This window comes from Mustela nivalis, assembly GCF_964662115.1.
Source record: "Mustela nivalis genome assembly, chromosome: 3".
Classification (NCBI taxonomy): Eukaryota; Metazoa; Chordata; class Mammalia; order Carnivora; family Mustelidae; genus Mustela; species Mustela nivalis.
Window position 1 is genome coordinate 177339359 of NC_139022.1, and position 72089 is coordinate 177411447.

A 72089-nucleotide genomic window follows, 5' to 3' on the forward strand; every position below is an offset into this window, starting at 1 on the left:
TCTTTCATGTGTTCTACTTTTTCTCTTTTCTAGAGCTCTCCTCAATCCTTGAAATATCACCTAAGATGTAGTTCTTATCAGTTATGCTGATTGTTTATCAACAGCTTCCACACACTAGGACGTTATTCCGGGGATGGGTCTGAGTGCCTGGAGCACAGCCCGTTTCGGAGTAGGGACCCTCCATCAGGATATGCTGAGTGAACAGTGATGATTCCAGGGACTTGGGCTCCTCCTTGGTGCATAGTCAAGGTTCCACACCACGTTCTCCACCAGCTCAGTAGTAGTCAAGTCCTAGATGGAATCAAAAACCCATATCCAAGATCGTACTGTCTCTAGAAGGTAGCCATGCCCCACATACCTAAAATTGTGGAAAACTTCATTAATAGATAGTCAGCTTCAGTGGAATAAAGATCTCAAGAGTTACATTGAATTTTAAGCTTAAAATTACAAGGAAGAAAATAATGTAAGGGAATTTTAACCGACTAAAATAATGGGACTATGTTACATTTCATCAGAAACAGAAATTTGCAGATAGGGTTAAGTAAAGTGGGCTGAGATGAGAAGACCATCCTGGATGGTCTTCGTCACCACAGCATAGTCTGGATGGTCTTCGTCATCACAACATAGTGACTTACCACTTTCCTGATTAAATATGTGTTGAATACATAATATATATTATACAATATATAATGATTAATATGCAATCACGGGGCTCCTTGTAAGAAACAAGTAGGAGCGTGATAGAGAAGATGAAGAGGCTGGCGTGCTGTGGGCTGCAAGGCAAGGCGAGTCCTGCAGCCCTTCTGTCTCATGTAACGGGGGCCTCCTCGAACGGCATCGGTATCAGATTCCAGCAGACGTTCCTGTTACGTATTCTTCCCATCAGAAGTGTTGTCTCACCATGGCCAAATGACGCGTATCAAACTTAAGCTCACAATTCCATTTCCTTTGTCCATCTTTCATGGTGTCACTCATGTTCTTCACTGAGGGCCAGAAACACTGGCCAGTCTCCAGCCAAACATGCCTCCCTGGGAACCCACCAGGTACAAGCTGGGTTCTTTCCGGGTAGTCCCAAGAAGATTTAGCGGCTGGGCGATGTGTTCACTTGGAAAATGCCTAGGAAACTACTGAAAATGTCACTGAATTAAAAGTGAATATGAAGCATGCATTGACGATCGATAATTTCTGATAGTGTAATATTCCAGCTGAATATTCCAGGGAAAACATATTCCAGCTAATTAATCTGGGTGTTTAAGAAATAAAGTCACTAAGAAGTACAGTAGATTGTAAGGAACACCCTTTAAGAAGAGAAAAACACACCATGTCTGCAAACTCCTTTCCCTGGGGTCGGACAGTTAGGGGGTGCCCAGAAATTTGGCTCGGTGATACCTGGGTCAACGCACACCTGTGGTGTTTGCACACCTGGTGAAGACCTCCCTTGGGCCCCACCTTTTGCTCCTAGATGTGAGTAAGTGTCTTCTAGTGCCCCTGTCTCAGTCTCTCTCCACATACCATCTCTCCCCTCACTGACCACAACCTGATCTCCCCAAACGCTCACTGCCGTGAGGACCGCATCCTGGTGCACAGCACAAAAACCCCCTCTGGGGAAATCCATATCCCTCAATTCCAAACTCTTTAACCAAAACACCTTCATATGTACACTCCGAAATCCCACTGGCATCTCAGACTTAACAAAAAGCCACCTAATATGAAGCTAATGCTAAAGAAGGAGATTGTGACCTGGTCTGTCCCAAGTCTGGGAAGCAAGGCCCTCTGGGTGAGTCAATCAGTGAGTCTACTGCAGAGACAGAGGAGTCTGAATTCATATGGGCACAGAGGATTTCGGTCTTCATCCCATAACAGCCATAATCCTCCAAACACCAAAACAAACCTAAAAACATGTGTGCTTCCTATGAAATTACATCTTTAAGAAAAGCCAACTGCCCTCCGCATGCACTCTACCAATGATACCTCTACTTTTCGGTTCTTCTCATGAGGAGACTCTGTCCTTCTGTGTGAGTGTTCCCCACCCAGACATCCGCGGCAGGTGCTGGTCACAGTTGTGGGAGGAAAGGTGACTGCTCTCCAGATGCTTAGTTGTGATTAAGCCAAGCACTTCTACTTCAGGAAATATTAGGCAGCTAACTATTTTCAAAAAGTGTTAAAATAACACTTGATTATGAAGATAAAGAGTATGCAGAAATAAATTAAGAATTTTTACCTTTGAACCCTACAAAAAATATAAAGAGGAAAAAATATTTAATTGACATTTGCACTTTAAAATGTCAATCATGAACATCAATATCATGGAGTGTAGTCTCCCGTGTGTGTGTTTAATTCTAATGGAAATAATGTGAACTAATTTTGCCAAAAGAGCTCTTTAATTATCTCTATTGGAAAAACTTCAGCAAAAGGCAAAGTTCAAATACTTAGCTAATTTATAGTGGTTGAGAAAAGCTTAATGCCTAAAAACAGTGAAATAAATTTAGATTTATTACGGGTAATAATGGATAATCACAACCATTCCAATATATTCCATGATGGCATAACATTACATAAGCTACATTATATTTATTATGAGCATCTGGCATACTGTATGCTATTCAGATAACTTTAATTAAACCAGCCTCCAAGCTCCCATATAATGTGATGGCGGCTGTGGCGAGAACAGCCTTGCGTGTTCCCGAATGACGGAGCCGAGGAGGCTGTCAGCTCCAGGGCGTGCAACGGCTGCCCCTGCACAAGAGGGGCTCAACTGAGATCATGGTTTGCCGAGTTCCGTGGACTCCAGGCCTGGCGCTATAAACTCGAATAAGGGCTGTGAGTCCAGCTACCTAGACGCTGGTGCCCTACAAGCATTCCGTTTGCTGAGTATAGCACCGTTAGGGTCGGGGGCACAGAAGACCACGGGCCTGTAGCCGCTTGGGGGGTGGCGGTCCCTTGTTTTCCTCCGGGGGGGGGGGGGGCAGGGGCGGGCAGGTGCACCTGCAGGCGGGCAGTGCGAGGACGCCCGGAGCACGGCCGGGGGGCCTGGGAGGGAGGCCGGGCTGAGACGCCGCTAAGTTGTGAGCATCCCCCGCGTGCCTGAGACTCTTGAGGTCCTGGGGAAGCAGCGACGAGCGAAACAGGTGCCTCTTGGAATGGATGCCGCAGCGGGGAGGCAGGCCATGTGTGAGATGGGTTAGGGCCTCTGTGAGCAACAGGGGTGAAGGGAGCCAGAAAGAGGCGACAGGCTGGGGGAGGGGAAGAGGCGGAAGGACAGAGGCGGGCGCACAGGGTGACCCCTGGAAAGAGCACCCCTGCCCGCCCCCTGAAAGCGGCGCCACATGAAAACAGAGACTGAGAAAGCAGAGGTGTGCTGCACAACGCCTGGCCCGAGCGCAGAGCCTGGCCCCGGCAATCCCCAAATCCTCCGGTTCTAGTTCTAAAAAATGCAATTTACGGATTAACATTTTTCTCTTCAGCTGCATTTTCCTCAAACTTTGCTCCCAATTAGCTTTGTTTTGTTTTGTTTCCTTTAAGAACAGACCTGTTGGGTGAAACAGGGAATGAAAATCCATCCAACAGATAAAACAATTAGTAAGATTTTGAAAGATTTGGAGCAAAATCAAAGTTTGATTTCACGGACAGAGACCGGGTGCATATCGCACTGTCATTTATCTCGGCAACAGTATAAAGCATGGGTCATACCCCTTGCAAGAGTCAGGTTCAGTATAAAGCATGGGTCATACCCCTCGCAAATTCAAATTCAAGTGGACAGAATTAGCTGAGTTTTCATCTAAATATGGAAGAAGAGGAAGAATAAACAGGAATATGGTTTGTCGTTAATATAAGTCAGAAAAATAAGATGTGATCTCCTGTATTTTTTTTCTAGAAATAAAAATAGAAAGAATTTAGGGAAAGCATAAGTCTGTAACCTAATCTGCAGTGAAAAGATCACAAGAGACCTCTTAGCTGCTTAAAATTACTGCAAAGGACCGGCTTAACTCATCTCGTGAAGTCCCCCTTCAGACACAGGCGTGCCAGAAGAAATTAGGATGGGCAAGTGTGTCCATTTCAAATAAGTGATTCATGGTATTTGTAGACTGGTATTCTCGTCACTGATTCACAGCAAGTTTCTAGAACGAATTGTTGGGTAGATCACTTGAGGGCAAGTAGAAAACTGGCAGAAGTCTCCAAAGACTGGTGTGAATTCCGCACGAGTGAGTCCTGTCCAGCCTGTGTTTCCATGAGGTCATTACAGCATAGATTGGTGGATATTATGGACACAACTGTGCCGACTTCTACAAAACATGTGACATAGTCCCATGACATCATTTGGAAATGAATAAGGAATAAGAGTCATAATTAGAATTTCATTGGAAGAATTTGTTGCTAGTTACAAAACTGTTGTCAAAGAATATTCACGGATCAACATCAGTCGAGATGACTATCTAGCAAATTGCGGCAAGGCCCTGTTTCTGAAACAACTGTATTCACGAGTTCAACCGTGACTCAAAGGAGTGTCTTAAACATGTTTTTAGTAAATCTTTGTGTAATCAAATCCAGAAAGACCAGATAATGCAGCAGATGATTCAAGCCGGAGTATGGGACTTCCTGATGGGCTGAGGCCCAGAACAAAGGGCGGTCAAATACCCTGTAAATTCAAGGGGAGCTCTTTCCTCCCAAGCGCGACTGGAGAATATGACTTTGCTACAATGAAGTACTTGTGGGGCAGAGGGCATGGGATGGGACTTTCAAAGGGGCACAGTCACAACACCTGCCCTCGCTTTAGACAGAAAAATGGTTCGTGTTGGGTAAGAGCTGACGATAAGGCTGCGGAGGCGGCTGGACTGAAGGGGGAAGTGGTGAGTTGAATGGACCAGGCAGCCCTCAATGCAGAAGATAGTTGGGAGCCAGCGGGGTTGTGAGAAGGTACAATATGCATGTTCCTGCCTTCCCGGGAGAAAGCACAAGATACCTTTTACAAGGAACAAAACAAAACAAAAGCACATTAGATGCTGTAAGGCGGTGTATATTCACAATCACAGGGGAATTGAAGACAGAGTCGGAAGGAAAGGTGTGGCACTCTGCGGCCCTGCGGCGGGGGCAGCGGCACGCCGGGCTGCTTTAGATGAGATGACCCTTTGCCCACACCGTTCAGTCTCCAGCTAGCTTCACCCGTCAGCTCTGTGGAGACCCAGCTCTGGCTCCCGTGGGCTTTCCTTTTCATAGCAGCTCCTGGGAAGAAGGCAGAGAGACAGGACAGCGATCTGGTGCTGTTTCATGGCTCTCCTCCTCGTGTGGGTCCGTCTGTTATCCTGGCAACACACGACAGCCAAGGGCCCAGCACCCGCCCGGACCGCTGGTCGGCAGGTACATCCTGCCAAGCAAGACTCAAGATCACCTTTCTGCCTCAAGCCATGTAGCCTAAACCTCTGACAGCAAGTGGCTCTTGGAAATCAAGACGTTGTCCTCCATGTGTCCTTTTGGTGAAAATCCCCTCTTTCTGTGATTCCAGGGAGACATGTCACTCCTTCTAAAAATAGCTGCTAGCCCTAAGGAGGCTTTCGCTATTATAGACTTCTCAGACCCCCTCAAGGCACAGGCTGGCCCACTCAGCTGGCTGGCTGACTCAGCTCCGGCGGCCATCCGACCCTTCCCACCAAACCACACTTTGCCTTTGAGATGGAAGAGCAAGGTGATGAGGACTTGGAGACATCCCATGCAATGTGACCTGCTGGACAGAGTCCAGCCTCTGCAGAGCCAAAGGAGAGACAGCACAGGGATTCGGTCTGCATGAAACACTGAGCGACCCCTGAGCTGGCTTCCACCTAGAGGAGAGGAACATCTCCAAGACGCAGCATTCCCTCTTGATCCATTTATCAGAAGGTGACAGAAGTCAGCTTGCCTGTCCAGCATCAGCTGCTCCTGATTCATGGATGTTCTAGAACTCAGGAAGGTGACTCTCAGAGGCATTTATCTTGTGAAAAATGGGGCAAAACCCTGCCATCTGCACGGGATAGCTTCATTCCCTTTCAGGAGATTATAAGCAATTATAAGTGAAATCTTTAGGTGCATAAATAAATGTTTTTAACAGTGCTTTAGGTCAGGGACTTCTAATTTTTCCTTCTGGCAGCCTCTTCCTTCAGCAGGGAATTGGACTGTCCTGCATTTCTATGTTGTATAAATTTTAGTTGAAATTAATGATTATATTTGCATTCAGGAAGCAGGAGTGCATTTGCTTCTGGCTCAAAGACTCAGGAAAACTATAATATAAATAGTTATATTAATGGAATTTTTAAAAAGCAAAATATCATCAAATTTCCATAGAGTTTATTGTTTTGAAAATAATTAGATACTTCTGGAAGGGAATCCAAAGGATTATTTTGTTGGATTTTAAAATATTTTGTTGGGACGCCTGGGTGGCTCAGTTGGTTAAGCAGCTGCCTTCCGCTCAGGTCATGATCCCAGTGTCCTGGGATTGAGTCCCGCATCGGGCTCCTTGAGCCTGCTTCTCTGTCTGTCTCTTCCTGCCACTCCGTCTGCCTGTGCTCGCTCTTGTGCTCTCTCTCTGACAAATAAATAAAATCTTTAAAAAAATAAAAAAAATATTTTGTTGAAGACACTAGTTTGTTTATATATCAATAAGTACGTACGTATGTATGTGTGTATGTATGTATTTATATCAAAACCTGGTGAATCCAAGTGTGCCGCTACCAAAGTGTGATTTTCCTTTATGTGCCTTTCAGGCCTGTCTCCAAGACTGGTGGTTTGTGCCGACATGAAGAATTCTGTTTCTGCCCTAGATTCCGCCATACAAAGAAGCCCGATACCCGGCTTTAGGACAGGGCGCGATCGGAGTTCACAGAGGTCAATTTTCTCAGATCTTCAGCCGCCACTGTCTTCCCTGAGCGTGAAATGACGCGGCTGAGCGGACCCGCGCGGGGGCTGCGGCGGCGGGGGCGGCCGCGAACCTGAGCCCTGGACACTGGCCAGACGGGCCCTGCCTCGGGTCCCTGCGCTCCCTGCACACACCCAGAAGGGCCCGCGTGCCCGGACTCGGGGAAGGAGGGATCCAGCCCGCAAGACTCCCTCATAGCCCTCTCCCGCCAACCCCTCACTGCCTTGGGTCTTCCGCCAAGCCCTGCGTCATCTCTTGTCTGTCCCTCGTGGCTGTCACCCAGGCAGGCCTTGCTCTCCCTACCATGGGCAGCGTCCTCCTCTGAAGGGGCTCCGCCCACAGCCTCCACTGCGCTGGCCAGACCTCCCGGCCCAGAGCACCTGCGTTCCCTCCACCGGCACCTGCGCTGCGCCATGCGGATGGTGAGGGACCATGGGCCTCGGTGACTCAGGGATGGAGAACCAACCTTAAGGATGGAGAACCACCCAGAGTCCCCCGGGACAGGATGCATTCCCTCCGGGGCTCCCCGTGGCCAGCGACCTGGCGAGGTCCGCCTAGCAGTGGCGCCGTTAGCAGCTCAACAGGTCCCCCGAGGGCCCCCGCCGCTGCAGTGCGCAGCTCAGAGGCCCGCCCACAGGTGACTCTCAGGCACCTTCATAGCTGTCTGGAAACATGTGCCCTTTTTGTCAGATTGGAATACGAACAGATCATGGTAGTTGCGTGCGAGCCCAGTCCTTTGAGAGGCAGATCCCGAGAGGGGCGGACGAGGAAGGCTCCGTTAGCCGGAGTGTGAGAGCGAGTGGGGGTGAGCGGGCGCTGGGGCGTCAGTCCTGCGAGAGCCCGCGGCAGAGGGAACACCCGCTGCGGGCGTCCCTGGGTGCCTGCCCTGTGTGCAAACCCTCGCCACCAGGAAGGGTCACCTGGGCGTGCCAGCCGTGGGACCCCAGGCCCCGGATCCCAGGGACCCCCTGCAGCCCGGCCGGCCCCGGACTCTGCGAGGAGCTTTCTCACGGTCTCTGCAAACTGAAATGTTCTCTCGACCTCTTGCAGACTTTTCTACAGCCCCTTCTTCTCTGGCTACACTCCCTCGGCATGGTTCCCTCTTGCTTCTTGTCCACACTTTCTCATTTTGAGTTTGTTTTGTTTGATTTTGTTTTTTCCTCAATCTGCTTATTATTTTTGGTTGAGCGAGGGCTTCACCTTCCCACCGGCCCAGCTCTCCAGATCCACACACCCTGTTGGGAGTTATCTTTGTCCAGCACGCAACTAAGCTCTCTCATTTCCAAAAGCTCTTGAAGAGTGTCTTCAGAATTCCACCTGGTGATCCCACCAGAATGATGACTATCCTGAAGCTCCCCCCTCCCCCAATTCATGCAGGTGATTTCTTTGCTTTTCCGCTGCACTGCAGTGGCTAAGACCCCCCACCCCCCCCCACACCCACCAAAAACTGTTGCCTGGAAATAAGCAATGTTTTCTTGCTCTTTACTTGAATTTGAATGTCATGGTTTTTCCTTGTTGAGTATGGTTCATGTTGAATTTCAATGTGTTCACCTGTTATTGTAATAAAAGATTCTTTCTGCTCTAGTCTTTGTTATCAGAAAGAAATACTGTAGTTTATTAAGTATCTTTTTTCAGCTTTTAGCAAGATCAAGAAACTCCAACCCATGTCAGCTCTTAGGATAGTAAAATGTTTTCCTGAAATAGCCTTTACTTGTTCATAGTGTGTTTGTATTTAACTTACGGATCTGTTGCTGATGTTTTCAAATTTGTATTTATTGTTTTTGGTTTTGTTTTTATTTCTTTTCACCGTAACAGTGTTCTTTGTTTTTGCACCACACCCAGTGCTCCATCAAATTTGTATTTATATAAAAGCATGGTCTGTGCTTTTCTTTGACGATGCCTGAGATTCTTGTTACACTGGCTTCAAAGAGAGAACTCATTCTTTTTACAACAGCTGAAAATGAAAGATTACTTGGCCCAGAGATTTTTTGTTTTTACCACTTCTCCAAATTCTCTGGTTCCGGTGCTACTTTAAGGAGGTGGGGGATACTGAAAACAGTCACTGTGTCTGTCGTACGGATTCCTCGCCTCTCTTGCAGAAATAGTTGGATGTTTATTTTGCCAGGTTTCACGTAAAATCCTATTCAATGTTGTATTGTATTTGTATTACAGTAAAGATTCATGTGGGAATAATTGACATTTAGAAATATTCATTTTAGCTTCTTATGTGGATTCACCCCCTTTCCTGTAATTTGCTGGAGTACCCCGTCTTGTTTCTATAGGTCCTTCACTCCTGTGGTTAAGTTGGTTTCTATGTGTACATATTTTTGTCACTATTGGGAATGGGCTTTTTTTGCATAATATTAAATAGTTATCTTGCAACCAGGAATCTTAATCCTACCAGTTGATCCTCTCGAATTTTTCAAACACACATTTAAATTATTCATAAATAATAATGTATTTTATGGGTAACATTTGTAACTTTTTTTATTTTTCTCATAGTATAAACTGAAACATTCAAAATCATTTTAGATAATATTTGTTGTAAGAACATCTGAACATTTATCTTTAAGTATCTAATAGCTTCTGGTTTAATAAAGATACTCCTTGTCATATTTTTAAAGTTATTATTTGCATTGCATTACATTGTACTATGCTGTTTTAAGAGATTGATTTTGATTTTGAGGCAGAAGTAGAAGTTACATTTTTGGGTATTTAATCTCAGGACTTTGTGATCCTGGTCAGGGTTCTCATTTAGTCTACTTGTATGTTAACATAGCCAGTCACTTTTTTTTTTTTTAAGATTTTATTTATTTATTTGAGAGAGAGAAAACAGAAGGGGGAACAGCAGGCAGAGGGGGAGGGAGAAGCAGGCTGGCTGAGCAGGGAGCCCAACGTGGGGTTCAATCCCAGGACCCTGGGATCATGACCTAAGCCAAAGGCAGACGCTCAAGGACTGAGCCACCCAGGGGCCCCAAGCAGTCACTTTTTGAAGTCAGTGGTGCTTTCATTTCTGAAGAATACAGTGGTTGGTTTAGAGGGTGTTTGAAAGTGTCGATGTCTATCTTCGACCTCATAGTATTGTGTCCAGTCTGCACCGTCCCTCATAACTATGGCCGGCTGCTTCTCTTCCGTGGCCATGCCTTGTTTCTCTAGCTTCCAGACACTGGGATCAGGCAGCATATGATCTGTTTATTGATGGTTCTGAAGGCATGTCACTGGTTGGGAACTTACTGTTTATGTGGCTTGAAACTTTGAAATAATTCGCTTTTCAGTGATCAAGGGGTAGTGACTTGTTTTGATAATAATTTCTGGACAGCATTTTATTTTCCACCATTTAAAAATTTAATGCTTTGTTTTGAAATCCTAACAATTTCAGGTTGTGGTTAGAAACTATAGGCTGCCCAGTTTTTTAAACACCTGGTGTGACCGCACACGTTTAAAGCGCTCAACCGGATGCGTTCCAATGTATGTCGATGCCCATCACAGCATCACCAGACTCCAACCTGTGAACACATGCAGCACTTCCTAGCCTTCCTTGTGCTTACTTACTCCTCTTCTGTCCATCCCCACACTCTCCCACAGCAACCTCTAATTTCCTTTCTGTCAGTGTGAATCAGGTTGCCTCCCCAGGGTTTCATAAATGGAATGAGAATGCATTGGTCTTTGTTGCTGGCTCGGTTCACTCACATGGGTAAATCTTGCAATTTACCCACAGTCCGGATGTGTCCCTAGTTGATTCATCTCTATCTTGCTGAGCCATTGTCTGTTGTGTGGACATACCACAACTTATTTGTGCACCTCTGGAGGACATTCAAGTTTCTTCCATGTTTTGGCTCTCACAGATAGAGCTGCTAGGAACATCCACGCACAAGGAGATTTTTGTGTGGGCTCTATTGCCCATTCCTTTGGGTAGAGAGCTAGGAGTGGGGCGCTGGGTATAAGAGAGGTATTTCTCAGTCATGAAGAAACTATCAAGCTGTTTTCTACATTAGTGGTGCTACTTTACATCTTACCACGTGTGAGTGAGAGTCCAGACCCCACCACACCCTTGCCAACACTCGGTGTGGCCCAGGCTTTTCATTTTAGCCATTCCAGTGCGTGTGTAGCGGCACCTCATTGTGGTTTGACTTTGCATTCCCTGATGCACAGGATCCACTACCCTGGATGCCGGCTACGGTCCCCACATTCTCAACCTAGACCGTGCCGCGCTGTCTCCTCACCCCGCTTGGCATGAAAGCCTCATCAAAGTTGGCTGTGTGATAGTTTGTCAAGCATGTCTCATGGCAAAGCACAAGCAGAGAGGATAGAGCTGTGGACTTACCCAGAGTCTGTGAGCTGACCCAGGAAGAAGAAGCAGAGCTGTGTGAGCTGACCCAGGAAGAAGAAGCAGAGCTGTGTGTGACCTTAAGGATTATAATTTTGGACCATGGGATCATCTCTGATAGAGACGGCATCCAGGGATCAGAGCTGAGGAAGTCTGGGTAACGTGGAAGAATTGTTAATCAGGGGATTTTAAAAAATAGTTGGAAGAATGAGAAACTCTTTTCAAGAAGATTACCCAGGAGAGCTGTATTCTCAGGTTGCTCATGCCTTAAAACACATTTCTCTTGTCTTCACACCTGATAGAATATAAACATGTGATGTTTGCTTTCCAACTCCGTGCGTTGTCTTTGTGTCTTCTTTGCATTTTCCTGTGTGGAGACGTCTGCAGACGGAACAGGTCAGTATCTGTTTAATTTATGTTGTTAAATGGATGTTTCTAGTATATTTTAATCTTTGAAATCCAAAGACAGCACAAAAAAGTCTGTGTGTATTTTTAATAATTTTTGAGATGTGTTAAGCCCACCCAATCTGCACATACAGATCTTCCTTGATATACCACGTGGTTATGCCCTCTAGACACTATGGAGAGAATGAGGGTCCTGGATCCCATGGCTTAGTAAAGCTCCAGGACCCTGGGATCATGACCTGATCCGAAGGCAGAGGCTTAACCCACTGAGCCACCCAGGCACCCTAAGGGTCCTTTTCCTAAATATTGTGTTTTTTTAGTTTTATAAATAATATGGATATAACTTGTTACACAAAACCAGATATAAATTGATGTTATTTTTCTTTATATGCTCACTGTGTCATCTTATTAATCCCAGATTGGAGATCCACTGACTTCAAAATTAAAACTAAATAATCTTGTTTTCTCAATAGACTGCCAAAATACATTAATATAGTTTATAAGGGCACCATACTCTAAAGCAAGGCGATTTATATAACATGGAAGGAGACGAAACTGGAAAGATACATTTAAGAGTTAAGAAGAAAGCAAATATAAAAATGCATTTCATAAATATCCATAAACTTGCGAGGGATGGGCATGGGTTTATTCTGATGGTTTCCATGGCCAGGAGAATGAGAAGAGCCTGCTCAGTCCTCCCGCAGTGTTTGCGCAATAGAAAACAAACAGCAGTAAGTACAGGGTGCTCAGGAGGCCCACGACTGACTCTGGTTCAAGGATGAGTCCAGGTTTCTTAAAGGGAGCCCGCGATGATGGCGTGTTCTCAACCACATCCTCGAAGTCGACACAGCGATGGGATCACGAGAGCGCTCTCTGGTCTAGTCTCGTGAGGAGGGCCAGGACCTGCGTGCAAACCAAACCTCAATAAAGAACAGTGTTTTTCAGGAGGGGGACGTGGTAGCATCAGAGGAATCAGCTACACTAAATCGAGCCAACAGCACTTCTTGAACACTCAGAGAAGAGCTGCCCTTAGTCTTCCCAGGCCCCTCCCCAAGGATCTTCTTTCTCTGGAAGCTCTGATAGACCTTCCGTGGTGGGCAGGCTCCGAGGCTACAAACAAAAGGCCCGTATGCGCCCATTCTCTTCATCGGTTAGACGCAGACTCGGAGGTCCTGGTAAGCGGGGCTTCCATGGAAGAAATACTGGAAGTGTCTCACACGACCTCAGGGCCCAACAGGACAAACCCCGCTCTTCCTTAGAGGGGAGTCTTGGGGCAGCTGCAGGAATGGGTGAGCTGCAAGGGAAGCGCTGCCGGCGAGTCTGTTTTCTCTACCAGAAGATGCTTTTCCCTCTTTTCCCCCTCTCTCAATTGACCTTTTTCTGCCTCATCCTTTGCTTTATTGAGTCATACGCGTTTCCCTCCTGGCTGGATCTCGTTGCGCCATGCCATCGAAACTTCTTGTGGCTGCCCCCTTCTTTCTTCAGGGAGCGACTCACAATATCCAATGAAACAAGGCTACTGCTGTTCTGTTTATAATGGACTTCCTCCATAATAATTCATGTGTAGCCTCCCTGATAAACCTTAATAAATCACTGTTCTTCTTTACTAAGTTTGCAAGTTTTATTTTAAATATCGAGATTATTCAGAACAAGAGCTACGCATAACTGTAACGCAGAACTTGGTAGCTAACGAAGCAGAGAACTTGCTTCGTATGAAACCACGTGTTGGAAGCAGCTCTAGCGTGGTCCTCAGTGACCGTTGCCTTCTGATGTTCTCAGACTTGGCGGTCTGTATTTTTTTTTCCTACTGGGCTACAAATTTTGTGACATCCATCTTTTTAGCAGACTCTCTCTCATGCTGGTCTGTTGAGAGGACCTACAAGCTGAGGAACTGGGATGGGTCTCTGGCCACCGGCAAGATAGGAACTTAGACTTTTTTCTTCAAACATCTCACGAGACAATAAATATGGCTGACAACTGTGGGTATCAGCTTGGAAGCAATCTCTTCTCCAGGTGAGTGCCGATGAGGTCTGAGTCCTGACCACCACCCTGAGAGGACATGAGGCAGGTCAACCAGAGGAAGCATGTCCAGACCCTTGACCTACAAAAGGCTGACATGGATATGTGTTGTTTAAGCTGCATAATTTTGTGATTGTTTGCTACGCAGCCATAGATAACTAATACAATACCATATTTTTATCTTAGCTTCTTTTAAAATCAATTTTTTTTAATAGAAACAACTCACAAAATGTAGTGCCCTTCAAAGACTAGTAGAGATTTTAGGCGAAATTTTATCAAATTATACCATATGGTAATGTTTATTCTGACTACTCTGAATTAAAAAATCTTAATGATTTAATATCACTAGCCAACATTGGCTTCATAATCTATGTCACATTTTCCCAGAGAAAATTTTGTAGAATTTGATTTGTAGAATTATTGTATTGGAGTTGGAAGGTTTGTAGAATCATTGTGTTGGGATCAGGTGAACAGCAGCCTGCCTCAGGAGAGCCCAAGCCCATGCTCGGCTCTCATCCTACCAGAAGGGATTTTCATGTTGCCTCTGTTTCCCTCAGAATGATGTTTCTACTCAGTTATCTTGGTTTATGCTGACAACGTACATGGAAGAGAAAATAAAGGAATCCTATTTTTATCTCTGAAAGATTTGTCACTAGCTGGCTTTCCTGTGCTTTTCAGTGTGACAAGGAGGACACCTGCAAGGGCTTATAAGAGCGGAGTTTGGGAAGTGGGTGGCGCAGTGGCTGCTGGCGAATCATCAAAATACTTTCTACATAAAAATTGTTAATTCTTGGGTCCCCTGGGTGGCTCAGTAGGTGAAGCCTCTGCCTACGGCTCAGGTCATGATCTTGGGGTCCTGGGATCGAGTCCCGCATCGGGCTCTCTGCTCAGCGGGGAGCCTGCTTGTCCCTCTCCCTCCGCCTGCTGCTCCCCCTGCTCGGGTTCTCTCCCTTTCTCTCTCGGACAAATAAATAGATCTAGTCTTTAAAAATATTAAAAGTGTTCATTCTTTTTAAAATAATGTGTCACAATCTTTCTTAGAGAAGAATTCCAAAATGTGTAAATACATCCCCTGTAGAAGGTAGACTTAATGGACTGTCGTGGACCAGACTCGCTGACTTTCTCCCAAACAGGAATCTGGAGGGAAACAGAGTGTCTTGCAGGGGAGAAACCTCGGCACATGTCCTGGACCAGGTGGCCGAGGTGGACACAACCAGCAGTGCCACGGGACCACCGTGAACCCCCTGATGGGAAGTCATGAAAAGGCACCTCAGCCTTACGGTCTTCTTCCCCCAAATGTACAACTCTATTCTAGTGACTGGAAAACATCAGGCATACCTAAGCTGATGAGCATGCTGAATAAGACAATATAGAAACCTAGAATGGATTTTGGAACAGAAAAAAAGCGCATAAGTAAAAAAATAAATAAATAAAGTAAAATCCAAATATAGTTCATTGTTAGTTAGGAGTATTATATAAATATTATTTGTTTCCTTTTGATAGCTCTGGCATTGTCATATACAAAGTGACCATTGGGAGAATCTGAAACAATGGTAAATGGGACTTCGTACTAGCTTTGCAACTTCTTTCAAAATTCAAAATTATTCCATCATAAGAATTTTTAAAAAATGTCATGTCATCTTAGTTGCTTATACTAATTGGAATGATGAGTAAAAATCCAACATTTGTTTTAGAAAAAGTATAAAACTCTTTCTAACGGCCTTGTCTCATTTAAACCAGTTTTAGTTATGTATTTAGTACTTAAAGAGTTTTTTTTTTTAAAGTAAATTTGAACAATATATGTTTAGTTTAGAGATTAACACAAAGAAAAATGTTTTGATGTTGGGCCTCCAGACACACCTTCCTGAAAGGATTCTAGCCGTTTGGTTTTACTATGTCGAGTGAGAGGGCACAGAACTGTATTCGGTGTTTGATGCAAGATCCGGGGGTTTGACGATTTCATTCTCTTGTGCTGTTTCGTGGGGATTTGCAGAAGACTGCAGAATTAAGCACAAACCCAACAATGTTAAGAATCCCGACTGAGGTTAACCACAAATTACATAAATGAGACAATTAATCCATTGAACACAGAGTTCATTCACATATTTTCTCCCTACTTGTCTTTTATCGACTGCTTCAGTCATGTATGGTTCTCACTGAAAAACTCTAATACCTGTGGCCAACGGCCGTCCATTAGGCAGCTTTCCAGATGGCATCCTGGACCAACAGGGAGATTTAAGCAGCAGCCCACATAACGCACCTATTCCAATCCCAAAATCCAAACCATTATTTTGTTTAGAACCCAAGGCAAATCTATTTTGGTGCCTGAACCGACTTTATTAACTGAGGTCTATGTAGGGTCTGCGTTCAATTACAATCGTATAGTACGGTTTAGTCGCCCTTGAATCTCTTTGGATTGAGCATCACAACGTCCTCATGCTATGGAGCAGGTCAAAGCTCGAGGGTGCCGCCTTAAAGGCGGTGCTTTTCTTAAATAAAAACAGTTAAAATGTGTCATTGATTCTAAGTTCTGTATCGTGAGGGATAGTCAACACGAAGCCATGTCTCTTGTAAACCACTCATCGTCAAGCACTACAATTATATCAGATAGTAAACATCGGGAAGAACATCTATAATTACATTGCTTTAGTCACATTTTTTCACTTTTTTTTTTAGTTTTAGTGAAATATAATTGATACATAAAATGTTAAGGTATTTGAAGTGTAAGTCATAGTAATTTAATAAATATATATGTTTTGAAAAAGATCCTCGTCATTTAGTTAGTTAACACAATGATCACCTCAGAGATTTACCTTTTATTTCTCCTTGATGAGAACATTTAAGTTCTACTACTCTTGGCAAAGTTCAGTGATACAATATAGTGTTATCACAACAGGCACCATATCTTCCAGTAGCTCCTCAGAAATTCGTCGTCTGATAGCTGAAAGTTCATAACTTTTACCAACCTTTTCCTATTTCTCCCACATGCCAGCCACAAGAAACCACTTTTCTTGTCTCTGTTTCTAGATTAATTTTCTTTAAGATTTCACATGATGTGAGATCATTCAGTATTTTTCCTTATCTGACTTACCTCACTCAGCATAATGCCTTCAAGGTCCATCTGTGTGGTCACAAATGACAGGATTTCCTTCTTTCTCATAGCTGAATAATATTCCAGTGTGTGTGTGTGTGTGTGTGTGTGTGTGCACGCGCATGCACGTCGCACGCACGTCACCTCTTCATTCACGGAGGCGCAATCCCGTGTTTCCATATGTTGACTGTTGAAAACAATGCTGCAATGAACGCGGCGGGGGTGAGTATCTCTTATATCCTGTTCTCATTTCCTTTAGATATATACCCAGAAGGGGATTGCTGGTTCATGTAACATTTTTATTTTTAAGTTTTTGAAGAATCTCCATATAGTTTTTCAGTGAGGCTGTTCCAGTTTAATTCCTACCGGTAGTTTGACACACTTAAATTGGTCAAGTTAAAATAAATAAATAAATAAATGCAAGTAGATTATAATATTCAGTAATTTTGAAATTTTAATTGATTTATAACTTAAAAAAATAGCATGCAGGAAGTACTGTAATTGTAGAGATTAAACTTCTCTGTGTGATTTTTAATTCATAATTAAGTGATTGGACTTAGAGATGTATTTTGAGGATTTTACCAGAGATTATTGGATTTAGAATCATTGTGCAGAATAACAGTAACTGTAAATGACCTATTTAACTCCCAGATAAAGGCCTTATTCTCTAGAATAGCGGGTTTCAAAGCCCTTAGGCACAAAATTAAATAGACCAAGAAAATAAGAGATTCATATACATTGACATAACTGATGGATCTGACACTCTTTCATATTTTTCTGTATCTCTTTCTAAAGTCTCAGATGTAAATTGAATACTTTCCTGATTGTTGAGTAAGGTTTCAGAAACCAAGATTGTGTCCTATATTTGCAGTTAAATTTTAATGGCCCATTTCTTTAGAAGAGTAGATGTCTATCACTTCTAGTCCCCTTCCCCTGCATTGAGTGAGACTTCGTGCTGGCTGAATCAGGGCCACCTCTGTGATGAGGGACTTCACACTCTCACACTGAAGAATATGTTCCAACGAATGGCATAAACCTTCGCACACAGATATTTAAGTTCTTTTTAATTATTCATGTTATAAATTTACGATAACTTGGTTCTATGGAAATATGGCCCTTGTGTAAGACTTTTCACAGAGTGTTTCTTATGGAGCCTCTTTTTGGTCCATCATGTGAATCCCCGACTTAAGCCAGTACCTGTGTATTTAATTGACTCCTCCTGGTGAGAAGCATTTACAGTTCAGAGAGGCTGCACCCTCATTCCTCGTTCTTTCCTGTTGAGACAGAGCATAAAAAAGAAAGCAAAGTGAAGTCATTATATTAGAATCACGGAAGTGGCCTTATGGTGCCTTACAAATAGCTTGATTAGAATCGTTTAAGCTGCTTCCAGGTGGGTTTTCCTTCTGTGCTGGTACAAAGTTAGAAAAACTGTTAGAAGCAGCATCCATCCCTATTCACTTGCCTGTCACAATAGCCTTGTCGAATTTTGGTGGAAGTGCTACAGATTATTGGAGCGAGTGCTCTGAGAACACCCAGATGGACCTCTCCTACCCTGTGCTGGGTAGCTGATAATCAAAGCAAGAAGGGAGGCGAGGGGGGAGGCACCTGTGATTTGTCAGGAAGTCTTGGAGATCATCTCCATGAACACTCAGAAGGTCAAGAACCTTAAAATACAGCATTGCCTTGGGGAGGATACTGGTAAAACCAAGGGAGATTAGTGGCCAAATTAGTGACACCTGAACACATTCTGGGGATTTAATTCAGATTAATGCGTCCCTGTCAGTCCTCCGGTTGTGACAAATGTTCCCTGATGAAGTAGAAGGCTAACCATGGGGGACATTGTGTACACAGTATGTGGGAACTCTCTATACCAATCACAACTTCTCTGTAAATATAAAATTATTCCAAAAGAAAGAGTTTACTCAAGAAAACAAGCCCAGGACGTTGTCATGGTATAGGAAATCCACAGAGCACACCACACTCTTCAGGCTGCCACACAGGGAGATGGTGGGACGGAACAGGGCTGTCCAAAACCCTCTCCCAGAGGATAAATAAAAACCTAACTACAGTTATACGTTAGGATTGAACCTCCGCTGAAGCATCTAGTGTATCAAAAACCGGAAGCAACAAAACTCAATGTTGTCCACCCCATAAAACATTGTCTATACAACATGGGAGGACTAAAAATGGTGATATCCATAAGCTCAGAAATGGAAATGAGCATTCACGAAATACTCACCTTCAGTTTTGACAAGCCCACGTGCTGGTTTAGTCACTAGGGTCCATAAATTTGATTGTAGCTGAGAAGTAGTTAACCAGTTTAGAACCCCCCACAGTAGAATGTAGCCAAGGACCCACAACCATGCAGAGTGCTTTATCCCAAGGAGGGCCTTGTTCCTCCCCAGGTCCCATCTGCTCCATGGGGAAGAGCCATGGTACTGGTAGGAAAATCCAGAAGAGTACTGCGTTCCTTCATTAGACAGGTGCTCATCACACCCCTACTCTATACAAGGCAACATGAAGTCTGAGCATACAAAGATTAGTAATAAACCTCCTAGCCTCATGGGGCAAGTAGTCCGGTGTGCAAGACAGACAAAGAACCTGACAGAGCTCAGCGCAGCAGGAGACCTAAGACGTGCCATTAGGACACATTCAGAAATGAGTTACCCTCTTGCCAAGAAAATGCACCAGGGTCCACATCATGGGCAGCAGTAAACCATTCCGATTTGAAATAAAACAATTCGGGCTATAGACATGAGCTAAATCTCAATTTTTCCTCACACTAGAGAAGACGGTAGCTCTCTTTCCCAACATATTGTCAAAACAACGGCAACAACAAAGCAAGCCAGACGTCACGAAACATGCTGAGTGCTTTGTTTGCATGAAATTGTAAAACTCGAAGCCATGTTCCTCTTGGGCAATAGTATTAACAATATGCATTTCGGACTAAGGACTATACTTAAAATATGAAGATTTTGAAAATAATAAGAGCTGGAGGAGGCTGCCCTTGATCCATGAAACATTATTAAGCTATTTGGCTGCTCAAAGCCTGGGGTGATCATAATAACCTTTAAATGTTTGATGTGGGGTTTTAAGAGCTTCTGGTAGAAGGCATCGATCCGACCAAGAAATTTTCATAATGAAGTTGCTCCCCAGCCTGGGATTTCTGAGGCCGGCCAGTCAGATTCTGGGCACGAATGTCACTCGTACAGCCACAGCTTCTCTCCTTCTTTTCTTTTCATGCTGGTGGTATTTTTTTGCTGAACCTAAACCGATAATAATGATCTACTTACACAGCCTGTTCTGTATATCTGTCATATTAAAGTCTGGGCTGTTTGTTTATCATACTGTGATCTATAGCTTTCTATTAATTTAATTATACTAAAAGATCTTAAAAGCCTTAGGCTAAGTAACATGTCAATTAGAAATGAGTTTAACTTGAAATAAATATACATTTAATACTTGTAATTTATTGCTTTAAATACAAACAAAGCCCTCACTATGACACAATCTATTATTAATTGCTCCAATGCCCGAAGTCCAATTAAGTCAATCCATTTATATTTTCTTCAGAGAAAGTCAATGTTCATTTCTCATAGGAAGTACTCGATGCCTCTATTTTGCTTTCTCATAAAGCGGTAATGCCACAAAGCACTTTTGTGCTTAATGAGCGAAGTCCCGTGTGAAGGAAGGAGAGCAGGGTAGAGCCGGGAGCGAGGCTCGCATCTCAAGAAAGTAACGCCCAGACCATTGCAGGGCTCGCGTAAGTGTTTTCAAATAAAATATGATTAGACCCTGTTACAGACTAATTAACTGCCGTTTTACGAATGCTCTTAACTTGCAGCAAATGTGGTTCAGGTAGACATCTTGAACTTCAATACTAGTATGTTTTCAGTCATTACACGTGGCTTAGAAACAGCTCGACTGCTAGCTTTATCCCAGCATGCGTATGAAAAGTCACACATAAAAACGTCAGTCTCTGTGTTGAGAAAAGATAGTTAATGCCTGGGGTCACATTTTATGGAGAAAGTTATAAATCCCCGAGAAATAATATTTATAGTGGAAACCTTGACACACTATTATATGCACTCATGCTATCCACAAAAGAGAGTATTTAGGAGTTTAAAAATTTGAATGTGTGAAACTATAAACAAATATATCAAAATCACCTTCAATGTTTTCTCTGTTATTGCGAGCACCCGCCGCACCAACACAGAAGAGAGTTCTCTATCCCTTCTGGGATGTTCAAATGAAGATCGCCATCTAAGCATGATTTATTTATCTTACCTACTTCTCACGAACGGGATTCTGCTTTTCTATCTAATAATCCAAATGCTACGTATCCTTTGCCATGTGTTGGACACCAGGTTTCTCTAAAATTTTGAGTTCAATAAAACCTCTGTTCTGTGGGACCGAAATCCTACTCTTAGTTTGAATATGGGAGACTTCAGCTTTTCTCTTGCAGCAAATTGTTGTAGTTTTAGGAGTGCAGGCTCTAGGGGCATCCTACTCCTTAATCAAGGACCCTACCTTTCATCTGGGAATGAGGCTAGCAGCCCCTCTCCTCGTGTGGCACAAGGCACGGTCAAGACAGTCACGTTCTGTGAGTGCTGTGTTGCAGTTGAGCCTTCAAGACGCCACAGATCTCATTAGACTCTTCTTCTTTTTTTTTTTTAATTTTACTTATTTATTTGCGAGAGAGACAGTGAGAGAGAGCATGAGCAAGGAGAAGGTTAGAGAGAGAAGCAGACTCCCTGTGAAGCTGGGAGCCTGATGCAGGACTCGATCCGGGGACTCCAGGATCATGACCTGAGCTGAAGGCAGTCGTCCAACCAAGTGAGCCACCCAGACGTCAGATCTCGCTAGACTAAACAAGTATTCATGTCTCACTGGCCTTTGGAGAACCCAAAGGTGGTATAGTGGTATAGTCAAGGCTTGTTTACCAGGTTACAGAAGGGCCCGCATGTACGGTTTTGCAGGTCCTAATCTAAGGTTCATGCTTGATTTACTGTCTCAGATCTAATTCAAGAAAGAAGAAAGTCCATTGGGTGCCGAGATGGAGGACAGCTCCCATTCTTCCCAGGTTAATGTTCCTCCTGCTTAAGCATTAATGTAATGTCTCTGTCTACAATCTAGAGGATAAATTCTTTTTTAATAAATCCCCAAATTGAGAAAACAGCTCCGTATGGACAAAACCTCAGTAAGTTAAACTGAGATTCAATAAAAAGGCAGAAGTAACACTTTGCTTCCCGGACTCTCAGAACCTCAATAGAAATATCTTTAAGTTTCAAATTTTACCAGCGAGAGAAGGCTCAGGTCTTTCTGTCGGCATGTGATGATGCCTGGATTGTCTCAATGAGGTCTGGATCTTACAACTGAGTGACATCTGCATTAACCCATTTCCTACACCTGATTAACATATACATACTAAAAACTCATCACTTCCACAAAGTTCTATATTACATGCTGATTATAAGATGTGTGCATTGATGGCGATATTCCGTGTACATGAAATATCTAAATTTTATATCTCAATGGAAATATATTTCTTGCATTTATCATTCAGTTGGAATTTATTAGTTTTTGTGTTTAATGTGCATGGAGGCAACTGCATTTCTCTCCTGGGGAGGGGAAAGAGGCTGTTCTCATGCATGTAGGCAATGGACTAAATGGGAGAGGCTCTCAGAATCCTCCTTCCATCGATTCTTCAGGAAGGCTTATCTGTGTGTCTGATATTAGTTGTTTAAAGTAATAGATCTATAAAGAAATAGATCAATTGTTTTGGAATATGTGCTAATGTATGTATATCATTATTGAGGAAGTTACACTGAAAGGGAAAAAAAATCCAAAAATATTTTTTTAATATTGGTAGGACATAGAAACACAGTAGGAAAAACCCAGTTGTTCATCTACTAATTATATACCTATTGAGAGTCTGCATTCTCTAAGTGTAGGAATATGGTCACTCTTGTAAAAATTAGATTATATAAAATTTATACACAAATAAAGTATAGGCAACGTGTATAAAATATAATAAAATTAATAAATTTCAAAATGTTACATTTAAATGTCTAATTAATTTTAAAGTGCTTCAATTTAGTTATTATTTTAATGAGGTTAGAAGTTTATAATTCAATAAACCATTTTACTATTAGAACAACATCTTATACAGAAACAAACGTTTCAAGTGGAATAGTATGGTTATAATAAGCCATTCCCTGCATATCCATATTTATCCACAATTGAGAGTTATACATCCCCTTATAATATGCCTGAGAACCGGCCACAAGGACGAGCCGTGTGACGGCCTCCTGTTCACCCTCCCAAGAACACTGAGAATGTAGGTTCTCCTTCCCAGGTTCCCAACAGGGAGAGAGATGATTAATTCAAAGCGTGCTGGCCTTGGGATGGAGCTGAGATTTGAATCTGATCTCTCTGACCACAAAGCCCAAGTGTTAGCTACCAGGCTTGTCTGCCTCTACGTCTAAATGGACGTGGTCTTGAACCATTATGGATACTGGCCCAAATACACAGACACACGGACACACAGACACACACGTGCATGCACAGCCATCCACAGCCACAATATTTTGTTTTGTTTCGTTTTTTCTTTTTTCTGTCCTTGCTTCTAATGTTTAAAGCCCATTCGTAGGTTAAAAGACTATAAATGTTTATCCCACTCCCCAAATCCAACCTTATCTAAATCGTGATTTTCAAATTTTGCCTTATAGTGAAAATCACAGGTGTTGTGTCATTTGGGTATAAAAACTCACGCTTATGACGCTGGTATGCATGCCCATTGATAGTCTGTTTGAATTTGTTTATAAATCCCCCTGCCCGGAAGACCCACACAACTACATCTGCATCTGTGAAGACACATTTTATTTTTCTCTCTGTGAATTAGATATGGTTTGGGGTGTGTGAGATGAATGCAAACCTGGGCTGGTTTATATCAGAAAAATGGAATTGAGCAGGGAGACAGGGAAGTCAGGGAGCCTGACCGCATGATAAAATATTCACAAAGGAAAGCCCGCAACCACAAATAATTGAATTAAGCAAGAGCGATGCCGACAGGGGCATTGCCTGGGGATTCACGGTCGTCTGGGGGAGCTGACCGTCCAGGGGAATCCTCAATTTCCCAGAAAATGCCCTACACCAAGGTCATTGTGGCAGTGAGGACCTTTTTCTTTTTTTCTTTTTCTTTCTTTCTTTCCTTTTTTTTTTCCCCCCCCCTATAGAGGCTTAAAAAATCCTTCATTTTACTTGATTTCCTGAAATATCATCGTTCCTTCCGGTGGCTGTGTGAGGGATGATGTTGAAGGGTGATATTTCTGAATCATTGATCTCTAAGGCAACCACGAAGCAAACTCATTTTTCCGGTGTGGAATGGTTTATCCAGGCTGAGTAATATTTCAGATTTTTGAGCCATGGAAATTGAGTAAAGGCTTAAATAAAGTTTGTGGTTTGTCTTAGACCAAAACGCTGCTAGAAAAGACCTTATAAATCACATAGTCTTAGTTTTCATCCACATTCGTAAGGGAATAAAGATGCAAACCACAGTGATTAGGACGATCATGGAGGAAATTGATTGGGGATATGGGAATTTAGCTCTCATTTGCAGTAATACTAAAATTTATAGTATAAATGACATGATGAGAAGTGGTCAATTAGGGACATAATTAAATCTGTCTATATTAGCCCTCAAACATATTTATGAATAAACCCATGTAAGGACGTTTTAAAATCCGAACTTTGCGTAATAGAATTTTTCTAAGTTATTACTTACCAAGACAAATGTATTGTCTTTGAGTAACACATGTTATTTATGCACTTGCAAACAAATAATAAGATAATAAGAACATTCTAAAAAAAAAGTGTGGATAAGAAATAAATTGCTGCTAGTAAAATTAGGTCAGAGTTTAGACTTTAACAAGAGAGATTCTTTTTTATTCGGAATTTTCCTTGGAATCATTGTGTTCTAAGACTTTATACGTTGGGCACATTTGATATGCCCTCTCCAATATTTTTGGCCTCAAAAGTCTGCTCAGCCCTTCATGCTTGCCCAACTCTGTCCATCAGCGTGGGGCTGACCGCCCGACCGCGCGCTGAGTCTCTCACTCGCCTTCTGAGTGACTGCTAAAGACTCCAGACGAGGCAGCCCAGGACTGTGGCCCAGTTAGCTCCCTTATGGAACAAACACTGAACAAGGGGATTCCTGAGGAAGAAACAGCCAACTAGATCAAGTCCTCTCCAGTCCTCCCTCCCAGGGACTGGTCAGCTAACGGGCTATTGTTTGCCCAAAGCACTGACCCCTATCCAGCATCTCCCAGTGTCCCCGTCCCGTCCTCCGTGCCTCACTTCCTGCTGACCCCAGTCGCACATCCTGCTGACTGCAGTTCTTAGTCCAGCAGCGGCGCTCATGACTCCTTCCTACGGATATCAGGATGAGATGGTTTATATTCAATCATGCGAACTTAGAACAGCAGAGTGACCATGCCCTCTGCATGCGCCTAGTTTTGTTGTGTGGGCTATTGTTTCTCCCATCGGTGGATAATTTATTCACAGAGTTATTAATTTTTCTCATTCATACTTTATTTATATCCAAGTTTAGGCAAAGCTGAAAATGTGTTTACTTGGCTGATTGAATTATAATTGGCACATTATGTGTTCAATTTATTGCTCTGTAACTTTTATCTCCATTGGCTTTCAATACCTTGGGTGATATGGGGCTAAATACTTTCTGTCCATATTCATTTCTGCTCCTGTCTTCTCGGTCTTCTACAGCTTTCTGGATAAAACTGTGTTGTGCAGACAATGTTACTTGATTTTCTAATACCTTTCTCTTTCTTATAATTTAACGGAATCAGATTTAATTATTGGTGGCACCGTGTCTTGGCAGCATACATTCCATCCTGGATTCCCGTGCAGGTAGAGGGACCCCATGGGCTACCAGCGAAGTTGCTGGGGTGTTGGCTGGTGAACATGAGCTTTCTTCACTTACCTAACCTCCACCATCCATCCTCCTCTATGTTCTGTGCCTCAGGAGTTGATCTCTGGGGGAGTTCACCATCCACCGGTTTTTGGAGTTGGTCAATGGGAAGCTCAGGAAGATGAGAAAGACAGAGAAAAAGAGAGACAGAGAGACAGAGGCAGAGACAGAGAATAGAAGAGAACCTACTGAGATGAGACCTTTATTTCCTGCTGCACACTTGAGCTGAAGGTCCAGTTCTTGCCCAATAAACAACCTTTGCATTTACTTCTCTCTGTTTCTAAGACCCCATAATTCCCAGTTGGCCATTTTGCTTTCAGGGAAGATCTAGATTAAAGATGTGGATGAGTCCCTATGAAGACCTACCCAAGTCCAAGAGGATTGTCTCTTCACATTTGCAAACCATTATTTCTTCTTATTTTACCAGTCGTTTTTAAGATGTCATTAAAAATCAAGACATTTCATATACTCATCACTTCAACTTTTCATCTTCTATGGTTACTCAGCATGCTTTCTAAAAAGCACAGTTTCTCAAACTTGCCCTGGGAACAGAAGACCATCTGTTTCTAGGTGGCGTGACGCCAGATGCGCATCTCTCACATCCTTGTGGACCTGGTGCTCAGGCTTCAGAAGAAGCTTATTTGATCATATCTGATTTAGGTTACCCTTTTAAAGTGAATTTAAGGTATAATGCTGTTTTGGGTTCTTTGGGTATGCTTTTTTATTTGGCCAAACTCTGCCTGTTTCCATGAAGATTCTGTAAGTGCCCTGGCCTGTCGAGGTCACTTCAGGTGTCTTTAAAGGGGACTGATGGGATACTCTGCCCAATTCACAATAAGTTCTTTCCTTCTAGTGTTTTTAAAAGGTAATTTGGAGCTGGATAGTAGCATCCTGTTCGGGAGTCTGCACAGAGGCTCTCCGTCTGATTATATGCTGCCCGTAAAGTCTGCAACATGAGGCCAAGTTTGTAGAACATGGATAACGCCACACAATGTGCACACAGTGAACACTCCTCCACCCACAAAAAAGCACTCTATTTTTTGCCATATTAATCTAGATTTATCTACTGAAGTATAAGCTTGCATTAAAAACTGATGATCAAAATTAGATATGCCCAAATTTCCACATATTCCACATCCACAATCGTCCTATTCTTTCCTTTGAATGATAATAAAAATACATATCTGAAATTAAAATCAGGAATGAGAACCCCAGGCTAAAGACAGCAGGTGCTTCCACTTACCAGATGCAGAAGGATGCAGCAGTTTCATTTTGTCTTGTGTTTTCCGGAAGGTCCCTTAACAATGCCTACTACAGTTCTGTGGTCTGGATCATGTCATCTCTGAAAATCATAATAATAACGTAAAAAACAACATTGTTCTGTTTCTTTGCTAACATGCTCTTCCTGTGTCAGGATTAACTAAATACTATTCCGCAACATACTGCCAATCTCTGAGCAATTTCCCTACTAGTACTCTCATATAAAATATACTTAAATAATAGAACACCATCTAGGGTGTTCCAAGGTATCACATTAGTGTCGCATGTCAACAATGTCAGCTTGCGCTAGAAGACACTGTGGGAGTATATTATGGGAGCAAGTTTTGCAAGGATTTCAACAGCCATGCTATTGAGTACACTCATTTCTTTTTTTAACTTGTAAAATAATAAGGCTATTGTAAACCTCCTCCATTTAACCATCTGTCTTGGCATAATCTTTAGCTGCCAAAGATCCTTTACAGGATGAATAGCTACATGTTAAAGGGTGTTGGGATCTTAGTTCCTTTTTTTTTTGCTTTCTTGGGAGCAATGGGCTAGTCCCTTCTTTACTCGCCCAGGCTGAATCTTGTCAAAGAAAACCACAAGGAAAACAAAGCAAAGCAAACAGCAAACAGACAATTGAAAAGGGGACTTTGTGAGGGAGGAGGTGTTGACACAGCTGGAGTATAATGAGCGGCTATTCATGTGGGTATAAAAAGTGAAGCACGACAGAAATCTTTTGCAGAGCTCTTGGGACGGTGCATCCTGGGTATTTGAGTTTTTCTTTTAGAAAAAGAGAGATTGGGGGGGAGACTCGTCCGCCGCATCAGGACGTGCCGTCTCATGGGTAAAACCAGGTTAAGCCGTTGTGGCGCACGGTCACTTTAACACAGAAGCTGTCCCTGACAGGGAACAGACCCTCGGCCCAGATGTGCATTCATCTGTGGCCCACAGAGGTGCAGGATGGTCCTCTTCCATCACTGAGGTCAGGAGCTACAGTGTCCACTTTCTCAGACTCCTCCTGAGCCTGTGTCCGAGCCTGGACCAGGTCATCTAACTGGGCTCGCCCATCCCCACGGAGTCCCGCTTGCAGCCCACCTCCTCCCACCGGCTGGGTTCCCTCGTGGTTCTCTCTGCCACCACCGCCCCTGTATTGCTCCTTCATTTACTTTATATCCACCCGTCCTCTCATCAAAGGCTTTACAAGCCCCCACTGAGCACCCCCGACGTGCCAGGAGAAGGGGCTCCCGAGAAGCTCTGCTCTTGTGAGCCTTGCACAGGCAATAGAAAGACACCAGTCTGAGGGGATAGTAGCCAATATCACTGTGCAGATGGTTCGCAGAGAGTGGCGTGCAGACAGTGAGTGGGAGGTTTCCAGAGATCAGGAGCCCCAGAAGGCCCTTTGGGGAAAGCACACTGTGAGCTGAGATGTAGGTACAGAGGGGGGTGGCAGAGAAGGAGCCAGGTCTGCAGGCTGGGGTGTGTCTCCTGTGTCCCTGGGAGGAAGATCCAGTCCCTCGGAACTGGGGCACCATGTGCTTTCATGTCTCTAGGCCAGGACCAGGTCACCAGGAGTTTCTGTTCTGGGAAGACCGTGTGCAGAGGGAAAATGGAAGCCATTTTGGGGCATCCCAAGCAGGGGAATGGCCATGTGATTTGGGCTGCAAAGCAATTGCTCAGCTTCTGCAGAGAAGGATGAAGGGGACCAATCGTGAAGACGCTCCTTCGGAGAGCTTCGCTGCCGCACGAACTGAAACGCGGTCTGCACTGCCTGCAAAGTGCTTGCAGACCCTTCTGAGCTATCACTCCTGAACGTGGAGAAAATGAACGAAATCCGGACAATGGAGCCTGGAGATTTTTATTTTCTTTTCTTTGTAAGGATGTGATAGAAAATGTATTTCCAGACTTTTGTTGTGTTTAAATAGCTGGCAAAAAAGCAAAAATGAAAACAAATCAAAACAAACAAAAAACTTTCCTGGATTACTTTCTGTTTTATTTTAGAAGACAGTTTGAACTTGGGGTGAGAAACACCCCCAGACATGTGTGCCTGAAAAGCTCTCCTTGAGGAGCGCTGGGAGACATGAGAAGTAACCATGAGCGCTCCAGAGAGTGGAAGCCTTGCCAGGTCCTTGCCGCCCCACACCCTGGGAAACATCCAGTCTGATTCTTCGGACGTTTAGTTGATGGTCTCTGGTCACATGATGTTCTTTTTGGCTCTTCTCCATTCTCATGAGTGTGTCACATGTGACATGGAAACCCAGGGCCTTCTTGGGAGCTCCCCCCTGGATATTCACAGTGCAGTGATGACCCTGTTGGTGAGGCCACTGGTATCATTCCCTACACTGGCCTCGGAGCACATGGGTATTTTCTGAAGAACACGCTGCTCTTACCTTGTGAAGACTCTAGCTATACAAACAAGAAAATACAAATCTTAACATAGATAGATCTCCTACAGTGCCATTTCTTTCTTGAGTGCAGTGCAATTCTTGTCTTGAGCAATTTTTCTCCCTTGAATGCATTGGCTAACAGACAGAAGTGACATTAACTCAGGACCCAGTATCCAACAGGTATGTCCATGTGGTACGTCTGTGAGCTTACATTCCAGTTAGGATCCAGAAAAGAGATAAACATTCCACTTATATTGGAGAAGTCTGTGGCATGACCACAATGTTTACATTTGCAAGTAATTGTTTTTTTAACAAATTTAGCCTACGACTCTGCATCTGCTTGAGCAACCAAACCTGCTTCTAAACTCATCTATTTTCACTGGGCTTAATAAAGAAAAAAAAAATCTGGCTTTGTCTGCAAAGGAGCGATCTGACAATTATGTGGTTAACATTTTTTAAAGCAATAGAAAAAAGATAATTCGGAACAGAACTACTTCACTTTGTACACAAAGTCTTTAGCTTAGGCTATCTTTTTTTTTTTTTTTTAGGGGGGGTTCACATTCCATTCTTTTGTTTATTTAATCCTTAATTATTTGCACTGGTTTCTTAACCGTCCAACCATCATGAACTTGTCCTTATGTTGATACTTCCTGCCAACTGTTTCACACATGCAGAGTATTATTAGGAAGGATACTCTCAATTTAATGCCCAGCTACAACAGTCTTGCTTTCATTAGGTGTGGTAATACCCATCAATAGAGGCTTCATCGTCGGCATTTACCATTCTACTCTCCCCACGTGCATTGCCTAATTATGGCTCTCACTCGAATAATTTGGCAAATGCTTGTATAGCATCTTCAATTAAAAATAAATAAGGTAGAAGAATGTTCTTTCTGTACTGTTCAGCCTTAAAAAAAAAAAAAAAAGAATGTTATCCTTTAGATCTATTAAAGGAACCGTTCCAAATCTTCTCCTTCCAGTGTAATTTTTCTTAGGGCGAATTAAAAATCTGTGGTATCTAATCCAAACAAATGCCTTTCGGCCCCCGCACTTCCTGTTGCATAAGCTTCCCAAACCATTGTTTCATAAGGTCTTAGTAAGCGCGCAGACCCAGAGCATCTCCTCTTCCTGGGCTGCATTTGCAGCGTTGAGCAGGGGTCACTTGTGATGCCTGCAGACCTCTCAGTTGGGACACAGGCCCCCTGACTCATGACCCCTCATGGGCGCAGTTGTCTGGGGCTCTGGAATGGGTAAAAACTAACCCAACTCTTCTCTAGATGACTCTTGAAAACATGATCCCATGTGCCCGCTGTGTCTCCGTCCATTTGGTGATATGTTCTGGAGTGATGACGTGGAGGCCACTTCAATGCTAATTAGAAATGTGCTTTGTGAAGTATTATTAATTTTGACAGGCTTGGCATTCTACTGATGTTTGTCTTTCATAGAACAGCAGTAAAAAGGCTGTGGTCCTAAAACATTAAAAATGTTACGCCAAGTGGAACCTTTGAGCATTAATAAGCGATAGAATCTAAATGTCCTAAATCTGCAGTAAGAAAAATAAAATGAAAGATGGTGTGTGTGAATGTGTGTGTGTGTGTGTGTTTCATTTTACAGTGAAAACAAAGCAAAACAAAATGTACTAGAAAGTAGGAGAGAGTAGACTGTAAGAAGAGTTCTGTCCTTTTCTCTCTGAAATGAAATATTCTGGGCACATATAACCTTTTGTTCATTTTTATAATCCTGTCTCTCATGTTGCAGTGGGAGTCCTGGTGTTAACGACAGAAAGATCAAAAGGTTCCCCGAATCCGACTCACAGGAGCCAGAGAGCCCGTCCACACGTAATGTTCCCGTAATTCCCTCCGAAGCACAGTGCTGTTCTCCTCAGAAAAGCAGCTTTTACCACCCCGCTGCAGTCAAAAGTTCAAGGTGATTAATTCACTTACTAAGTGGAGGATTGATCTGCATTTTGGCATGTCATCTCGTGGAGGAGCAGAGGTCCTACGGTCCCGACAGGCCAGGACCTGCCGCGGCAGGGCTAGAATGCGGACCCACCGCACGGGTGAGTCCACGCGCCGGTGGGCTCCGAGGGTCCCCGGGCCAGACTCCCCAGAAGCCCATCTCGCAGGGCACCGGCAGGGACGCACAGAGCTTCCTGGACTGGGTGCAGGACGCCGGATTCTGGAGACCCCACTTCTGCGGATCCACCCACTGGTCCCACTGGAAAACCGGCTTCGCTTCGTCAAAGTAAGTGAGGTCGGCCTACAGAACTACTGCCCAAGGAGTGCAGGTGACAGAGAAGCCCGGGTCAGGTCAGAGCATGCGGAGAAAGCAAGTCAGACCCCACTGCGCTGTCTGTAAAAATAATCCATCTCCCATCCAAGTACTAACCAGGCCCGACCCTGCTTAGCTTCCGAGATCAGACGAGATCGGGCGCGTTCAGGGTGGTAGGGCGTGGGGTTATGGACATTGGGGAGGGTATGTGCTTGGGTGAGTGGTGTGAAGTGTGTAAACCTGGTGATTCACAGACCTGTACCCCTGGGGATAAAAATATATGTTTATAAAAAATAAAAAAATTATAAAGAAAAAAGAAAAAGAAATGTAATAAAAAAAAATAATCGATCTCTGTTACTGCTTCGTGAGATTATGGTTTGTCCCACACTTTCCCTCTAGTAAGAGACCCCTCGGTCACGGATGCTGAGGTAGTGCCTGACAGCCGCCCCTTCTCAGCTGCCGTTTTGTGGCCGTGTGAAAGATGGGCTCCTGGGGTACCGTGGTTGGGAGGAATGTCTGCGAAGCGTGCTTCTCCATGGAGTCCCTGACAGTAGCTCAAGGTAACTCAAATTGTAAGGTAGATGGTTTTAAGCAAAACTTCAAAGTACTCTAGATTGAAAGGTTTCAGAAGCACACAAAGTCTAGTGTGGCATTTCGGTCTGAGTGGGAAAGAACTAAATGTTGGCATCATCTGTTCTTGGATTTGTTCTTGGGTTTAAAGACCTAGAAAAAAAACATGTGGCTTGCTTAGGGCCCGCTGCATACAGCGGGCACTGGAATATGCACTAGTTAGTTCTAATGGTGACACCACACTGCCTGAATGCTATGTCCTCGCTCTCTTGTCCCTATACCTGAATCCAAGAGGAAGCCCATTAGTAAAAATTGGAGCTGACATGCGTTGAACATCTGTGTGTCAGGCAATGGCCCAAACGTTTCAGACATATTATTTCAAATTAATTCTCACACGAAACAGGTGAAATAATTACTATCTTTATTACCAATTGGGAGGTTAGAAAACTGAGTGGGGAAACTAGTTGTCCTGCACAGAAAATATGCATCAGAAACAGGGTGTGAAGTCAAGCAAATCGACTCCAGAATTTTCATTCTTTGTGACTACTTTACCCTACAACCTTCTGAAAATCATCTAAGGCTGAATTCAATTTTAAACATATAATATATTGGCTTGATTATTAAAAAAATAAGTAAAATATTAAATAAAATATTTATTAGCATGGTATTATTTTTAAATATCATTTGTTAGCATGACATTTGATGAAAAACATTAATGTTTAGCTTGTACCAGCTTTCAAAAATGAAGACCATGATATCCTTCCTATGATTACTTACAGGACATTTTCAAACAAGTAAATAGTGAAATCTGTCATTCTGATAATAATAGCATAGATCTGGGGAACCTGGGTGGCTCAGTGGGTTAAAGCCGCTGCCTTCAGGTCAGGTCATGATCTCAGGGTCCTGGGATCGAGCCCTGCATTGGGCTCTCGGCTTGGCAGGGAGCCTGCTTCCCCCTCTCTCTGCCTGCCTCTCTGCCTACTTGTGATCTCTGTCTGTCAAATAAAAAAAACAACAAAAAACAAACAAACAAACAAAACATAGATCTTCAGCTTCAACCTCAGACACTCAGAAAACAAATTCTCTACTGGCCAAGGAAGGTCACTATGAAACAATGATGTTATTTCTGTTTATGGATAGGAGAATAAAAAGGGGGTTGCGATACACAGAAGACCTCGGCCCGTTCCTTGCAAGAGCAGGGAACCCTCGTGAATGTGCTCGCCGGTGTCCTGTGCTCTCCCTCACACTGGGTATACCCTAGCCCCGTGGGGCTGGGAAGGAAGGTTGGGGCGGAATCACGCTGACCGGCTGGTACTATCATGCTGCAATAGGGGGTTTCATACACTTAATAAATGTAAATGAAACAAAAATCTAAATGAAAATAATCATCACACGCATGTGTCACTATGGAGAAAGTGACTTGGAAGGAAAGACAAGAGGAGAGGGCCGGGGAGGAAGAGGGGGCAGGGGCAGGAGAAGGGCCGAGTGAAGGGAGAGGAGGGGCAGGGGCAGGGGCAGGAGACGGAGACGGAGAGGGCAGGGAAAAGCGGACGAGGAGGAGGAGGAGAGCAGGACGGAAGCTCTTCTGTGCCCTGCTGGCCGCACACCTCACTGCTGACACGGGCCTGTCCGGTGCTTGGAAGCTGCTGACAAGAGCCTACTGTTGCTCTCCCCCCGTTCAGGGAGTCCGGTACCGACGATTTAAGGAACCTGAGGGAATATTCTTTCCTATCCCAAAAACAACATTCAGAGTTTTCTTTCTGTGAATGTTTTCGTGAATGAGTTTGAAAAGCTTTTGTTTTAAGGAACAGAATGAACCACATTGTGCGGACAGTGAACAATGACTCATTATTTTCCTCTTGAATCTCGAATTCGTCCTTGGCTGAGATTAACCACATTTCACTCTTACCTAGAAGTGCCATTTCTTAGTCTTGGACTTCTGACACACATGTGCTTTTGCCCCTTGCCCATTCTTGTGATGAGCGACTCCTTTTTCTCCCTCCCTGTGGGTTCCTTCAGGTCTTTAGATTTGCTTGCCCTCCTTGTGGAAGAGAACTTCCTTCTAAATTTGGTTAGTGCATGCGATTACTAAAATAACAGTCGTAATTTCCCCCAACAAGTTTGTTAAACCAACATAAATTAAAATAATAAGCAACAGGAAAAAAAAAAAGGCAGAAGCCCTTATGTTCACCTGAGCTGTCATCTTTAGCAGTGCGCAGACACAATGTGGCACTCTGGCTCAGGTGTTCACAAGACCCAGAAACTAAACTAAACTAACTAAAAAAAATCTGTTAGGAGGACTTTTATTGAAAAATCGTATTTCTTTTAAACTTTCAGAAGACTTACTATTTTTTTTCTGATATAAATTGCATCTTATTTAGGGATCATTTGGGGGATACTCCTGCAATTCATGTGCTCTAATCTAGGTAGCTATTTTATCTAGACCTAGAAATGACACATGTATTTGTCGTTGTGACACTTAATAATAAAATGGACACTATGATTGGGGTTTTTATAGAGCCAATGTGTAATATATTGAATTTCAAGCATTTCTTGAAGTTCCTGAAAAAAATCCTCAAGTTGTAGTTTTTGAGATGTGATTGTTGAATTGTGACTTCAGAGACAGAATTCAGTTAAACATTAATTGTCTATATCAATGGGTCTCAGTACAGGTAATTTTGACTCCCACCCTGGATATTTGACAATGTTTGGAAGCACTTCTGTCTGTCACAACAGAGGGAGTATGACTAGCATCTTTGGTCAGAAATGCTGCTTAACATCATACAATAAATAGGACAGCGTTCACAAAAAGAATTACGTGGCCCAAGGGGTTAACAGTACCAAGCTTGATTGGGGCCTTTATTTCCTTGTTAATGCTCTAGGCTTTATCTGGTGTCCTTTAGAGAGGTGTCTTATTTATTTACTTATCAATCTATTTATTTAATTATTTGTTAGTTTTATGTTATTTAAATTCAATTAATTAACATACAGGGTATTATTAGTTTCAGAGGTAGAGTTCAGGGATTCTTTAGTTGCACAGAACACCCAGGACTCATTACATCATACGCCCTCCTCAAAGCCCCTCACCCAGTGACCCCACGCCCCGTCCCCCTCCCCAGTGACCCCACGCCCCGTCCCCCTCCCCTCCAGCAGCCCGCAGTGTGTTTCCTTCCTCAGTTCTCACTCCCGTCCCTAATGACCCCGTTACCTGTGCTCCACATATAAATAGAGCCATATGGCGACTCTCTTTCTCTGATCAACTTATTTCACTCAGCCTAAGACCTTCTAGTTCCATCCACCTTAGTGCAAATGGTAAGTATTTATTCTTTCTGGTGGGTGAGTAATATTTCATTGTGTATATGGACCACATCTTCTTTATCTATTCCTCTGCCAGTGGACAGTGCGGCTCCTTCTGTATTTGGATGACTGGGGACATGGCTGCTATGAACACGAGACGCAGGTGCCCTTTGGATCACTTCGTCTGTGTCTCTGCCATAAGGGCCACTAGGGAAATTGCTGGGCTGTCGAGTAGCTCTATTTTCAACTTTTTGAGGATTGTCCACACTGTTTTCCAGAGTGGCTGTAGCACTTGCATTCCCACCAACAGTAAAAGAGGGCTCCCCTTTCTCCACATCTTCACCAGTCTGGATTCCTCCTCCAAATTGTAGAAATGAAACAAGCACCAGAGGACTGGCTCTGAAAAGGCCGTTGATTGCTTCGATGGGTCAACACTAGGCAGAAGGTCTGGGTTTGGGCCCCAGATCTGATCCCCCAGAAGAACTGAGGGACAAGATGTGCCTCCTGTTACCCGAGAAACCCCTCCCATATCCTACACACGCTATCCACCTCCTGACATACTTCCAACTGCCACTGTGGGGCCACATCTGGAAACCAGGATGGCAGAAAGCCGGTGCTCAGGACATTCAGCTGACCCTGGGCTCCACAGGCAATAGCCCACAGATAATCCACACGGCAGTCTCTGACCCCACTGTTATATTTATGAGAAGTGGTTTCCCATATTTTCCTAGAATAAAAGAGCCTCCACAGGCTGGCCCACACTGAGTTTCTTGGGAGGGCTCTCCGGGCTTCAGTTCTTAGGGCATCTTTTTGACCACACAGAGGCAATTTTAAATGAATGATGTCTCAACTCTGACTATTCTACATTGGGTTCTATTTAAGAAAACTGTTCTCCTGATATTCATTTTGAAAAAGTATCTTCTTTGGAATTTTATCCCTCCTCAGAGAGATTTCTATGTTCTTGGCCTTCATGACTGAGGCTCCCTGGTGAGCCCTTCTGAGCTTTATATTCAGAGATTATTGTATTTGCCACATTTACTTTAAATGATGAATTTTTATGTGTACACTTCCAAAAGCCTTAAGGCAATAGATAGACCTTAGAGAAATCAAATAAAGAAAAATACAGAAGGAAAAAAAGGTCTTGATGTACTCAATAATCAATAATCTTTATTTTAGGATCTGGTCAAAATCACAGGGTTGGAAAGTCTTCCCGTAAATACAAGCTACGTGTCTGACAGGTCACCCTGGGGAACGCTGGCTTCCGTGGCGTATGAACAGATAATGCTGGGTCTCTACCACAGGAACTAACTTGTTGGAGGAAGGGCAGAATTGGAGAAGACGAAACGTTCTCTGGTGCACGGCTCTGGCTCGATCGAGAGCAGGCCCCGACTCGTGGCTGGCTCCTTTGTGCTGAGTTGTTCTGCTTAAGGGAGCAGAGGCTACATGGCCATTTCCTCCAAGCAGCTCCCTACACTCCTGATTTCATCATGTCAGATTGAGAATTTTCAAGTAAAACTTTCTGTTCAGGTTCACAGTATTGTAGAAAAGGACCATATGCTCTATGACATAGGTTCAGTTTAGAAAATTTCAACTCATACAGTCAGGCGAAGCATCTCATACTTGGCTGTGGCCAGTGTGGACGGGTTTAGAGAGTGTAGATACAGATAGTGTGGATAACGTCAGTGCAGCTATTTTGGAAGTGAGCTTGGCAGTATATCCTAGAAACAAAAACACACGTATCCGAGGTAGAAGAGCTCCATGGGTGGTTGCCTGTCTTAGGGCCAAACTGCCCAGGGGAGGAAAAGTCATGCAGGAGAGTGTTCTAGAAGGAAGAATTGAAGGGCTGGCTCACGGGAGATAGCCCAGGTGTTGTGTTACCTCTGGTTCATTCATTTCTCTCAACTTTCATTGTCAATACATCGGCAAGTCTTTTAAGACATGCAGTTAAACAAACAAACAAAAAAAAACTAATAAAAAGAAACCTGAAAAATGCTATGTATCAGCTAACAAACAAACAAACCAGACCAAACCAAAACAAACAAACAAACAAAAAACCTTTTCTCTAAAAGAAAGAGATGCAACGGCGTGAGCCGGCATGAAAATGAACGTCCCCACAATAACCTCTCAAATCAGGAAAGGGAGCGGCCAATGGTTTTGTAAAATGATAATAATTGAGTTGAAAAGAAGTCTATGTCCTTTCATCATACACCAATTTGTGTATAAATGTATGAGAAGAGTCTGGAAATCAGCCTTCAAACCCAATTACAGCGGTTTCTCCTGACAACAGTGCCGAGGCGTGATCGGGCGCCCGTCTGAGGAAGACGCATTAAGCAGAAACCTGGACAATGAGGAGGAAGACGCTGAAAAACTGGGGGGAACAGCTTTCCAGGTGGGGAAAACTTTCAGAAAGGCCACGGGCAACAAGAGGACAGGACAGTAAGTCAGGGCGGCCCATTTTCAGCTCAGCCAGTGGGTTGTCTCAAGAGTTCCCAGTCCAGTGACCCCAGTGGGAATCTGTTGGACACCTTGCAGCCTACGATTAAGACACAGGGTTTCTATTTTGAAGAGAGCATTCTAAAGGTAGGAGCAGGGCAGGTGAGATCTTGGCCATCTCTGGCAGGACATAGCAGTGGTTTGTAGGAGGGTTCAGTGGGAAAGAGAGCAGGGACAGCACAGGGGACATCCTGAAGGGCTTGAATGTGAAAGGTAAGGGATACTCGTGAACACAAAAATCCAGGATATTTGAGTAAAGTGCAGTGCCATTCAGGAACCTGCACAGTGAGGTCTTCCTGGAGCTGTGAGTTTTAGCTTCTAAATACATAGCTAGATACTTACCCTTGGAGCTTGCTCGTGAGAGCAGCTGATCCCAGCTGAATGCATCTTGGCATTAACAACTAGAAACAAAGTTTAAAACTTTGAGAAAAAAAAAAAAAAAGCCCATGACTCAATCACCCAACTGGGTGACGGGCATGACAGAGGGCTCGTGATGTGATGAGCACTGGGTGTTCTACGCAACTGATGACTTACTGAGCTCTACCTCTGAAACAGATGATGAAACGTATGTTGGCTCATTGAATTTAAATAAAAAACAAAGTAAGATTCAACACTAAAACAATCAGTTGAATAATAAGATCTTACTTGGTGTTTTGTTTGTTTGTCTTCCTGGTGTCCTCATTCGGACCTCCGAGCACACTAAATATCTCTTGGCTATCTATGACAAATGATCGGACCCTCTTTGCAGAGGTCATTCTTCATGCATATGCATTTGAACACCTTGAACCAGGGCGTTTTTAAAAGATGTGACTGGGAAGCGGCAGTGATCACGGAACAGAGTCCCCTGCGTGGTGCTCAGTGGACCTCAAACCATGCTGTTAGCAATCGATGAGCCCTTCTTGGGGAACAGAAGTACTCGTAGACAAATTGGATACAGAAAACAAGGTAAATAATGTTTTAATTATTTGTAGGGGTTACTGTGGATCTGTGCCAGAACCAAACTTGTAATAATACATTTGTAAAATAAGCCCAATATTTCATTTGGATTTAATCATCATTGTGTAGGATGGTGATTAGCCAAAGAGCAATAAAGTTAAATTAAGCACAATGATTATCAATATTATTAAAGGTAGGAAATCTTTTTTAAAAGCCTACAATAGAAAAACAAAAAAATTTTTACAACGCAGAGATATTTCTGATACCTTTGCTATAGGAGTCTTTACCTTGGAAAATTTCTCATTTTATCTATAACTCAACCCCACACTTCTTACCAGAGCAACAGGCTAACCTTCTGCTAGAAGAAGGATTTAAAGTTATAAAAGTATGGAACTTCATACTTTTATGTTGATTCATGATCTTTTTTTTTTTTTTTTTAATTTGATACCCTTTTCATGGCTTTGAAGAAGGATTGTGCATGAATCTGGAAGATTTTTTTTAGGGGGGGAGGGGCGGATGGAGAGGGAGACGCTCCACACCGAGGCTAGAGCCAGACATGGAACTCGATCTCAGAACCCTGAATCCATGGCCTGAGCTGAAATCAAGAGTTGGGTGCTTAATGCTCTAATTATTCTGAAATAATAGTTGTCCATTTAGCAGAATCACTGTCATAGTGAAGATGGACTGAACATATCCCTTGGTGTGACTTATGACGGTGAGATCTGTGGGGCTCTGAGGGCGAGCTGGTGGCCAGTCCACGCCCCTGGACACTGACCCAGTGTTGGGGATGACAATGGGTGGGTCTAAGACATTTTTGTCAGCGTCATTTCTTGTAAAATTCACTTAGTTTAACAGAAAAAGAGCCACTTGTTTCAGAGCAGAAGACACTCTGAAAGAAAGGGGAATGAGGAGGGATAGTCCTGCCGAGAGTGACCTGGGCCCGGATGTACCTTCTCAGGGGCACTTTTGCCGGCACCAACTTCTCCTTTCCTTTCCGGGGACGCTCAGTGAGGGAATCCTGAGAACCCGTGCGTCGGACACGCCCATCTCCAGAGAGCAAGGACTTCTTTTTTTTAAGAAAATGAGCACGAGTAGGTATTGGAATCTTAATTTTCTGTGTGCAAATTGCCGTATGAACTTCTAGAATGTATGTATTTCCTTTCTATTTCAAATTGCTCTAGATTTCTTTGATTGATGAGAAATGAGGAAAGGCCCTTCATATATTTATATCAACTAAAAGGCATGATGAAACATGGATTTTTGAATCTCATTTCTTCCAATCTACTGTATGTCTTCCATTAGTGCCAAACTTTATGAGCCAAAACTTTTCCTTAATTTTCTTGCTCTATTGTGCTCAACATATGTGAATTGTGCAAAGCTTATGGATTCCTATCAGGTCAGATCCTAACCATTAGTATTTAATGATTTTCTAATATACTAACCAAATCGGGGTATTAGTTTTCTGCAACCTAAGAGCCGTGAAATCCATCAGTGGTTCCTTGAAAGTAATGAAGAAATGGGATTCTCTACTTTTAACACACACACACACACACACACACACACATGCACACAAGCACACACCCCCTACACATACACACACACTCACACATGCACACACATATACACTCTCAAATGCATGCACACACACACGTGCACACACACTCACACATGCATACTCACACGTGCCCGCACACGCTCACACGTGCATACACACACTCATACACACATAGTGCACGCACTCACACTCACACAGGCATGCACACACACTCACACATGCACTCACACTCACATGTGCACTCACACTCACACGTGTGTGCATGCACACACATAAGCACACACATCTATTTGACCACAGAAGTACAGAGTCCTAATAGATCATCTGCTAGTTGCTGTTACAAGCAGGTATGATGTGTAGACTGGTAGCTGGAGCTCGTATTTACACTGAATTTTAACACATCAAAAAGTAGCAGAGGAAAAGTAAAATGTGGAAGATAAAACACAGAGATTTACACATCCCAGGATACTTCAAGACATTTTAGTCTTTGAGGTGCCAGTGAAATTACAGAGTATCCGATAAGAGTTGCACCTGGTGCTTTCTTTGACTGATGAGAACCGAGAAAGAGAAAGGCAGAAAGATTAGGAAGGCCGTAAAGTCCGTGTGACTAAATAAAACTGTCCTTATTTGCGAACATCACAGACTGTTACCGGAATCGCCAACGGCTAGAGCAGACTGCAGAAATGGTGATGCGTCCTGGCCGTCATGGTGCAGAAAACGAGCTGTCTGGCAGGAAAATGAGGTAAGATATTTACATTAAATTAATTAACAGGTAAGATACAAAAGATAAATGAAAACTTTATTCTTAAAGGTTGTTCTTTCAGTAAATAAATCAGAGGCGCAGCTGGTAGTGGCTGCTTTTCCTTCTCTATGTGATTAACTGCTGTTAAGACCTCAATCCCCCAACCCTTTGCTGTAACCTCAACTCTAGCATCAATTCAACTTTTGCCCTACATAAGGGCAAAGTCCTGGGACTGATAACTATGATGGTCACATATTTTCTTGGGAAGATAAGAAAAAACATTTACTCTATGAAAATACACCATATGTAAACAATATTCTTGTCTTTCCAAACACAATGTTGACTTTTGCCACCTCTTGGCCCAGAAAGATATGTAATATAATAGAGGAAAAAAGCATTTCTTCAAATGGACATGTTTTAGATGAGAAGGCGGACTAATTAGGTGGGGTGAACATTGGCTGTCAGCATTTATTTGCTGTAATACGACTGGCCTTTCCAACCGCAGTCGGACATGAACACTGATCTCTTCTTCCTATCTGGGCTCCTTCTGGCCGACTCCAGCCTGACGGAATGGAGAGGGGGAGGCAGAGAGAGACCAAAGCGTATGGACAATGTGTCTTCCACGATCACAAAATAATGATCGGTCTTGTAGATGCGCTTCCATCTGAAGGGGTAGCGACCTGATTCTCCTGCATGTTCTTTGGGAATTAGAGGGGTTCAGTGTGATCCTGAGGAATGAGGGAGTGTCACCCTTGAAGAAAATCTGATATTACAACTGAAATCATATTTTACAAAACACAGTGAAGATAAGGCAAGCTCTTCACTTTTTATAAAAAATGCACTACTAGTGAGCTCCCCACTGCCCCCCTTGGTTTTGGCCAAGGATGGATTTAATTTTTTTTTTTCATTTATGATATGCATAATGTCTGTGAAAAAAAAATTGACTTCCATGACACGGGAGTGCTTTCTTTAAGGCCAGATCACCCCAAGGCATAGTGGAAGGCCATGGGGGTCCCACATAACTCGTTCCCAAGACGGCTGCATCCTGCCTAAGACCAGCAACCCTGCACGGCAGAGGACACGGTGGTTAGGGAAGGTTTAGTACTTCACTCATTCACTCGCTGAGATAGTCCCATGTATTTTTCTTGTGTTTAAAAACATCTTAGGACCTGACTCCCTGTCCATTCGCTGTAGCAGATCAGCAGCTAGCTCAGGGTCACATTCTGAACACAGGAAGTCTTGGTGACTTGCACACAAGCAAGCTACTGGCTTGCAGAGGCCCAGGGCTGAGGTCTCAGTGAGCTGGAAACCCTCTTCCTGCTCTGACAGGGTCCATAGTGCGTCTGTCACACAATCTCTCGTCCAAGATACATGCAGGATACAAGTCACATTAAAAAAATTAATAAAGGAACGAGCTGTACTTTATACTTATGGTGCACTATTGAAAAAACATAACTCTTTTATTATTATTATTATTATTGGATATAGAATAAATTTTCTCAAAGAAAGGAATGTATTGAGAAAAAAAAATAATTCTAAGCAATGCATAAAAATATCAAAATGTCTCCGGGGATGTGTACTCTAGTGCTTAGGATAGTTGATGACCGCTGTTCCAAAAGGGCTTATTAGCGTAATGTGTAAAGCCTTGGGGCTCTGTTCCCTTTATTTTCCCTTTGTTGCATGTAATTCTGATTTGGGTAAGATCTGCTGCTGCATCTCCATCTGTGAAACCAGCTTGGTGGAGAAGCCCGCAGAGCTGCTTGTGGTTTGGTAGAGCTTAGAAATCAACAGAAAATTAAGACCAAGTGCTGAATGCATGCCTGCACATCTTTTTATAGATGGGCCCCAGGAATGCAATTCATGCACATTCACTGAAGCATACCCTTTGAAAACCCTAGTCCCTTATATGTTTTCCAGAACCATTGATGTGTAACCCACCATTAACATATGGCCAATGTAGATGACACAACCCTACAAGCATGTTTGCATACCTCGGAGCCGGCTTCCCTTCATGTGGGTAGGGTGAGCTATTCGAACAGGAAAGCCCCCGAAGATGAAGGGGGGAAAGCCTCCAGCTTCCAAGAGAAGAAAACTTTGATCCACTCTGAGGCACTGTTTGAAGAGGCCGGTCATTGGCTTCCCTCTCTCGCATCCAGGTTTGACACATCCCTAGTTCTCCCACGTTCAGGGCAGAGCTGGTCCTTCTGGCCTTCCTTTGTGGAAGTCATGCACGCAGACAGCCGAGGCCTCCCACCACCTCCCTTTGTGTGTCTGGAACCTTCGCTGTGTCTCAGCACTTCCCACGCGTTGTTCCCTCTCATTCTTACAGCGAACGGGCCAGGCCCTGCCGTCCTGCTTTTGCAGATGGGAACAGATACCTCAGAGATGGTGGGATGTGCCCCAGGTAACAAATGTAGAGAAGGCAGACTCTCCGTTAGAACAAATGCAGCTTCTCTGGCGTCACAGCCCAGCCTGCAAAGGGCTGGTTATTCCACGCGCCCTTTCCAGAATTCTCTCTGTCGTGCAGTCAAGCTAAGGTGCCTAGTGACCATGAGCAGACGGCATGTGCCCTTTCTTCCTGAGGGCCATGTGCCACAGAAAAACAAAACAAACAAAACATCAACAACAAAAGCCACTTTTTAATTTTGTTTTACTTCCTATTTTTTTTTAATATTTTATTTATCATTTGACAGACAGAGGCCACTCACAACCCTGATGTAGAGTCAGGTGCTTCCCCACTGACTGAGCCCCCGGATTAATATGGACACATGAATTTCACATAAGGAAAAAAAGAATCTTACAATTTGTGGGATCCTCTTTCTGCATTCGAGAGTTGACACTCACAGGACACAAATCCGGGCGTTTCCCGGTGGGACACACACGTCTCCTCCCCCCGCCCCAAACCGTGTTTTGTTTAAACCTCTGTAGAGTTGATGCAGCAGCGAGGCTAAGAGAAGAACCAGACTGGGATCACAGGAGAACCTGTGTGAAGCGTGGGGCCTTCTTCCTTCAAACTGCTCAATTTTAAGTCAAGTTCATTCTGAATTTAGGGCAGCATATTTAAATCTCATGTTTCTGTCATACAGAAATTCAACAACACTTTCTCACTGAAGTCTACAGCTCCTCCCCAACAGGCTTGCCTTTGATAAGGACAGTGCATTGTTTGCTCTGCGACACTTTATTTGAAGACTTCTGAGTCCCATCAGGGAGAGACAAAAAAATCAAAACTGAAACCACAACGGACCGAAAAACCTCTATTTGACAATTGTGAAATACTGTTAGCAAAATTGTTAAAAGTCCTAATTAGACGATAAAGAAGCAAAACAGCGTGTCCAGCTGATGGATCCCATGGAGTAGCTCCTGATCTGTTTTGATATTTCTGTGATTTGGGTGAGACACTAATCCCAGCGAGCCCTGGGATTTCTCTGCCCACGAAGAAAGATACTTTCACATGCATAATCTTATTTTAAATTCTGGATTTGAGCAGGTCAACTACGGATCAAATATCTTCTTTTATATCAAAGTAACGTTAGCTGAGAGGCCATTAGTGTGTGTTCACTTCGCCAGAAGCTCTTGTTAGGGGGACTAATGCTTCAAGACTCAGGAAGAACTAAGATGTCAGAGTCGTAATTTCTGACACGGGGATCGGGCGGACGTTGGCAAACGGGCAGCCTCGCATAACGTGATAAGAGAAACTCGACGTAAGTGGTGTGACCTGTTGAAGAAACTCCATAGTGGGAAGAGTATTGCACAGAGAAACAACCGAAGGTGCAGACTTATTTCTTGAAAAGGAAACAACTTGAGGCAATGCCAGCCCCTTCTTCTTACATCAAATGTCGCTCATGTCAGCCCTCCCACGAGCAGCCCACGAGTGTGGCCTTCGGTGCAGGCCTCGGGCTCCCGGCCGGGGCTTCCCCCCAGTGCGACCGCCACGATCCGTCCACACCCGCGGGTAAGCGTGCGCCCCAGGTCTACGCTTCTCAGCCGGAAAGTCCCGTCTATGACCGGAGGTCTTGCTCCGGTTCACGGCAAGCGTCCCAGAAGTTTTGGCAAAGGACGCTTCACTTTATTCTCGCTTCCATGTGTGTTCTTTCTTATTCTTTTCTCGAACAACAGCGAGGGGCAGACAAATAAAGGAAGGGCATACGGTGAAACGGCACTAACGCTCAAACCAAAACAATCCAGAACGGTCTTCCTTAAGAAAACATCAGTGTGTTCTGAGGAAGGTCTGTGGTTCCAAATCCCAGCCCTACCCTGCTCTGACCCTAGCCCCGGCCCCTGGGCATTGGCAGTCTCCGCATCTGTCCTGGAGCCCGGGGCAGTGGTGCAGAGAACAGGAGGGGACGCTCACTAGCTCGCCTGCTCCATGCCCTGATTCGAACGGCCATGTCCTGTTCTGTTTGCTCCGTCTGTCGGCCTGAGGACACACTGCCAAAGTCTGGCCCAGCAGTGCTCTTCTCATGCTTTCCTTGATCTGATGTTAGAAGCACTTTGCTCCTCTTCTGACTGCCCCCGAGCAGACACATCCCTCAGGCAGCATTTGTGACTTCTGCCTTGCCCTATGGCCAATCTTCTGTGACTCGTGGGGACTACGAAGCCTCTGAGCACCGGAGCCTATGGACTCTATAATTCAGGCTTCGCCCACAGTGCTTTGTTCTAAGCTTGGCGTACACAGTTGCTCTGCGCATGGGGAAGGAAGGGACAAGGATGCTTCTAAGATAGCATTTCTCCCAGATAGTCTTAATTCTCTTTTAAAAGTAGCAACATTACATGTGAGGGGCCTTATTACTGGAAGGTCCCTTGACAAAAACAATATTAAAAACGCATGTAAGAGGAAATTATTGTCTGCTTTGGATGATTAGTTAACTCTTGTCAGGGACAGACTAGTGGAACAATGGGCGACTTCATGTTATAGAAGTGCTCTCTATTTTTGTTGTTGGTAAGGATAAAAAGTTGGCAATGCTAAGATCGTTGCTTGATTTGGCACTGAAAGCTTTCTCATTGTGTCACAATAAAACATTATTGTTCAGGATGTTTTCTTATCTTGATGTCCTGGAGACCGACTGAGTTTGGAAAGTGGGGTTGTATTATCGTCTCGTTTCTTAACATACTTGACTCACCTGATTCACCCACCACAGGAACCGTCAGGAGGTTTCCATTACTGGGTGAATGATTACATTGGCAAGAAAAGGCAAAAGAATCTAACAACCTAAAAGAATGGGCACTGGCACCTGAATCATGTCTGAAAGGGTCTGTTCTGTGTAGATGGTGGTTGTCCAGGATAAAGTGACCACAGGCTATGGGAGCTTTTACAAATCAGCCACCAGAGGAAAGTGTCCTGAACACTGATGACCAGAAGGGAGCCGGGAAGCCTGGGTCCTTCAGCGTCTCCGCTGGCTCTCAGAGGGGGAGTCTCCCCAGTTCTGACCAGCCTGTCTCCTCCTGGACAAGGTAGTGTAAACCCCACCGATGGCCGTTAGCACTGGTGCCATCGCTAAGGGAGCGACGGCCCGGATATTCCCAGCCGTATCCTCGACCTGACACAGGAGGGCGTGGGGCTCGTGATCTGTCCCACAGGAATGCGGTCGCCCTTACGGCCGCCTTTCCAGAAGTCTGCCGTTTAAAATTGACATGCTTCTCAGTGTTCGGTGCATCAAGAGGAAATCTCAAGAGAATGCACACAAAAATATAGAATGAAAATTTGGGAGAAGAAGTTGGAGCAGGGCTGCAGTGGGGGGTTTAGAGCAGTAACTGCTCATCTTAGGGAAGCAAGCGGGTCTTTCCTGAGTCTCTCGTCATCAGTAGAATACCGTGGCACTGGTGGAATCGTGTCCCCAGAGAGATGTGCGGAGGCCTTAACTCCAGGACCTGTGCATGTGACCTTAACTGGGAATCAGGTCTTTGTGGATGCGATCTAGCTAAGACGACGTCATGGTCCTGTGACTAGGGTCCTGCAAGGCAAGGGCAATGTGGGTGCAGACGCACAAGATGAGGCTCAGTGATGACAGAGGCAGAGAGGGGCAGATATGCTGTCCCAAAGCTGCGTCCCCCGGAGAACAGCACTGATCACCAGAAGCCGGAAGAGGCATGAGGGAGACTCTGTTGGAGTTTGCAGCGTGGCTCTGCCGACACCCGAATTTCAGACCTCTGTCTTCAGGTCTGTGAGAGAAGAAGTTTCTGTTGCTGTCAGGCCTGGGGCTCCTGGCACTCTGTTCCAGTTGCCCCAAGAGCCTCCTACACATGGGGATCACTTCTGAAGGTGTATCAAGCCATCTTACCCCCACTTATCTACCTGTCCCAAGAATCAACTTAGGTCACAGAATACAAGCTTCTCCGTGTCCGGAAAGCCACGATTCCACATTTTACAGACCTTCCTCTCCATCCTTGCTGACCTACCTCTTGGTGAGGCCCAGTCCACTGTCCCCTGCACCGTCAGAGCAGGTGCATTGACGGAACACATGCCCATCCTATAGGAGCGCCATCCTTGCTGGGATGTGACCACGGTGGACACAAAGGGTCCTGTCCTCCTCACCTTCCAGCTGCGGCTTTCTCCTGGCTCCTGGGACTTCTTCACTTTGGAAGCCGGAATCCTCCCTGGCCTGTGCAACCTGCTGTCCCCTGTGACCCACAGCGTCACCCAGTCCCCGTGTGAGTTCAGGCAGAGGTGAGGCCTCACGGCAGAGCCACCGTCTACACAACTGGACTGCGTGCAGGGCCGCCCTCTTCCGTGGCGCTGACCTCCCACTCCCTGCAACATGCCCCACCTTCGCTCTCCCGTGTCTACTCCCGTGGGGTTGGGCTGCAGCCGCACACCCGAGTGGAAAGGATACAATGAATTGTCACGGCAAACTGGAAGTGCTCAGCGATGCGCTTCTAGGGTTATTTCCGATTTCACAAGAAGAAAACTTTCACCCTAGCTCATCATGACACAGTCAAATATTCGGGGGGGGGGTTGGGAGTGGAAGGTCAGTGGGTGAGCCCTGCCTCACCCGCCACACTCTCGGGAGGCTTTTGCCCCAGAACGACCCTGGACTGTGTCAGTTTAGAAGCCACATGAGGAGAACGATCTATCTGACCATGAACTCACAGCACAGCGAGAGACCAGGAGTTAGGAAATCTGGGCGCCCCACCTCTCGTGCACTCTTCCATGGGCCCGTGGCATGGGGGGCCAGCAGAATCTACCGGTGTGTGCCTGTCAGGATGCTGATTCATTTCCTCAAACCCATCTACGTCAAAGGTCTTCCTTTAGGTGGTCTACACTGTTCTTCCCCAGGAGTTAACTTTTGTGTGTGGGGAGAGTGGTCCAGGCCAGAGTCCATACTGAACGCCCCACGCCTGACCTAAACCAGGTAAAACCTGGAGAGCGGTGTTTCCAAGGCTGACTTGGGACATGCACATTTATGAGAATTTTCATTATGCTCAAATCAAATTCGCAGAACACATTGTTACTCCATGGGACCACAACGACCCCTTTGATTCCTGGAGTACTCATTTAATGCACCAGCAAGCCCTTGTTTAACAGACTTCCTGGGATGGTTTCTTTTCCGCTTTCTTTCACAGAGGTGAGTTCTACTGGTGGCAACCACCTTTTACATCGATTTAGTCTATTGAGAGATGGGATGTTTATAGATAAAGCACTTTTTCACTTTTTATGAAAATGATGAGTTATCAACATTTTGCTTGAAGGCACGAGATGCCGCCCCATCTTCATTCAAATCCATTAAATATGCCAGAGACCCAGCTGTCAATACCATTGTGGAGTAAATTTAATTTCCAGAGTCAATATAGAGCCAGCTGCATTAAGCATAAGATAATTCTGGCACATTATTAATTGGAATGGCCATGTAAGGCATTGTCTAGACAAGATATAAGCCCAAGTTTTCATAGGCAATCTGTACATAAAATGAAGTATGCCAAGGTTGTAAAGAATACTAATAACACTGATCTGGCTTATTAACCAATATTGATTGCTTTTACTCTGACACGGTCCAGATCCTCAGAGGTGAGATGCTGAAATGCTCAGCACTAAAGCTCTGATTCCAACAAAACAGTAAATATTCCAAAGCCGTTGCAAGGTGCAAGGCATGAGGGCTTCCTTTCTTCTTTCTTGCTTTCTATTTTTTTTTTCAAGATAGCAACTCAATTTGCAATTCTCAAAAAATTGATAACATAATTACGGATTTCAGTATGCTGGGAAATATTACCATTATTAATCCTTGCAGGGGCTTGCAACACTTCCTGCTCATGATGATTTTGATTAGTTATTGCACATCCAAGTGCCTCCCTGTCTAGGTCCTGTTCCTGCTCAGGCTCATGCAACATTAATCACTGACATTGACTGCAGCCCTGTGAACTGGTGTGGCTTACCACCTGAGGTCAGCAATGGCCCACTGACCCATCCAACAAGGGCTTAGAAACTCTGTGGCTGGTAATCCCTAAGAAACAAGTATCAAAACATTCCCTCTCCTGTTTGCCGCTGGGGCCAGAGGATGGTAAGCACCGTCCAGCGTTAGCACTGGGAGAACCAGCATGGTCCGGCTTGGAGGCTGTGCTGTGCACTGCTCCATACGTGGGACCTGGTAGGAAAGCACGCATCCTACAGACAGACGGGCCTGTGTTAAAATCCTGACGCCACCCCTCACCAGACATGCAGCTGTTGTCAACAAGACATTTGATTTCGTGGGACGCAGTTCCCTCCAATTCAATTGAAGAGGAATCATGATTTATGTTACTCATGGTTCCAAGAGAAAACAAAACCAGTCCAGGTATTTCAAGTGGGCTAATTCATTTGTTCCACCAGTAGCACAAGAGCCAGGAAGCCGCACTGGGGGTGGTGAGGTAACCCCGAGACCAGCTGTGCGGGGAAGCTCTCCCATCCCCTAACTGTAGCGCGTGGGGCTGTGCTGGCAAACCCGAGGCGGAGGGTGGACCTCTGGCCCCAGAGCGAGCTGCCCAGAAGCATTGTTCAGGGAGGACATAAAGACCTCAGAAACACTCTCGGGAACCCAGCGGTTCACGTAAAATACTCTGACTCCTCCTCTTCTACAGCGTTCAGCCAGCAGCCAGCAGCCAGAGGCAAACGAGGCAAAAAACTGAGGGCTAGCTGGCCAGGATGGAGACCATGGCCGGCAGAGGCCCGGAAGAGACGAAACAGCGAGAATGTCCACTTCCCGTGCAGTTGTCTCTTTCCTTTCGCGGAATTATTAATACAGAAGCTCTCTAACTTTCTCCACCTTTAATTTTTTTTTTAAGATTTTATTTCTTTATTTGACAGAGAGAGATCACAGGTAGGCAGAGAGGCAGGCAGAGAGAGAGGGGAATCAGGCTCCCTGCTGAGCAGAGAGCCCGATGCGGGGCTCGATCCCAGGACCCGGAGATCATGACCTGAGTCGATGGCAGAGTCTTAACCCGCTGAGCCAGTCAGGTGCCCCACTTTCTCCACCTTTTGCTAAAATCATTGACAAAGGTGGACTCTAGACAAACAGAATTTAGGAATGATCAGGACCACCTCTGGCAGGGGTCAGACCTATCATCGCAGGCAGGGGAATTCCGTGAGTGTCCTGGAGGCCGTGGAGAATAAGCACGAGGAGAGAAATGGTGGACGATGAAGATCTCCCTTGTAGCTTCCTATAATTGCATTAGCACATCACTGCACTGGGGCGGGAGAGACTCAGGGAGGTGAATCCGCAGGAGTTGTTTTAATACAAGAATTCCATGTTCTCGTTTTAATACAAGAATCCCATGCCTTAATGATTAAAACATCCTTGGCTTCAAATAAATAAATAAAATCTTAAAAAAAAATAAAACATCCTTGGCTGAAGAACCCCTTTTTTCCTAAGTAGAGCTCTATCAGCTTACATTTTTATACCCATAAGCAAGCTCTTATGCTAGGACTGAGCTAGCACTAGTCATCAGGGGGTATGGATTCTGGTCAATGCCTTGTCATTACTAGAGGCCTGATTTGGGTACATCAGATACTCTTAAACTCAGTTTCTTCTTTCAGAATACGTGCTCTTGCTATGAGAATTAACAAGATGAAACACAAAAACACATAATCTTCAATTTATATGAAATAACTATCTTTCCAGGACAATCGGAGGGTTTTAAGAATAAATGAACTGAGCAGAATTCTATGAGGTGTCAAAGGCTCTACCAGGGATGATCCTAGGGTCTGGGAACACAAAGGAGAGGAAGACCCCACAGCGCTCAGTTTCTAGTATAGTGGGAGCATTTGGGCAAAGAACTCCTTCACAACATAGTAAGTGCTAAATTTATTGATCATCTAGAGGGAATTGTCCTTGTCATAAGAGTCTCTGCATATGCAGCACATAGGTCAGTCTTCCCAGGACACGACTCTACACACTTGTCACGCTGGCTTTGCTGGTGGGAGCCATAGAGGGTCAGGTCTGGGTGTCCCTCCGACTAGAGCAGAGCACGGAGCAACAGGCAACTGCATCAGAAAAATCCAGTAAATTATCCTTCTTCAGCTCTAACGAGTTCATTGTGGTAGAATAATACCGAGATTGATTTCTTAAATTGGAAAAATTTTAAGCAATTTTCTTCAATCTTCTTAATGTATAACTATTGTGCTTTAAAAATCTATCTGGGGTGCCTGGGTGGCCCAGTTGGTTAAGGGCCATGATCTTAGGGTCCTGGGATGGAGCCCGGTATCCAGCTTCTTGCTCAGCAGGGAGTCTGCTTCTCTCTCTCTCAAATAAATACATAAAATCTTTAAAAATGAAAAAAAAAAACAATAAAATCTGTTCATGTACTTTCTCTTCTTCTAATAAGAACCTAGAGGACCGTATAATTGGCGTAAAGGGATAAATCAGTGTAGGGCAAACTTGGAGTAAAGGAAAGGACCACAGCAAGGACGACGACGACAAACGACCAGACTTACGACACGAAGGCAGAAGAACCCCCAAACAGATATCCCTGAGGGGTCCTGGGGGCGCAGTGGCCAAACGCAAGTTTTGAAGAGCTACCAACAGAGCCGTTCCCCATACCCTATGTCAACCAGCTAAATCGACACCGTGACTCAAGGATGTCGCTCCTCCTGGGACAGGGCGGGAGAGAAACCGCAGCACGAGTGAAGCAGCAGCTGCCGTCGGCACGTCAACAAGGAGTCTAGTAACGAATTCCACAAGCGAGTGCCCCAAGGAGCATCGGGGTGGCCCGATGTGTACCCAGTGAAAGGCGCCCTTGAGGTGGGGTCTGCAGGGTACAGCCAGGGGGCTGCTTCTTGTTCCTTGTGTTTTTTTGTTTTTGTTTTTGCTTTTTCATCCCTGGAACCAAGAATGCTTTTATTTTACATTTTTAAATAGTAACATAAACAGAAAACATAAAACAGAAGCAACAAACAAAGAACCGGGGCCTGCAAAACTAAAATACATACTATCTGGCTTTTACAGGAAAGGGTCCTGCTTCCAAGCAATCAAAACAATTAAATTTCAGCTCAGAGCTCTTCGATGTCCAAAGTTAATTCACTGAGTGATTGATACTGTTGTTCAAAATATTTTCAGAGTCCTTACTAAGGGCCAGATGTTCCTCTGAGTTCTAGCGGGAAATAGGTAAATAAAACAGAGAAGAACTCCTGCCTTTCACAAGGAGAGAGGGTGAGGCCATGAATGGGAAGCCCACCCGTTAGCTCTTGTGGTACAACAAGCCTAATGTTCAGTGACACAAGAGAACATCATTGTTTGTTATTTCTTATAGGTCCCTGAGTGCGCAAGGGACCCGGGGTCTCGCTGGTCTACCTGGGCTCCTACTCTCATGAGAGGCCCGAGCTGACTGGCCTAGGCTGGGCTTGACTGGGGCACTTACGGAGGTATATCCAGTGGGAAGACACAGATCCCAATGGGGCTTGGCATGGGTGGCTTTGATCTCTTCCTCCTCTTGGAATTGGCAAGCAGACTCGGGTGTCCCTGTTCCATGATGAAGGCAGAAGCTCAAGGGAGCCCATGAAACATGTCAAGACCTTCCAGGCTCGGGCTCGGAACGTCCACACAGTCGCTTCCGCCTCAACCTGCTGGCTCAACCCAATGAGGCAGAGACACGGGATCTGTGCTCAGAAGACACTGCAGAGCAACCTGGCGAAGGGCCCCACGGAGGGAGACGAGAAGAGCGGGGCCACGGCGCCGTCCGCCATCACCGCAGATGGCGGTGTGTCTGCCGCGGACACCCCCGGGGGAAGACACAAGGGACTGCGGAGGAACGCAGTGTGCCGTCGGAGGGGCAGCTGGATGGACGTGGAACTGGAAAGGAGACCGTCTAGAGGAGACGTCCAGAGCCTTAGCCGGCCCCAGACTCACCCTGCACGGGCTGCCCGGGGCTCTGGCCGCTGCGCTTCGGGAAGTACTTCTCGGACTGAGTCAGCTTCTGGTAAACTCAGATGCGGCACGGAATGAATTCAGTGAAATTTTATTTCAGAAAGAGCGGGACATAAGTCACCCTTCAGAGCTCACTCTAATCTGTTTCAAAGGGGAGTTTGCTTACAGTACGTTGAGGATTTTAATGCTTTAGTGATCATCACTCCTTTATCAGTCCTGGATCAGGCACGTTCTCCTTGGAGGTTCATCGCCCTGAACAAAAACTGTGACGGAGCCGGAAAGGTAGAGTCAGAAGAGCCAGTTCTGCGTCTGTAAACTCCTGGGAGGCTCCTCGATACACACAAAATCGATGACTTCAGAAAACTAACTTGTCAATATTTCTAATTAGGGCTAACCCTGGGGCTTGGGAGGGTCGTGAGTGGAGTGTGTCACACGGAGAACGTGCGGAGCCCCGGTGAAGGCAGCGGGGCTGGGGCAGGGAAGTGGGGAACGGGGACGGAGCACGTGGGATGGGGTCGTCCACGCGCTTCTGCGTGAAGCCCGGGGCCAGCTGTGTTGGCAGAAGACCCTGGAAACGCCGTCCTGGAAACTCGGTTCCCGTGGAAGCTGCTCGCCACCTGCAGAAACTAAGCCAGTTCCTTAGAAGGAAATCCTCACAGCCTTTTGTCTGAAATATGTTCTCTCTGGAATGTCATGACATATTTAGGCCTCTACAATCATTTCCTGCCTGAAGAGGACTCGAGCTGACTTTCGTCTTTCTGCACACACCACATCAGAGCATCCATTTATAGGAAGTGGGCGCCGGGCACGGTGCTGTTTTTTCCCGCCTCTCTGCGCGGCCGTCTTAATACACCCACACCTCACTGACCCCGTTACAGTGTTTCCCTCTTCAGTGTTTTCTTTCCTTGGTTTTTACAAAAGATTATAAAAGGGGTCTTTGCGATAATGACTTTAAATCATTCATGCATTTTTTATCCTGTCTTCACACAGCCTGACGTCTTGTTCATTCTTTCTGACTGGTGCTCTGCATAGAGCAGATGTTTTCACCGAGCTAGGATGATTTTTAGATCTTATTCTCAGGAGGTTACAACCAATTCAGAGCCCTTCAGCATAGACGAGGCGTTTAATTTGTTCTTTCCAGGAAGTTTCACCTTGTCTACGGTGGATTGCATCTGCCACCATGTTGCCCGACCACTGGGTCTCGTTCCGCCCATCTACGGCGTTCCGGCCTCCTCTCGGTCCTGCCTGATGCAATGATTCTGTGTCGTCAGCGAATTCCGTCCTCCCGCTTCTCTGTCACCTGCAACACCGTTAACAGTTGGCATTGAGCTCTGGTCCACTTACCAACGGTACCTTTGATACCTCTGCCTCGCATGGGTTTACTTTCTTTGTTCCTTAGTTTTTTGCTTATCTGTGTTTGCGAGATGAACAGGGACTTCTGCAACTGAGTTCTGAGCCCATTGTAGGTACTAAATGTTTGCTGCATGAGTAAATGAGTGGATTCTTTTACTAAAAAAAAGGGGGGGGGCACCTGGGTGGCTCAGTGGGTTAAGCCTCTGCCTTCGGCTCAGGTCATGATCTTGGAGTCCTGGGATCAAGCCCCACATCGGGCTCTCTGCTCAGCAGGGAGTCTGCTTCCCCCTCTCTCTCTGCCTGCCTCTCTGCCTACTTGTGATCTCTCTCTCTCTGTGTCAAATAAATAAATAAAATCTTTTAAAAAAAGATATTCATACTATAATAGAAAAAGCAAATCCTGAGTGGCTGGTCTTGTGGGATGCCAGCACTGATGCACTGACCCCCAGAAAGCACGTCCTGGAATCCAGGAATCTGTGAGGTGGGGTCTGTCCCATCAGTAGCTCACTATGGGAACTCACGGTTCCCATGAGCCTCTCTGAGATGTTGTGCCCGATGTTTCTTAGCCACACAACGATGGAGGGATCCAGTGTGGCCACAGTGCCATGCGAACTGAGTATGACTAGCTATACTACATCTTATTTATGGAATACTTACTTAATCTTGTCCTAATGGGAGCATGTTCCACGAAGAAAGATGACCCACTGTGCAGCCCTGAATGTGGGTGATGACTGGCTCTAGGTCCCAACCAGTGGCATGGTGACGCAGGGTTGACCCAGAAACTCCATCTGGAGAATTGATGCCAAGGAAATGAGCAATTGTATATCAAGAATGGTGTGTCATCTTTTTTTTTTTTTAAGACTTTACTTATTCATTCGACAGAGAGAGCACAAGTAGGCAGAGCATCAGGGCGAAGGAGAAGCAGGCTCCCCATTGAGCAGGGAGCCCCATGCGGGCTCGGAGCCACCCAGGCACCCCTGCTTTATACACGTGAAGTATTCACTGACAAATACTGCAATTCTGAAGCACGTTGTTATACAATAGGTTTAAAGTTGCGTACTACATGTTTAATCACCTAGACCCAAAGGACTACTATGTGTTTAATGCAAGTTTAATTCTTATTTGGAGAAAAATTTATTTAAATGTCTATGGGTAAAGGCCAGTGTAAAGCCCAGCACATTCATTAGAAGAAACACCACAATTATTTAAACTGAGAGTACAAAATTGCATAACAGCAGAAAAAAATGTGTATGTTAAACGAAAAAAAAAAAACTGCAGGATACAGAAATGTACGTAGTCTTTGAACATGATCCTGTAAAGCATCTGTGTGGAAGTGGGCAAATACTGGAAGAGAACGTACAAAATCAGTATATTGTTGAGGTGAGAAAAGAGCATTTTTCTTTTGAATGTATTTTCGTGTTCTTTTCCTGTTTGCCATGAAGGATCACAGAGGCGGGAAGGAGTGTCCCTTTCAAACCACAGGTGCCCTGCCACCGTGAGGATACGGCTGCCACGCGTTTGCGGCCGCTCCCGAGTGGCCTTCCCCGAAGCCCAGGCTGCCGTGTTCTCCTTGTCACCGACTGTGGCCCAGGCCATTGCCCATGACTCCTCTGCCTTCGGCAGGCGCCGGGAGGGAAGAGGGCGCAGAGCACACAGGAGGAGGACACGGGGAGACTCGGGAAGAGGATGAACCCCCCGGAGGAGGAAATGGCAGGGCGACACGGGGTGGAGAGACATGGCGACAGAGACTCAAACCTCGACTCCCTCGTATCCTTACCGACTTTGTCCTTGCTCTGAGCCCGGGGCATCCCCGCACGCGCTCGGCGCCGCAGGCTTCTGTGTGGGGCGCTTAGGAAAGGACTAGGCTCACGCCAGCTTTTCCTAGCGGCCGGTTCAGAGTTCATCGACCAGGTTTCCATTCTGTCAACCTAGCTGCCTGGACAGAAGATTTGGGTCCATTTGGGCTGTTGTTAACAGAGTCCAACAGACCAGGAGGCTTCCAAACAACAGGAATTTATTTCTCACGGTTTGGGAGTCTGGAAGTTCCAAAATCCAGGTGTTGCCTAACGTTCCTCCCAAAGACGCAACCTCCTGACACCATCACACTGGGGGTTAGGGTTCAACACACAAATTTCGGAAGGACACAATCATACCGGCTAGAGCATGGAATGATAGGCACATCTCTCCCCTCCCTCACCACCCCCAAAATATCCAGAACGGGCTTGTAATTGTACTCGAAGCAGCATTTATCATGCCTTTGCTATTAGGATGCACATTGTTTTTTTTTTACTTTAAATATATTTTGAATTCAAATGTACATGAAACATATTTCAAAAGTGACAAAAATAGCTGAAATTAAATTCTTTTTAAATTACTTACAGAAATCATCAAATATGCCATTCCATTTGATCTTGACCTAGCATGAAAATGTTTTTCAGAAGGTTCTTATTATCAAAGGGGCAGATATAAATATATCTATTAACAGAGTTTTGGGTATTTGTCAGAATGTAGAATGTTATACACCAACTATTTCAACTGCCTGTTTCTGCCTTTTTTTTTTTTTTAACACGAATGTGGAAATTGAGGAACAGAGAGGGTGTGCACGCACCCATGACCCGGCTGTCGGGGAGTGACAAGGGCACGCTTCTCCCAGAGCCATGTCTCCCCCTGCCAAAGCCTGTCCTAGACACATAGGGCCAGTCCACTCAGAGCTACCCACGCTGGACATTGCATCATTAGTTCCCGGGGCTGTGGTGAACCAGGAGCCACAGACAGTGGCTTCAAACACCAGAAATGTATTCTTCCAGTTCTGGAGGTCAGAGACCTGAAATCCAGGGGGCGGAGCCATGCTCCATCCAGAGGTTCCCTCCTGGTCTCCTCCAGCCCCTGGTGGCTCCAGGCCTTGTTGGGCTGATAGGAGCATCTAGGCACATGCCCCACATGGCCTTCTCCCGTCTGTGTCTCTGTGTTTATCTCTCTGTGCTGTCTGTGTGTCCTCCTCTTCTAAGGACACCAGACGTTGGATGACCCTAACCCATTATGACCTCATTTTAATTGGGCTACATCGGTAAAGAATGTCTTTCCCAAAGGTTGCAGTGTGGGGTTCTAGGGGAACATACACTTTGGGGAAGCACTGCTCAGCTTAGTGCTGTAGCAATAACCATATGGAAGCGGACTCCCCACCGAGCAGGGGCTCAGTCCCGTGACCCTGGGATCACGACCTGAGCCGAAGGCAGACGCCTCACTGACTGAGCCATCCAGGCGCCCCGAGGATGCTAAATTATTGGGCTCGGACTCAGAAAGGACAGAGGCACGAAGGGAAACTTAAGGATGAAGGAATCAATACATAAATGAACAGATGCTACATTGACACTTAAAACATTTTAACAAAACTGGACGGTGCCGAATCCCGCTCCACTGAGGTCCATGTGCCGGGTGCGAGGTCGTCACCTTTCGCACATTACCGTGTTGGATCCGTACGTGCAGATGCTCGTCCCCCAGCTTTACGCACTGATAAATGAGGACACTGAGACTCTGCGGGCCCACGGCCTGCCCAAGGTCACAGACGCCATCTCCGCCCACGGGCTTGCACACGTCGCCGTGGGTCAGCGCGGTCCTGGGAAAAGTGGAGCCCTGTTCTGAAGAGGCCCTAGTCACACGCAAGAGGCAGGGCAGCTCCCGGACCCTCTGCGCCTCTCCCAGGCCTTCCTTCCTGCTCCGCCGGCTGCAGACATCCCGTTGTCGGACATACACAGAGGTCTTATGAAAGGGGATGATGAAATATATTCTTTTTTTTTTTAAAGATTTTATTTTATTTTATTTGACAGAGATCACAAGCAGGCAGAGAGGCAGGCAGAGAGAGGAGGAAGCAGGCTCCCCGCTGAGCAGAGAGCCCGATGCGGGACTGGATCCCAGGACTCTGAGATCATGACCCGAGCCGAAGGCAGCTGGCTTAACTCACTGAGCCACCCAGGCGCCTCCAAATATATTCTTAAAGTAGCCATTTTCTCCCCCTACTGCTTAGACTTTGGGTTTTTATTTATTTATGAATTTTTTAGGTCACAACCCTTTTAAAGAAAACACATGCAACTTTCTACTCAGAAGCTGGAGTGGCCGAGCCAATATTCCAGAGTGATTTGTTTCAAACCAACATTTACCCCTGATCTTTCTCAATTTCTCCTTCTTACCCACTTGCTACTTGAGCTGGAGCTCCCATGTGAAGGGCTCCACTGAGTAGAAGGCCCCTTCATCCTGACGGCCTGGGCACTTCAGGGAGAAGCAATGTGGCTCGATCACACGGCAGTAGCCCAGATCCAGGAGGGGCAGCCGGCCTTTCTCTCCGAGGTGCTGTTGATCGAGAATGGCAGTGGAAGATTTGTTCAGGGATCAGAGCTCTTTTCTACTGTGTTTGAAAATAGGGCAATACTCTTGGGCAATTCAAGTTATCCCACGCCGGTGATGACATCTGGGGGCGGGGGGCGGCTTCTGACGTACCATAGTTCTATGAAACCCCATCCTGTTATTTCCAGTTTCCTTAGGAAAGCTATCATTAGCAAGACTTAATGACCTGCTTGAGGCAAAACCCCAAGGTTTTCTCACCTCAAAAAGTCATACGCTGTAGCAGGGACCGGCTCAGAAGAGATGAGCACGGAGGGAATGCTGCCCTCGCCCCAGGCAGCAGCCGGGGTGGGCGTCACCCTCCCGGAGCTGGCCGGGCATCTGGAGAGAGATTTGGCTGGACACACTCCGCCACGGCCCTCTTTGCTCGGCCACATCTGACTCCCTAACCACCCCCCACACAAGCTCTCTGAAGGCATACTGGCATCGATATTTTATTCTCTTCACTGAACGTAAGAAAGACACTCCTTAATTTGGTCTGATTCTAGAAGCATCTTGGCGCTGGACGATTACACTTATCACACTGCTAACACAACATCATTTACCTCAGGACGCTGACTTTTCTTTAGAGGCTGGAAAAATCAAATATGCACTTTCAGATAGAAAAAGTGTCTTTCCTTGAAGGGCTGGCAAGTGATCTATGTTACTTACCTTCTTGAAGTCAGTAAAAGAGCTTCATATTTTAAAAGAAAATTTGTACTTTAAGGAAAGAAAAATAAATCAAGAACAGTGTTGGTGAGGGGAGCTAGCGAAAATATGCTAGGATGCCCTGATCTCTTCCGCTTCCCATGAGTGAGCATGGGCCCAAGACACTGGAAAGTGCTTTCGAAGGAGTGTCCTACTGGGAGTCCCCATTCCTTGCTCTGTGTCTCGCTGACCCAGGAGGAGGCTCTGCAGGTCTGGGCGGTTGTTGAAGTTGGGGGCACATAGGGTTCCGGCCGCTGCTGGGTATGAAAGAGCCACCTGAGCGAGCCACAGAGGACAGGAGACGGGTCAGTGGGAAGAGGTGCTGTCACCGCAAGGAACCGCCAGCATCCTGGGGTCCACTGCCCCGGCTACGATGTGAGGACCTCCAATGAGGGACATCTCTATTCGGGAAAGATCTAGTTCCCGAGACCGTGGCAGGAGTTGTGCCCGACTTACCTTCAGGGGCTCTTGGCAGACCCAGGACCTCGGCTTCCTCCTGCAGACTCAGGAGCTCCCTTCTGAGCACACTGCGGTGGAGACAATGCGGCTTCAGTGTAGGCTTGAGGTTCCTGTGACTGACCCTCCACCCTCTGGGCCTGCCAAGGATGTCTGTACTTATGGGCCAACTCTGGGAGGCTATTAGGTTCCCAGCTTCCAAAGAAAGGTACCCTTCTCTTGCTGACTAAGGTTCCTGTAGACCAGGGCTGTAGGGGGCTGGCTGGGAGCATCACGGGGGCCGGCACGCACACGGCCTCATGACTTCCCAGCTGTGTGGCTTTGGGCCTGCTCCCTGGCCCCTCCCCGCTCACATTTCCAACTTCAGTGTACAGAAAACGCTCCCACCAGCTTCAGAGTGTTGCTAGCCTGGGACAGGCGCTCATGCAAGGAAGAGCAAGAGCACCCAGTTGAGCTGAGCGCCCCAGGGAATGGGCCTTGTTGACGCCCCTGAGAGGGCGGGTGGCCGTCCTGCCCTCACCACGACACTTACCCCTTCACCGGATGAGGTGCCCCGCGCACGGGGTCTCGAGTCAGGCTCCCTGGCTGCGAGGCCCACCCCGCATTAACGGCAGCGCAGCTCTGTTACCCGGAGGCCCCAGGCTCTTCCCATTCCTTAACTGCTTTGGTGTCACTCTAAGCGGTCCTCCACCTGGGAGCCATTCCCACAGACAGAGCTCACATTCAGAAATCGTCCGGCCTCCACCCACCCAGAAACCTGCTCGGACCACATCTTCTCCGCCTGTTCACCTCCACCTTCCAGCCAAGTGTCCTTCCCAGGTGGCCTGTCTGTCCTCAGCCACCCCGCGGGTCCTCCCACAAGCCCACGTCATGCTGCACAGCAGCCATCAGTTCACCCTGCCGTCACCTCCGCAAGACTGAGCACCATCCCACGCGCCCGTTTCCCTTAGGCTGGGCCTGGTGAGTGCCGGAGCCAATGTGGAGATCAGGCACCCAGAACACACGTGCTCTCGGGTAGGGCTGCTTTGTCACGGGTCTGGCCTTTCTTGGGCCACATTCCGAAGAGCAAGGAAGGCCCGAGGGGTCACCATCACCTTCATTCATCCGGGAGTACCCTTCCTCTCACTCTGACGGGGACGCTCGTGGACTCCTTCCCGGAATCCATCAGCCCTGCTTTGGCACTTGCGACACCTGAAACGCGGCCCCCAGATCCAGGCGCTCCCAGGAGAGCATGTTGGAAAGCAGAGTTGGCGTCCTGCGGGGCGCCGTGCTCCGGTCTCTCGAGAGAGATGGAATTCACCTTACGCAAGCACTGGTTTCTCTTTGTATTTTCTAGATCCCAAGTGCCCTGCGATTCAGGAGTCCCTGGAAGCCCAGCGTCGTTGAAGGGCAGGTTGTGGTGACCGAGATCATGCGCAGGAGGCTCACTGGGAAAAGCACCAGGAACGGGGCAGGGCGGGCGCGGGGCTGGGCAGAGGAAGGGGGCGGACTACAGGGGCAGCCTCGAGAGAAGGGGGGGCCTTCCAAGGCCTGTTCCTGGGATGAACTTCGGAGTTGTCCCCAGCTGAGGAAAGGAGCTGGGTGTGTGAATCCCAGGGCGGCCACTGAGTGCGGATGGGGGCATAATTTCCAGCCAGGAGTCCCCCTTCATCCAGGAGAGATTTCTGGAGGGACACTGGGCTCTGTGAGGTCAGGAGCGCACAGCCGTGGGCTGCAGGATTCGGTTCCTGGATCTCGAGGGAGGTCTGGGTGCTGCTGCCCAGCTCGGCCGCACCCGGGAAACTCTTCCCACGATGTGGCCCAACCCAGACAGCAGTGATTTTCCGGGAGCAGAATTCTCAGCTCTCATCAGATTCTCAAAGATCCACAAGAAGAGCAAAAAAACACCACCAGTCCCCTAGGTACTGAGGGCCAACAGAGAAACCTTCTGTACCAGCACAGCGCACCTCCTAGCCGCTTCCCCCTCGCCCCATTTGCAAACCAGGGGCGGTATGGCCGAACTTCCGCGCCTACAACGTGATAACCGCTCGTTTTTAACGTTAGGGTTTCCATATCATCCAGTTGTTTGATAACGGTGAATACGTGTTTGCTGGTCTATTCACAATAAATTTCTCTAAAAAAGAAACAGGGTACAAAAGCAGTCTTTCCTTTGTGTGAATTCATGATGTCATTTTAGTGGCCATTAAATTTGGTCTAACTTGGAATTAAATGACCATTAAATGATGGTCTAACTTGGAAAGATTCTTAATTTTTTAAGTTAATTTAAAAAATGTAAAAAAAAAATAGGAAAAGAATGGGTTATACTGGCATGTTCATGTTACACGTTCCAATTTCTTCATTTATATTTTCATTATATGTGAGCATGTGTCTGTGGCAAAAGTGAGAACATTCTGGAGGTGAGGTCTTGAGTTACAAAGGACCCCCAAATCTGTCCCCTAATAAAAGTCCTTTAAAGGAGCACATTCGTCAGCAGCCACATAAAGCAAGTGTCTTCCTTAAGGGACCTGGGCGTGGTCAGGGAGGGTCCCATGCTGGCCCGTCACCTTCTGCTGGCACAGCCATGGGAGGGTAGGGCCCCTCCAGAAGGAAGCAGGAGACCTGACTTCTGCATATGTTGAACCCCCAGAAGCCATTGATTATTTTAACCAGGCTCAATTTGTCTTTGAAAGAGAAGTTTTAAAAAGCAAAAGAGCTTAAACAAACATGAAAGTAATCTAATTCAGACATAAACATGAACGTTAATAAGATTACCATGAATTGATCTAAATATTACTTAAAATAATTAGAAATGATTTTTGACGGGGTGCCGTTCCAGTCAGGACACTTTTATGTTACATTAGGAGGCCAGCGGATTATTGCTTTCCAGAATATTTTCTTGTTGTTTATGACCTTCAGAAGAAGGATCGGTGTTGGCAGACGCGTCAGTCAGGGCCTCCCTGAGTGATGGATGAGTGTTGTGTATCTCCGGCGCCCTGGAACGGGCCTGCTGGACATCTTCGCCCCGTCTGCGTGTGGAAACCGTGCCTTTGTCCTGCTCAAATTAGTTGCCTTCTCTCGACATACATTCACAGACACATCATTTCAGAAGAGACTGCAGCCCCCCCTCCCAATTCTGTGGCCAAAACATATGAAAGGAAGCATTCTTAATTGTTGAAGGTAGCAGGCTGTACCTCGGCATAAGTGGGAAGACTCAGAGACCTGTAGGGTCAGTGTGTGGGGGATTGACCCTGTCCCTGGGTCAACACCAAGGCAGGGGAGCCTGAGCAGTACCTGTTTGTTTGTTTTTGAGAGAACTCAAACCCTGTCAGCCCTTCAGGTGAGAAGCCGTTATCATTGCTGAAGGCTTATTACTGTGTCAGACACTGACTGAGGTTTGAGTCTGAGGCATCTGGTAAACCTCTCGAGCTCAGGGCTCTGCATTCAGCTTTTAGCCAGAGCCCTCTGTAGCCCCCCAACTTGTCACCCAAACACACATCTGACAGAGACTGCGCTCAGCGCTGAGTGGATCACCCCACTGACCCGTCACTGAGGTAGCAAGCTTCCTGGTGATTCATTATTTTATTTGTCTGCATCTAACTGAAACACACACACACACACACATTTCACATTTTTTGGACCTAATGTTCCTCATCTTCATGGTACTAAACATTCAGTCCAGAAAAATGGCATCATCGTTAGCACATCCTTTCTTTTAGTTTTTGAGAGAAGGTGAATAAATTAGGCAGAGCAGGTGATGAAACATTAAACTTAAACATTAATATGATGAACAGAAAATATCGAACACAGTATTAGCAAGAATAGTACAGTGTATCGTAAGTATGGTGAAAGTGGGCATTTTTTTTTATCTTTCATCATAAGTTTATACACCGTACTACAACAGCGGATCATCCGTGTTAATTTGTTTGCTGTGCTATTGGCCTGAGTAGCTCAGACCTGCTGAGTCTTTTGCATCTTCCACGTGGGAAGACATGAGCTTTTTGACTTCATATAGATAAAGACGGATCTCAATTTAGAAGCGTTAAGTTGTCGTTAAGAGCCAGCATAAGACTCAGGTTTATATCCCTCCATGCTAATTTCAAATAACACCATTTTATTGAAAAACAAGCCTGGATAATAAGCCTCATTGTAGTCAGAAACAGTAAGTTTTCCAGGTATGAAATTTAAATAAATAATGCACAAATATGAAGAAAATGTAAATTGTAATGACCTAAAAAGCTTTAATGAAGAGAACTAGCCAGTCTCTAGTTATCTCTTTCAAGGATTAGATATTGCAGACGTGGCCTTTAAATCTTTGCTGATAGCTGAAGTTGGATGTTACTAATTCCTTTACATCTTACCGATGACAATAAGCTGGAAACTAGACCCGATCTCACGAGTCCGGGAAGCCTGAAGACCCTTCTGCTGACAATAGTGCTTCCCCTGTGCTCCAGGTGCGGCAGGACATTTGACCCCAGGACACGGCAAGGCAAGGACTGACCAGACCCCTTCTCATTGGAAATCAACAAACAAAAACAAAAACAAAAAACAGGAGTTCCCAATGACAAGGACACCCAAGGTCAGACCATGAACACATTTTTAAGCACTTCTTTAAAATACATAAAATGTTGTACTTCCTTGCTCAACTGCATTTCCCCAATTATTGTATAGTTTTCCTATAAAGGAATCCATGAAGGATAAATAGGTAAGAAGCGCCAAAAACTAATTTGTGCTTTCCCTCTAAGTAGGAAAAAAAGTCCATTGTTAGCAAGTGAATTTTTGTTTATTTTTTTTCTTCATCAGCTTTGTTAATGTATAACATGGTTATACTAGAAGCTGCCCATTTTAAGAGAAAATACAGAGAGTTTTCACAACTAGGTATGTTTTCCAGCCACCACAGCACATCGCGGCACAGCACAGCCCATCGCAGACCATCCCGGCGCGCCCGCACATCTTCTTGGGCCCTTTCGCTGTCAATGTCCTCTCCCCACGCCAACCCCTGCTAGCCACGGAGCTGCTTCCTGTCACCGCGGTTCTAACACGGTCAGAAGTCCATGTAAACGAACCATGCAGAGCGTTTGGTCCGATTGCATTGAACAGAGAACCCATTTGGGGGCCAGCCTGACATTTTACACATTGGTTAGGTGTCCTCACGACACTCGTTAGAAAGAGTGGAGATTTCTTGAAAGCCAACCAGCGGCGCATGCCCAGATGTTCTCGAGCACATTAGCAGTCTTGGTTTTATTCTGAGATATAAGCTCAGATTTCTTCAGCACTTAGCTAGACATCATTAGACCTCAGGGCAGGAAAGATTCAATCTACGGCCGCATTGCTCACTGACCAGTTTCTGCGAGGGGAGACGTATCCGACTCTTTGACAATTAACATTTTCATTCACCCAACAGGGCAGAATCCCATGATGACCAAAGCAGTGAGGAAGGCTGTGATTTGTTTGTTTGTTTTTTAATCCTCCGAAGTTTTAGGCAGTCTGATGGTGTTGAACCGAGACAGCCTCGGCACTACCGGTGAAAGCCAGCAGGAACAGCAGCCCTCATTTGCAGCTAACTCATGCACCAAAGGACAGGCCTGGACTGCCAGGTGCTCAGTCCGAGCTCAGCAGTGATGAGGGAGACACCAGCAGCATAGGAACACTTCCTGTGATGTGAAAAACAGTCAATTTACCGAGAGCCCTTCCTCAGATGCCTCATATGTCAATGTTCAATAGACAGAATATTTTTATGACAACATTTTATCAAGACTTTTACGTAATATTTGACAAATTAATCAATGGAGGTGTTGTTGGGCATTACTTTCTATCAATATTAAATAGCAAGAAGTACAGAACTTTGACATTTACTTTTGAGGTTCTAGTGACACAAGGCAATTATAACAAGTGGATGCTTTAAAAATATTCCTGCTGCAATAAATAAAAGGGAGATGAAAAATAGAAGCCGTAATTGGAAAATGGTCTCCCTTTCTATGAAAAGATGAAAAGAAAAACAAAAATAAACAGAGGCTTGACATGCGGTAATTGGAGCTGTCATATTTCATCCCAAGTAATTAAAGGCAGAACCCATTTTCTAAAATCATATTGTTTAATTATAAAAGTAAATAAATATAATTAAAAAGTTAGATATTGTTAGATATTCTGTCAGCAAAGCACTGAAATATATCAAGTAATATTTTGAAGATAGTTTGTGTCATTTCAAATGACTATAAAACAGCCGCATCACCACGAATGATGAAAATAACTGAGATACAGCAATAATTACTCCCATTATTTATTCTCATGCTGTTTGAGTGTAAACAAAAAGAAAATGCCTTTTCCTATTTAGTCGAAAAATACATGTCACCCAACTGTCAGAAAAGGCACAGTTGAGAATCTGAAGAGAAATATATTATTTTGGAGACCACTAATTTGTCTACAACTTGAAATGGTAGAGGCCTGCAACCGCCCATGGAAATGTTCTTGCATGAAGAATTCATAAATATTCCCACACTCAGTGTGAAAGCTTGGCCTCTAGAGTAGGTGAACATTCCTGCAATATTTGGATCTGCCATTTCCATTATCGATTAAATGATGCAAAGCAAAATGACCGGTTTATGTGGCAACAGAGTTTTCATTTTCAGAATAGCATGGAAAGCGCCATGTGCTCTGGGTGGCACTAGTGGTGGTCCTAGTCTGCATCCAATGGTTGGTCCCCCACCTTCAGACCGAATACCAGGAACCAGCAATGTCCGTTACAGTTGCTGCCTCTGAGAAGAGTCCCCGGCAGTGGAGGCAGGTCGAGAACCCCCAGGCGCTCTCCTCCGATGCTCTGCATTCACACTTAGAGCCTGTGTTAGTCCCCAGGGCTTGCAAGCTCAAGACTGTCCAGCATTCTTGGATGACAGCCTCCGCAGTCCCAACCATTAGTCCCAGAAGGCCACGACAACTGAAGATTTACGGAACCCAACCTCTGAAACTAATAATGCACTCTATGATAACTAAATTAAATTTTAGAAAGGATTTTTTTAAGTAAATAAATAAATAAAGGGGAATAGGAAGTAAACAAACCTAAATGAGGTCATAAGGGTGGGTCTTAGTATCATAGGATTAGTGTCCTTACCAGAGGAGACCTCAGTGTTCCCTGCCCGCCTCCTGGAGCCCACACCAAGGAAAGGCCGTGAGAGGACAGAGCAGGAGCCATCCATCTGAAAGCCCAGAAGAGTTCTCTCTCCAGAAATTGAATCAGGGAGAACCTGTGTCTTCCTCCAGAGCCCTGAGATAATGACGTTCGTAGTTGAAGACCTCCATCCTATGGTCTGTGGTTCTGGAAGCCCTTGCCCTGTGGTCAGTTTAGTTTCATTGACTTCCTGAAAGTCCCCTTTCTAAATACAGCCCCACTGGGGTTAGGGTTCCTACTACAAATTTGGGGGGAAAACAAACTTTTTTTTTTTTTAAAGATTTCATTTATTTATTTGACAGAGAGATCCCAAGTAGGCAGAGAGGCAGGCAGGGGTTGGGAGGGAAGCAGGCTCCCTGCTGAGCAGAGAGCCCGATGCAGGGCTCGATCCCAGGACCCGGGATCATGACCCGAGCCGAAGGCAGAGGCTTAACCCACTGAGCCACCCAGGTGCCCCAACAAACTTTGAATCCATCACATTCCACCCCAAAATGTATGTTCTCTCATGAAAATACACTCATTCATCTCAGCCCCAAAGACTGATCTCATTGGACGACAGCCCGGAAGTCTCTTCGAGATGCCATCTCCATCCCGTGGCAGGGAGGGCCCAGCCACGAGTCGCCCTGAGGCAAAAGTCCACCCCTGCCCCAAGCCTGTGGGAACAGCAGGTTATGAGCTTCCCCAGCGCAAGGGTGGCACAGGCACAGGATGAGCTTTCTGATTCCCGGACGGAGAGATGGGGACAAGGAAAAGCCTGACGGGCCCCACGCAGCTCCAAATCCAGCAAGGGAACTTCTACTTCGAACTTGAGGCTTGAGAGGAGTCCTCGTCAGCTTTATTCCCTTCTTCCCTGCACCCGGTCGGCTAGCGCAGATGCACCACATGGGAGACGGTCCTCCCACAAGGCTCAGCAGAGGCGCCCTCCCCCTGCAACTTAAACGGGAGCCCGATCTTCTGCATCCAGGAGCGACCCGCCCTGCCCCCAGCCTGTGCTGGGCATGGCAGCCTTGAGGATCCCCTGTGGCCGTCCTGGTTATTTTCCCCGTTCTCAAAGGGCACCACAACGATGGGTCCAGGGATACGTGTCACCACATCCTGTAGGATTCCAGAAATGCAGACATTTTCCTCTATTTTGTCCCATTCAAATTTCCTTCAGTTCAGACTGGCGCTGTCTCTGCTGATGTGTCCCTGATCCAGCCCCCCTCCTGGCCCGTGCTGAGAGCTGGTGAAGCCCAGCAGTTGTCCCCATGATCTCGGCCCATGGCCGCTCGGCCATATGCCCGCTTTTCTCTTTAGAGCAAATCCCGCCTTTTTTTTTTTTTTTTTTTTAACCAGATGGACAGGCTAAGAATCTTCAAAATCTTTAAGCTCTGGTTGTTTGTGCTTCAAGTTCCTTTAATTTATTCCTTCCCTCTATCATTTGAAGAAACCAAGCTCCTGCTTCAACACCTGGCTTAGAAATGGTCTCTGCTAAGCTTCCTGTTTCATCATTCACACGTTCTACCTTCTGCAAAACTCTCTCCTATGCTTCAGCCCCACGCTTTAACACTCTGTGACCAGGACAGCCTTTCCTCCACTCTCCGATAGCGCGTCCCTCATTCCATGTTCTCCAGGTGATTACTGGCCAATGGATCCGAGATCTGTCCCCGGCAAGCGGGAGATGCAGAGCGCCGGGGTGTAGTTCTGGTCTCAAGATCCAAGAAGAGCCCATGTTTCAGTTTCATGCCAAAAGGGGGAAAAAAATGTTCCAGCTTAAAGCAAAAAACTTGTTTTGTGTAGGGCAAGGTCAGCATTCTTGTCCTATTCTGGCCTCCAAATGATTAGATGCAAGCCACCCACACAAGAAAGCAATCTGCTCGGTTAGTCGATGTACATGTGAAATGCATCCAAAAATAAATCTCATAGAAACACATAGACTTAGTCAAATATGTGGGGACCTTGTGGTACAGTCAAGTGGACACATAAACCATACACTGCCTCCGGAAGATCATCGGCCAACCAGCCAGGGCTGAGCTGGGGTCCAGGGGATTCAGGGGCTGGGAATGCCACCTCGAACCTCAAAGTGTTCATAATCTACAGGTCAGTTCCAGCTGTGTGCACTGAGAAAATGAACTCACTACCTTCCAATTTAGCCTTTTCCAGATATTCTGTGTATTTACTCCTCTAAAGAAGTAAGCTGAAGTTTGAAATCCATAATCAGATGTGAATTTTATATAAGCAAGTCATTTGTTTGTAGCATAAGTATGTTCTGTGCAAAATCTGGAATATGCTTATACCGAATTTTTTTTTTAAATCTGAAAATCAATTTTGCCTGGGTGTCCTATATTTTTATTTGCTAGATATAAACACCTTATTTCATTTTTGGAATGCTATTTTAGATTTTTTTTTCTAAGTAGAATTTTTCTGTAAGATGGATAAGAGAAAAAGGAACAGATTTGTGATGAGATTCTTTGGAAAATGAAGAAGAAAACTTGGTTTAATAGAAATTGATCCAAACATATTAACTGCATGGAGCAAATTCAAAAGATACATGCATATAAATATTTCTGAAAAGAAACTTTATGATTAGAGGGGCCTGGGTGGCTCTGCCATTAAGCATCTGCCTTCAGCTCAGGTCATGGTCCCAGGGTCCCAGGATGGAGCCCCACATCAGGCTCCTTACTCAGTGGGAAGCCTGCTTCTCCCTCTCCCACTCCCCCTGCTTGTGTTCCCTCTCTCACCATCTCTCTCAATCTCTGTCAAATAAATAAATAAAATCTTAAAAATAAGAGAAACTTTACCATTTGAAGATGCTCTGAGATATATTTAAGTAGACCTTTCACACAAAACATATAAAACAACAAATATTACAAAGTATTGAAGGCTTTATAGCTTGGGCATATTTTAAAGATGATCTAGTGTACCACCCCGTAATATGGAGAGGCGGAGAGACTCAGAAATACCAAGAAAGCTAAAAAAAAGTCACAATGAAAATCACCCAGATCGAAAATAGAAATCCTTTGTTAACATCCACCTGCCTACCAATTATACATTTGTGTTTCATCCAAACCTGCATTTATTTTAGTAAAGATATATATACGCATGTATATGTAATTTTAGTAAAATATATATGTGTGTGTGTATATATATATATATATATATACACACGTGTGTGTACATCTATGTGTATATATGCACACACACACACACATATATTTGAGGTAAATAGTATATATTTAATTTGAAGTGTGTCTGTATCTCAAAGCTCCAGTGATACATGAGTGTAAGGTCCTGTTGTATCAGAAGTCTACTTGAGGTACAGCTCAGGGTAGAACACTTGAGTGTTATGATAATTTAAATGTCCAAATTTTGGGCCCATGACCACTGATTCATTTCAGAAGCTTTGATCCACGTCTTCCTTAGTGACAGGCTTTGTTCTCCACCCCAGATGACCCTTGACCCAAATTTGGAAAAAAAAAAAAAATCACTAGAAGAAGCCCCGAAGGAATCATTCATCCTTAATGCATCTCATTACTACCTAGAAAGTGGGAGCAACATTTTGCACAAATTGTAATGAAAACCAACCTATGTAAGGTTCCTACTCAGTAATGTCCTAATCATATTAGGTCAAAGTGTAAATATTTTCTAGCAAGGAATTTGGAAACTATGACATTTTGTCAAAAAATAAATCCGCTAAACCCAGATGCTACCATCATCACTTCAGATAGTAAAATGTCTCTTGGCTGCTTGATCCACACCTTGTACCTACTGGGATTTCTGTATATTTGTCCCAAATTAAAAACATACCTCTAAATTAGATATATATATTCTTCACTGTCATCTAAATGGATAAATGAATAAATTAAAAGTTATTCAAATTGGTGTTTGGCACCATGAGCACAAAGGGCTAATACACTCAAACACACAGCCTTCCTTCTGCTTCTGGGAAGCCACGGGGACACACTATCCCCAGATTTATTCGGGGAGAGTACCATGATTGGAGGTGCCGACTTTTTCTGTACAAACAAAATAGTACAATAAAATGGATGCTTTCTTAATAATCCTCTTTATTCTTATATGTTTTCCGATAGGAAGATTTGAAACATGGTGGTAAATGGAATGATAGAATGCCATCTAAAGGTTTGTTTTTAATAAAAATCTTACTAGCCCATGTGTTAAATTGAGGCTGTTTCATATCTTCCTATATCTATATATCTTATATATCTTATAAATCTTATATATCCTATATATCTTACAATGTCTTTATCTCAAATTGTGTTTTAATGACCATACGTGTAAACACACACACCTTCACGCAGCCTCAGAGGGTCCCCCCGATCCTCGGCTCGGTCAAGATTACAATAGGAAGAGATGTTGGCGGAGGGAGGAGCGGCCCCAGCCGCAGTGTCCCAGCCACACGGCACACCTGTTCACACACGCAGACGCGCCAGCTTCATGTCTTTCTCGGGAGTCTGTGTTTGGTCCCCGCACACGGGCCCCGGTCCGAGCCGGCAGTTTCACT

At 45.2% G+C, this 72089-nt stretch overlaps 1 long non-coding RNA gene across 2 annotated transcripts; it reads right to left on the reverse strand.

The window, feature by feature from the left end:
* Positions 1–12234: 12234 nt before the first annotated feature.
* On the reverse strand, positions 12235–27263 carry LOC309860978. 2 transcript variants are annotated; one of them, XR_014309704.1, is made up of 5 exons: positions 26958–27260; positions 17923–17999; positions 16726–16912; positions 15495–15631; positions 12235–12518 (listed from the first exon to the last, which is right to left on the reverse strand). It is a non-coding gene; the product is annotated as an uncharacterized lncRNA (long non-coding RNA). The 2 variants fall into 2 exon arrangements; XR_014309705.1 differs by lacking the exon at positions 12235–12518 and having other exon boundaries at positions 15388–15631; positions 26958–27263.
* Between the last annotated feature and the right edge of the window lie 44826 nt (positions 27264–72089).